This window comes from Pseudorasbora parva, chromosome 9 (assembly GCF_024679245.1).
Source record: "Pseudorasbora parva isolate DD20220531a chromosome 9, ASM2467924v1, whole genome shotgun sequence".
NCBI lineage: Eukaryota > Metazoa > Chordata > Actinopteri > Cypriniformes > Gobionidae > Pseudorasbora > Pseudorasbora parva.
This window is the reverse complement of record NC_090180.1, coordinates 22,428,057-22,500,145: the sequence shown is the minus strand read 5'-3', so window position 1 is coordinate 22,500,145 and position 72,089 is coordinate 22,428,057. Positions and strand designations below refer to the sequence as shown.

Below are 72,089 nucleotides of genomic sequence, written 5' to 3'. Positions count from 1 at the left end.
GGCTCATCAGCTTAATACCTCTATAGTTTCCACAACTCTGCACATCTCCCTTGTTCTTAAAAATCGGCACCAAAACACTTCTCCTCCATTCCTCAGGCATCCTCTCACTCTCTAAGACCTTGTTGAACAACCTAGTTAAAAACTCTACTGCCATTTCTCCTAGACACTTCCATACCTCCACTGGTATGTCATCAGGGCCAACTGCCTTTCCTCTCTTCATCCTCTTCAAAGCTCTCCTAACTTCACCCTTGCTAATACTTTCTACTTCCTGTTCAACAATATTTGCCTCTACAACTCTTCTCTCCCTGTCATTTTCCTCATTCATCAGTTCTTCAAAGTACTCCTTCCATCTTTCCCTCACCCTCCTGTCACCTGTCAAAACATTTCCATCTCTATCTTAAATCACTCTAACCTGCTGCACATCCTTTCCATCTCTATCCCCCTGCCTCGCCAACCGATACACTTCCTCATTCCACCACCAAGTCTCCTTGTGTTCTTTCCTCCTTCCAGATGACACACCTAGCACCTTCCTACCCGTCTCCCTGATCACTTTGGCTGTAGTAGTCCAGTCATCCGGAAGCCCCTCCTGACCACCTAAAGCTTGCCTCAACTCCTCCCTGAAAACCACACATGACTTTTCCTTTTCCAACTTCCACCACTTTGTCTTCTGCTCTGCTTTTACTCTCTTCATCTTCCTCACCACCAGAGTCATCTTACCACCATCCTATGTTGTCTAGCTACACTCTCACCTACCACTACTTTCCACTACAATCGCTAATTTCCATTAAATTGCAGCGTCTACATAAGATATAGTCCACTTGTGTGCTCCTGCCAACACTCTTATATGTCACCCTGTGTTCCTGCCTCTTTTGAAAGTACGTGTTCACCACAGCCATCTCCATACTTTTAGCAAAGTCTACCAACCTCTGTCCTTCTGGGTTCCTTTCTTGAAGACCAAACCTGCCCATCACTTCCTCATCTCCACTATTCCCTTCCCCAACATGTCCATTCAAATCTGCCCCTATCACTACTCTCTCACCTCTGGGAACAGTCTGCATCACTTCCTCCAACTCGCTCCAGAATCTGTCTTTCTCATCTTGCTTACAACCTACTTGTGGAGCATAGGCACTAACAAAATTCAACATCACACCTTCAATATCCAGCTTCAGACTCCTCAACCTATCTGACACTCTCTTTACCTCCAGAACATTCTTCACAAACTCCTCCTTCAGGATCACTCCAACTCCATTTTTCTTCCTGTCCATACCATTATAAAACAGTTTAAACCCTGCTCCAATTCTTCTAGCCTTGCTCCCTTTCCACCTGGTCTCCTGGACACACAGAATGTCAACTTTCCTCCTCTGCATCATATCTACTAGCTCTCTGCCTTTTCCTGTCATTGTACCAACATTCAAAGTCCCTACTTTCAGTCCTAAACTCTTGCCTTTCCTCTTCTCTTTCTGCCTACTGACACGCTTTCCTCCTCTCCTTGTTTGACTAACAGTAGCCCAATTTCCACCAGTGCCCTGTAGGTCAACAGCACTGATGCGGTCGTTGTTAACCCGGGACCCAACCGATCCGGTATGGAAGTCATATTCGTGATTCGCATAATGGATTATGCGAATGAATGGATTATTCGTGATTCGCATAATGGATTATGCAAAGTTAATGGATTATTAACTTTATTTTATCTCACATACTCTTAAATTGCTTTATAAATAACTTTTAGGTGTCTGATTGTTTGAAGTCTGTTTCTGCCATTTTTTTTCTGAGTATTTGGGCTGTATTACCTCACATAATTTAATGATAATATTATATCAGAAATATTTGATTTTACTTGCTCTTTCGATATTTAGATTTCTCTGTTTTAAAAAAGGTATATAATGCTAGTTAATATTTCAGCATGTCTACAAGCAAAGCAGAATGCACCAAACATCTACCCAAAGTATTTTGGGCAAGCTCTAGTAGCAAACCTGTGCATGAACCTTTTTACTTGTCTTCAAGATGACAAATCTGGCCAATTGGAATCAAGAACTATCACACGTGTATAATTTTGAGAACCAATGAGAATCTTCTGGTAGCATAAGCTCCCATTTGGGCAAGTCTGGAGAATCGTGACTGTTAATGGAGAGGGGAGGGATTATCGTTAATTAGCCAAAATCTGTAGAATACAAAATGACCAAAGGGCAGCATCTCAACAGTGTGACTAGCTGTTGAACAATGGCAGGAAGCTGGTGTGCAGTGCAGTCTCTGGCACTTTGTGTGTGGTTTTGTGCTTTCTGTCATGCTGTTCCACAGTGGAGTAATCTGCCCCAGAATCCGCAAGCGCTGATGTTACAGCAAACTGACCAGCGGCTTCAGAAGGAAGTTGGTCAACAGTTTCCTCAGTGGGTTCAACAACAAGCTAATCAGCAGGTTCAGAAACAAGCTAGTCAGCAGTCTCCTCAGAGGGTTCAGACACAAGCTAATCAGCAGGTTCAAAAACAAGCTAGTCAACAGTCTCCTCAGTGGGTTCAGACACAAGCTAATCAGCAGGTTCAAAAACAAGCTAGTCAACAATCTTCTCAGTGGGTTCAGACACAAGCTAATCAGCAGGTTCAGAAACAAGCTAGTCAACAGTCTCCTCAGTGGGTTCAACAACAAGCTAGTCAACAGATTCAACAGCAGGTTCAGTCTAAGCAGCCAGTGGTGCAGGCAGAGCCCCTTGACAAATGTGCTGTAGCTGATTATGAGCAGATCCAATGTGGCCCAGATGGTATCAGTGGTGCGGACTGTGGAGCGCTCAACTGCTGCTTTAACGGACAGCGGTGTTACTATGGGAAGGCAGGTAAGAGTGTTGAGTCAATGTAAAGGGGTTCATGTTAAACTCCTCTTCAGCAATAACCTGCTCTCTTTGTTCCAGTGACTGTCCAGTGTATAAGAGATGGTCAGTTTGTGGTAGTGGTGGCTAGAGATGTCACACTGCCTCGATTGAGCCTGGATTCAGTCCGTCTCCTGGGTGGAAACGACCCACCTTGCAGTCCTGTGGGATCCACACCTTCCTTTGCTATATACCAGTTCCCTGTCACTGCATGTGGCACGAGCATGATGGTGAGTAGCTGCATGTGCTTCTGTTCTGCTTAGAATGGACTGGATGCCAACAGTTACTATTTGCAGGAGGACAGTGGATATGTGGTGTATGAAAACAGAATGACCTCCTCGTATGAAGTGGGTGTCGGACCACTTGGTTCCATCACAAGGGACAGCCATTTTGAGTAGGTGACTTATTGTCTAGCATGCATGTTAATCCTTTACAAATGCTACAAGCTCTCTGTTTGTTGTCCAGGCTTCTCTTCCAGTGTAGGTACTCTGGTACTTCTGTGGAAGCTCTGGTTGTGGAGGTCAACACTGTTCCTGCACCTCCACCAGTAGCTGCTTCTGGACCCCTCAGGGTGGAGCTTAGACTGGCAAATGGTCAATGTGTCACCAAAGGCTGTGCAGAAGGCAAGTGTCTGTCCAAGTATGGATGATTTTCTACAACTCCAGGTTGCAGCAGTTTCTGTTTAAACGCTGTGTTCTTCCTCAGGGGATGAGGCGTACACGTCCTACTACAGTGATGCTGATTATCCGATCACAAAAGTCCTGCGGGAGCCTGTGTTTGTTGAGGTGCGCGTGTTGGAGAGGACTGACCCCAACATTGTCCTGATGCTGGGACGTTGCTGGGCAACATCAACCCCCAGTCCACTCAGTCTACCCCAGTGGGACCTTCTGGTCGATGGGTGAGTAAGGCTGGTCTTCATCCATCTAGTGTGCTGTAAGGCCTTTCTGACTGCCCCTTTGCCTTTCAGATGCCCTTACCGGGATGACCGTTACCTGACCACACTGGTTCCGGTGGCTGGCTTTTCTGGTCTTCAGTTCCCAACCCACTACAAGCGCTTTGTTGTGAAGATGTTCACATTTGTGGATCCAGCATCACTGGCTCCTCTGCAGGAAACCGTAAGCTCCACAGCCTTGCCTGAACCCTTGATATTAGTCTTTTTTTATAGTGGCTTGACCCTTTTCCCTCTCTGCTAGATCTTCATCCACTGTAGTACAGCGGTGTGCCATCCCTCTTCTGGCTCCTGTGAGCAAAGCTGCGCTAGGAAAAGTGAGTGCTTGCTGTAAACTGACTTCAGGAACCATGAGAAATTGGTTTTTAAATGCCCCTCACAATTCTGCCACTTCTTTTCCAGGAAGAGATGCGGATGTCAAGACAGTCTCCATTGGACAAACTGTGGTGTCTAGTGGAGAAGTTACCCTGGTCATGTGATTTTAATGGTCTTAATAAACATGAAACTCAACAGCAGTGTCTCTTTGGTCTTGCTTTTTCATGACTGTTGGGTTTGCATTATTGGGTCACTAATCTAAACCAGATTTTATTTGAAATGGGTTGACTTAGAAAGTCCTAAGTGCATGTGTAGTCTCATCCTGTCATAATGAGTCAAGGGACTGTCCATAGAAACCTCCCCTGTCCACTTGTGGAACACTTCAAATTGGTGACAAGGGTTATCATCAATATTTAGCATATCGTTTAGCTTGGTGGTATGGTTCTGTTCCAGGCAAGAACTCCCTGTGCATTGTAGATAAGAGCAGCGACAAGCCCTCCCCTCCCCTCCCCCATGTAATGAAAGCTGTAAGTGTGCTGCTAATATCAAACATGCGCTCTCTTCAGCTCGTTAAAGACAACTCTCGCTGCTGCATTCTAGATTAGTTGAAAGGGTTTGATAGTGCATTCTGGAAGGCCAGCTAGAAGAGCATTACAATAGTCTAGTCTGGAGAGAACTAGAGCTTGGAACAGGAGTTGTGTAGCCTGTTCTGATAGGAAGGGTATAATCTTTCTACTGTTGTATAAGGCAAATCTGCAGGACCGGGCTGTTGCAGTAATGTGGTCAGTGAAGTTTAAATGGTCATCAATCACAACTCCAAGGCTCCTGGCTGTCCTGGATGGCGTTATGGTTGATGAACCAAGCTGAATGGATAAATGTTGAAGTGCTGGGTTGGTGTAGACAAAGTATTTTCTGTCTTTGCAAGATTGAGTTCAGTCAGAAATGTCTGTCAGACAGGCAGCGATACGAACACTGACTGTAGGATCATATGGTTGAAATGAGAAGTAGAGTTGAGTGTCATCCCCATAGCAGTGAGAGAAGCCATGTTTCTGAATGACAGAGCCCAATGATGTGTAGATGGAGAACAGAAGTGGTCCAAGCACTGAGCTCTGGGGAATCCCAGTAGCTAAATTATGTGACTTAGACACTTCACCTCTCCATGACACCCTGTAGGACCTACCTGAGAGGTAAGACCTAAACCACTGGAGAGCAGTTCCTGAGATACCCATCTTAAGTGTTGACAGGAGGATCTGGTGGTTAACTGTCACTGCATGAAAAGTGGGATTTTCGTCCCCGTAAACGGCCGGAAATCTCCCTGATTTTCGACAATTAACATCAGTTTACAGCCTGTCAACGTCGCGTTCGTCTGTGCCAGATATTGACGGAAACAAACCATGACGTATGTGGAGCTTGCGGAGGCATGCTGGCGCCGGCGCTAATGGCTCTAATTAGCATATGAATAGCAGCTCTGGGCGGCGCCTTGCCGGAATGGCTTGAATTTCCTCACTCAGTATTGGTTGAAACTACTACATTGAAACAAGAAATATCACTCGTGATTGGTTGGCAGATCTGTTACTATTGGTCAACCTGGGTAATAAATTAATAAATTTAAACCCCCAAATTATAATAATTTTACACACACACACACACACATATATATATATAATGTAAAAGTATGATTTGCATATTATTTTTTAATTTTATATATTCATATTCATGTGATATGCTATTATGTTTTATATTCATGTCATTGTTATCCTATGGACTACGTTATTATAACCATCAAGGACATTCATTTATTGAGGAAAGGAAAATATGCCAGGGACATGCAGTTTATTCAAAGAAAGAGCTTTATTAGAACAAACACAAACACACAACCAAATGCAAAACGTTTGAGATCTGCCCACACAACAATAGGAAGCTCACGAGAAGCCCAAAATCCTACAGCACCATGAAGTCTCTGTTTTCCTCTTCAGAGCTGTAGGTAACTAGCGCCATTCTGTCTGATTTCAGTCCATTTTTCAGTCGTCTGTCGTGCGTTGCCCTGTACTTTGGAATCGCCTCTAATCTCGATTGCAGCGTGGCACAGAGCTCGGCGAGCTCCTGGCTGGTCAAACAGTCCATCCAGACACCGCGCGAACGATGCCGTCTTCCTCATCAGACATCAGGTCTATGGTAGCGCACTTCCAAAGGCCCACCTCATATTCTCAGCTAACACACTCTTTCTTGCTTGTAGCAGCTGTAAAAACAACAAAAACAGTCAGTATTGCGCGATGTACTGCGTAAAATGCACCTGAAAAATAGTCACACTGACCAAAAACGGATCTAATCTAATAAATCTTACCCTCTATCTTCTCAATCGACTCCGAGCTGAACTCTTCACAGCTTCTGCTTGCGACGCAAGAACTGGATGTTTGTACCTGAAGCTCCTGCTATCCCATATGGAAAAGTCTTGCTAAAAACATATGTGATTCTTATATGTTCCAACAGAAAACTATAAGGATCATATATGCTGCAAAAACCACATATACAAATTGTACAATATTCATGTATTTTCAGTCATATATGTCCTACACTGTAAAAAAAATATATGCTGGATTGTGTTAAATACAACCCCTGCAAATCAGTGAGATTTTACTTTAGTAAATTAATTAGCAAGTAAAACGAATAAAAATGGGTAACCCTAACACAAAGAAAATATTTCCTTATATATGTGAATGATAAATATATTAAATTATTTAACTGCATATTAAAAATATACAGGATAAATATATTACAATATTTAATAATACATGAGGAATTGCTGCTTTCAATTAGAAAATTATGTGACAATATATTTACTTATATATCATAATGTATGTCATTTTATTTGATGTGCATGTGATGATATACCCAAAAATATATTGAACAAAATAATATATATTACAAAATAAAAGGAACTGTAGTCCGTTACTGAGAAAGTGCTATTATATTACAGTTACTTATGAAAATGTTAACAATTACAAAGGGTTATATATATATATATATATATATATATATATATATATATATATATATATATATATATATATATATATATATATACACACACACATACAGTTAACAATAACACAAGTCAAGCACACTGGCATGTTCCTACATATTAAGCAAAGAGCTGTAACTGCTGAAAAGTGCACCGACATTATTGTTAATAAAAGTAACAGTTTTACAGTTTTTTTAAATTGAGCAAAACACATGAAATAACAATTAATTTTAACATTTAACCTCCTTTAAATCAGAAGTAAAGCATGATGGGAAGTAGAAATTTGTTGTAACTCATTCTGTAAAAGTGTTTATGTGTGTACATGCATTATATGGGAAATTCATTATACAGTAAGGCCACACAATATAAAGGATACTACTTAATGGATATTACATGTAATACTATTTATATCTTAATTACTAAATATTGTATGTGTTAAAATATAGCCATATTTTATAAATAAAGTCAATATGCATACATTGCCGTAGCTATATTAAAAAAGGCTTTAGTTTCCTTTATTCCTTTATATTTCCTTTAATATAGGCTATTTTGCATATAATTGCAGTATATTCCCATATATTTGTTTCGTAATGTTCTACCCATACAAACTATTTGTTAACAGCAATATCAACAATATTAAAAAAAATAATAATTAAACACTCACTCTAAGCGTTAGGCTTAGACGATGAAGATTTCTGTAACAAAAATAGCCTTAGTTCTGTCATCGCAAACTGCGCATGCGTCAACGCGCCGCGGCCAGGCGGAAATCAATCGCGGGTTCTTGTTGTCCCCGTGATATGATTGCCTCCCAGCGGGACCGCGAAGTGTCGAGCTCCAGGTAAGATTTGTGTTTGTCATGTCGTTCTCAATGCAAATGTTAACTTATTTAATGGCAAGATTTGCTAAAAGATTTGTAAATTGTTCGTTTCTGTTATCATGTCGGTGCCACAGCCTTAGTGTTAGCCCACATGGAAAGAACCTATATAAACATATATGTTTTAATATAGGATTTGATATAGGTTTTTAATATATGTGACATATATAAAATTGGCCGTTTTCCTATATTATATGTACATATATGTACATATATGCACATATATGTACATATATGCACATATGTGTGCATATATGCACCTATATGTTCACCTACACTGTAAAAAAATGAATTACAGTATATTAATGTTAATTATAATTTATTAAACTGTGGAAAAACGGATCAATTATGTTAAATTACACATAAAACATTAAATTTTCAATCAAATTTATTTTACAAACCTGCTGTCCATCTACAGTAATTTACTTTTAAAATATATGTTTTCTATGTACAATAACTAAGATATTATTTATAAAAATGCAGTAAGCACATCAATTCAAAAACATGTTTGCATATTTACAGTATTAATATTTATTTGAACAGAACCACTCACAACTTCAACCTCTAAATTAAGTAGGCCTACTTGTACATAAATAGCAACCTTTACAGCCAATTTCTGTTAAATTTACAAAATATTGTACAGAAACTGCACATTTACATTATTAGTCATTTTACATAACACATATGTCAAGTTACTTCAGTTGTAGGAAATACAAGCTTAGTATATAATTTAGAATATGCAAAAATATCTACATTAAAAGACAATTATCTTTCTTTTATACTGTCACATTGCAGTTATTATTTTATACATGTACAATTAAATTTTATCCAAAGCAACTTACAAATGAAGAGTATGGAAGCAGCAATAAGTGCAGTGACAATTTTTAGTTAGTCTAGCAGTTTTGTTAAACAGAAAAGAGCTAGTTTTATGGGTCATGTGTTCACAAAAGAATGCATCTTTAGTGGTCTCCTGAAAATGGCTGGAGTTAGTCAGGTTAGTCCACCAGCATGGAACAGTCCAGATAAAGGTCTGTGAAAGTGATTTTGTGCCTCTTTGGGATGGCACCACAATGCGCCATTTGCCTTCACAGCGCAAGTCTTCACAGTGCATCAGCAAACACTGATGCCAGTGGCTGGAACATGAGCTTGGATGAGTTGTGTAGCATGTTTCGATAGGAATGGCCTGATCATCCCAATGCTGTACAAGGAAAATCTAAAGATCGGGCAGTTCTAGCAATGTGGTCTGTGAAGATTAACTGATCAGTTATAACACAAAGGTAGGGCTGGCTGAAACCACGAGCACTTCCGTCTTGGCGAGGTTGAGTTGAAGGTAAAGGTCATCCAGGTGAAGGTCGGAAATTTCCATCAAGCAGGCTGAGATGCGAGCAGCTACGGCTGATCATCCGCTGGAATGAAGGGTAGAGAGCTGTGTCAGGATAGCAGTGATAGGAAAAGCCATGTTTCTGAATTATTCTAGTTGCAATTATAACAAAATACTATTCAAAACAGCTGCATGATAAGATGCAAACAAAGAATTTGTTGAATGAGAAGAACAGTGCCCTTATTCCACACCTGCAATGCTCACCTGCTGTAGACCTCCAGTCTTTCCACAGGACCTGAAATCACACAAAAAAGCATAAAAAAATAATACAAATAAAAAAATAGGACTATTACATGAATTAAAACATGCCAGCATGTTTTACTGAGACCAAAAACCTCAACCTAATGTGATCTGGAAGCTGAGCTAAATTTACAGTATTTATAATTAAAGTAAAATTATATTACTTTGACTTAACGTTAGCTGCATCATATAACTCTCTAGGGGTGTAACGTAACTGTCCAATCATCTGGATCGATGATAATATAATATATTTTCATTTTTCCAGAGCTATATATATATATATATATATATATATATATATATATATATATATATATATATATATATATATATATAGGTCTATAGTTAATCGATAACGTTAGTTCATTGTTTCAAAAGATATAATGACGGTAACATAACTACCACATACAACCTTTCAAACTTTATGAATAGCTAAGTTAATCTTTCTTGGTTAAACAGATGGAAAATTGAAAGAGGCCTGAACTGCTATAATTTTCAGTGTTTTACTCTCAACGCCAGTTATGTGACTGAACAACGATTAGAAATGTTAACAACCGCTTTAAAACAACCAACAACATCAATGTGCAGCCACACGATATAAATATCATAGAATGAGACTCTTACCTCAGCCCAGTGATCGGTTGATATGATGGCCGCTGCTTGTCAAAAGTCGCTGTAGTTGCCGAGACATTCTCGCTGAAATGGCGCGTTATTTTTCCTCACATAGTTCCGAGATCCTGCTCACGGCTGCTCAAATCCAGTTAATCTCACGACTCACTTCACGAGTGTAGCTTAGCCTAATATAAAATCAAATCACCCGCTCTAACATCACTGTAACGTTACCTCTCCGCAAACTGTTGTGGGCGTGACTAACGGAAAATTAACCGGCAGCAAATTTGAAACTGCGTCACGCGCGCGCGCATGCAAGCACACGCACACACACACACACACACACACAGCTGCATTTGCAACTGGATTTGGAAACCCATCAAATGTACATGAATAGATGTGGTTAGGAAATTTAGGGGAGAATTAGTCAGTGCAAAAAATTATCAAAATTAGCTTCTTTTTTTTGTTTGCAAGGTTAAAGGTTAAAAGATTAGTAGTTACAATCCAATTTATAGTTAGACTAATATGTATAGGCCTAATGTACAAATACTATTATTTAGCCTAAAACAACTCACTAACCAACACATTATCTTAAATGGTAAGTAAAACATGTTGAATGACTGCTGATTTCTGTAGTTAAACATTTGTTTACTTTTTTCTAATTTTACAGAAAAAAATCTGTAAAATATTAATCACACTTTTATGTAGGCTAAAATTACATATTATTCTGTAAAAATCCATCTTAAAAAAAAAAAAACAGATGTAATAGGCTACCAGAATACAAGCAATTCCTGTAAATTTAATAGTCGAAATTTAAATTACAGCGAATATCTGTAAAACACCAGGCATTTCTTGTACAATGAAAAAACAGGAAAATTCTGTAAAAACAAAAAACAAAACAAATAATACAGACCATAACCTGTAAAATTACATTGAGCTATGACCGGATCCTGCCATGAGCTGAGACATATCTTGTATATATGGCTTATATGTGGATATAAAGAAGCAATACAGGAGACCTATATGGCCTGATATGCACATATATGCACCTCAATTTTACCTATATGTGGAATATATATGTGCATATATGCAGCATACATATTATCATATATGTACATATATGCAGCATACATATTATATATGTGCATATATGCAGCATACATATTGACATATATGTGCATATATGCAGCATACATATTGACATATATGTGCATATATGAAGCATATATGTACATATAAACTGCATATATGTTTCATATATGCGCATATAGCCTAATTATGCTGCGCGCACGTGCAAAAATTAAATTACAAGTATTTAATCTGCAAAAACAAGTGAAAAATGCTTATATTTGTACTAAAGTTATTAAACTATATGATGGTCTCCTCATTTGTTAGTCCCTTTGAATAAAAGCGTCTGCTAAATGATCAAATGTAAAAAAACAACTATTCTAGTTGTTTAACTGTGTAATTTGGTAACTAAGTTAAACCCTAAAGCTCATGGTTTGCATAGATAACGTTATACAACGATTGTGTGTGACAGTGAAAGCTGTGTGACACTGACAAAACGCAAAGGTTAGAATAAATGTAATGTGATTTGTTTACCGGTATGTTCCTTTTGTCATCATTAATAGTCTATTTTGTGCCAATTCACTTTAAAAGAGTTAATGTTTTAGTGAACTTGAGTTTGCAAATTGCTCTAATGTAGTTAAAATATAGCTAAAATATAAACTTCTATAATTTGCATTCATGTAACTGCAACATATATGAATCTAAATGATGTACAATATTACAATTTTGTAATAGAAAGTAAGTAACTGTATAAGAATATATTGTTATACTGGAAAAAACATTATAATGAAACGTGTTTCTAATATTCATGTATGGGGTGGTCAAGAAGATTTTCTTTTTCTTCCACAGAAAGATCTTCATGAAAACATTTGAAGACCACGCAAGAAGAACAGGTTCAGCCACAGACTGGTTCATCCCATGAGGACTGGTTCAGTTCTGAATGGGAAGTGTTGAAGACGTTTATGTAATGTGAGTTGTAAGACTTGAACTAATGTTAACAAATGAGACTATTGTAATGTATTAACTAACACGTTTAGTTCACCCAAAAATGCATGTTGTTAAAATGACCCTCATGTCGTTCCAAACCCATGAGACGTTCATTTATTTTCAGAACACAACAAATAAAGCTTTAATATGTGTACTATAATTACTATGTGAAATAAGTTAATATAGTAATTGATATAGATACTGATATAGATATCCATATTTATAACCTTATTGACTAAAATAACCAGCTCATGGCAGACGACTTGCGACCAGAGAGTGACCTGAGTGATGCGATGTAGGAGTAGCGTAAGCTTCAACGTCTCTCTGGGCAACAAAATCAAGCGCTTCTCTTTTATCGGATCCTCTTTAAATTCAAATTCGTGACCAGTGTTTTGTTTTCCTCTATTCTCTGCATATCCGCATTCATCAATACATCATGCTTCGGGTCAGAGGTCACTTTTTTGGCCTAAGTAGACACGCACAGTTGACTGCCAGAAGATAGATATTTTAGTCTAAAGTCAAAAATATGGATATTTTTTTAATAAAAAATGCATAGCTTCTCTTCAGAAGGCCTTCATTAAAAGATTTTTTAAAATGTCCTGATAATTTACTCACCCCCATGTCATCCAAGATGTTCATGTCTTTCTTTCTTCAGTCGAAAAGAAATTCAGTTTTTTGAACAAAATATTCCAGGATTTTTCATCATATAATGGTTTTTAGTTGCAACCAAAATACTGAAGGTCCAAATCAATGCAGTTCCACCTCCGTGTTTACAAAGCACTCATGTGAAGACTAATACAAATGCCCTCTAGCCAAAAAAAATAATATAAAACAACGATACTGGATGATTTTGAAGTTGAAAATTGAGTGTTTTTGCTAAAGGGCGTTTGTATTAGTCTTCACATGAGCGCTCTGTAAACACGAGGGCGGGACTTCTGCTTACGTCTATGTGACCATTTCCACGTGATTACGTCATCCTTGGCACCTCGCAGAGCTGAGCAAGTTGAACAATTAAGGTTGAAAAGTATATTCATTTTTTTAAATGACAGATCGTTTGACTAGATAAGACCCTGTTCCTCATCCGGGATCACGCAGAGGCTATGAAGCCCTTTGAAACGGCGTTGATCTGGACCTTCAACATTTTGGTTGCAACTGAAAAGCATTATATGATGAACAATCCTGGAATGTTTTCTTCAAGAAACGTAATTTCTTTTCCACTGAAGAAATAAAGACATGAACATCTTGGATGAGATGGGGGTGAGTAAATGATCAGTCAATTTTCATTTTGGGGTGAACTAATCCGTTCATTATCTTTAATTGATGGCCATGACACTGTGTTCAGTGTATTTTGTTGTTGTTTTTTGGGTTTTGTTTTTTTCCTGAGCAAAGTTCAGTTTGCTATCAAGTTGGAATTGTAAATTACTCATGTGGAGTATAATTTGATTATTTTATTTTGTGTTGAAATAAAAGTGTTTCCATCACAAATTTGTGTATGTCATTGATTGAAATCATATATGGTTAGTATATGCAGAGATGTAATATTGACTGAAATCATGTATGATTATTATATGTAGTTTATATGTATATTATATAAACTTGAAGAGCTAACACACCATTTCCCTATTAAAAAAATATGAAATCTGTATAAAAACCATATAAACAAATGACACAAAATATAAATAAATCCTATATGACTAGCATATGATTCAGTATAAGAACTTTATATGATTTGTATATGAATATCATGTATTTTCTACTAATACCATATACCATTGCATACAGTTTACATGTAAAACTCATATAAGATTTTTGCAGGATTCATACATGACCCAAAAGTTTTCTGTGTGTTTTTTAGTATGAAATGGGCCATAAACGGTCTGATTTTGTGTATGACATATATGGGACTTACATTAAACATATAAGATAATTCTGACTGATTTAAGTAAGGAACATATATGGTCGCATATATGAACCATATAGGCTTTTTTCATATGGGATGGTCTCTATGTCTTACATGCAGCTGGAAAACAATTAAATGAGTGTTATGACGAAGTTGTGAAGACGGCGTACTGCTTCCTGTAAAATGACCAGAAAAAGAAAACACTTTTATAAAGCAACTTACATTTGTTCTTTTACAAGGCTAATTTTAGCTTGTGCTACTTAAAAAGCTTTGCTTTAGGTTACTTTAGCTTAGATAACAGTCTTACCGCAATCTTAGGATTGTGCACTCGTCTTCTCTTCTTAAAGTTAGTATCTTCCACACAGTTTTTCGACTCCAAAGCAAGCAACCTATCGTCTATGGACAGCAACCTGGAGATTACTAAAGTGAACTGCTCGTTAAAATCGGCAGCAAACTGAGCAAGCTGACGAGATAGCCCAATGATAGCATTCAGCTGTTTCTTCCCGCCGGTCTGCGGATTGGCTGAAAGGGGTTGATCGCGTCCATGCAGAGGAGTTGAAGGGGAGACGCCGTCCAGCCATTGTAGATCACAAAACAGCAAAGTAGCAAAAACACAGGGAATGGAGGAAAGGGTTTGAGTACAGGAGTGAAAATGTCTGTTTATGCTCGTCTTGCAAGTACTGCTGTATAAGTCGTCATGCCCATTCCCTCACACGTGATTGGACGGGGGCTAGAAGGCACGTCGGGCTCCTCCAATCACATGTGAGGTCATGGGCATGATGGAAGAACTCAGCTCGCATGTTTATGAAATAAAGCACAGTGTGCCTATAAAACTTCAGTTTTAAAATCTTTTCAAACTTAAATGGCCATATTAATGGTGGTCTTTTCATACTCAAATAGCCATAATAATGATGGTCTTTTCACTCTAAAATGGACATATTCATGCGCTAAGTATGGCCGTTTGAGGTGATGAGTATGGGCATTGCGTGAGTTTTAAATGTGTACTTAATATTTCCATAGGATGAGTATGTGACTGAAGAGGAGGAAAGCCTTGCTAAGAAGCAGAGTGAAGCAATAACAATTAGTTAATGAACTAATAAAATAATAAAACAAAGATTAAATTAAGATGCTAACAATATATATATTCATCAAAATTTCCATCGCATGAACAAAGTTGGTTATGGCTTAAGTGTACGTAAACAGGTGGGTAATAACTGGATATGTGTCACAAATATTACATCCATGCATTCAGCAGCCCAATTAAATACCTGTCATTAATATTAATCAAACGACTACAGATGTTAAATAAATGTATATAAAATAAATATGTATTAGTATCTGAAATTTTATTTTATTTTTAATAACTATTGCTTTTGTAATTTGCTTAGGGTATTTTATTTTATTATATATATATATATATATATATATATATATATATATATATATATATATATATATATATATATATATATATATATATATATATATATATATATATATATATCCTAACTAAAATAACTCAAAGCCTGTCATATTACCTTTCTCATATTAGCCTATTATATTCTATTATAATCTATTATATTGCCCACCCCTTGCCCACCTGCACATTCCAGCTGTTATACAAGATTTGGGGGGTCATTCTGCATTTGAAAGTTTGAAAGGGTTTTAAATCTTCTAAATAAAGTAAAATGATTCAAATGATTGAAATGGTTGTGAATCAAAAAATGATTCACAACTGCCAAGCAAGGCCCACGTCAATTTCTGACAATTCACGGCAGTTTTCGGTGTCGCCTGCAAACTGCCGTGTGCAGTCGTAAACCTGATCTTCCACGACAATCTACAGTGCCGCTTACTGACGAAAATCCCACTTTTCATGCAGTGTGTGTCAAAAGCAGCAGACAGTTCCAGCAGGATGAGCACTGAGGATTTGGAAGCTGCTTTGCCAGTCTCAGTGCCTCAGTTGCCGAGAACAAGGCAGTCTCAGTCGAGTGGCCGCTTTTGAAGCCGGATTGGTTGTTGTCCAGGAGGTTGTTCTGTTCAAGAAACATAGAGAGTTGATTGAACACAACTCGCTCAAGGGTCTTTGCAATGAAAGGCAGAAGGGATACCGGTCGGTAGTTTTCTAAAAGTGCTGGATTCAGAGAGGGTTTCTTAAGCAGTCGGGTTACCCGAGCCTGCTTAAATGCTGTGGGAAAGGTTCCCATGTGGATAGAAGTGTTGACAATGTAAGTGAGTGCAGGAGTGATTGAAGAAGAAATGGCCTGAAGGAGGTGAGTGGGTATAGAATCAAGTGGACAGGTAGTAGGGTGATTAAAAAGGATATCTGCCTCAGAGAGCAGAGAGAAGGATGGAACCGTGTTTGCGTTAGTTGTTGAGATGTGCGTCTCAGTTTGTGGTGAGGAGAACTGGTTGCTGATTAGAGCGGTTTTGTTTGTGAAATATGATGCAAAGTCATCAGCTGTAAGAGTTGATGAAGGAGGGGGAGGAGGAGGACAAAGAAGACAGGAGAATGTTTTAAAGAGTGCGCGGGAGTCAGAGCAATTGTTGATTTTGTTGTGGTAGTATGTTGTTTTAGCAGTGGAGACATTTGTAGAGAAAGAAGAGAGAAGAGACTGATACAAGGTAAGGTCAGTAGAGTTGGAGAACGAACTTTGTTCTTGTTCTTGCCACCTCGAGAAAACAAACAAATGTCGTATTCTTGCAGAGTATGTTCCAAGTTTGATGAGTTAGAAAAGGATCAAAAACATTGCAGCTGGACAAAAGGTATTCTGACATCAACACTCCCATTGCGGAGTGAGACGTGACAAAGCCACCTTACGTATTTTTAATAAATTAAGGACAATCCAACACCTAGTTATCTACTACCCCATATGAAAAAGAAAAAAAAAACTATATGGTTCATATATGGTAACCATATATCTTCCTTACTTAAATCAGTCAGAATTATCTTATATGTTTAATGTAAGTCCCATATACAGTATTGTTCAAAATAATAGCAGTACAATGTGACTAACCAGAATAATCAAGGTTTTTCGTATATTTTTTTTATTGCTACGTGGCAAACAAGTTACCAGTAGGTTCAGTAGATTCTCAGAAAACAAATGAGACCCAGCATTCATGATATGCACGCTCTTAAGGCTGTGCAATTGGGCAATTAGTTGAATTAGTTGAAAGGGGTGTGTTAAAAAAAAATAGCAGTGTGGCATTCAATCACTGAGGTCATCAATTTTGTGAAGAAACAGGCGTGAATCAGGTGGCCCCTATTTAAGGATGAAGCCAACACTTGTTGAACATGCATTTGAAAGCTGAGGAAAATGGGTCGTTCAAGACATTGTTCAGAAGAACAGTGTACTTTGATTAAAAAGTTGATTAGAGAGGGGAAAACCTATAAAGAGGTGCAAAAAATGATAGGCTGTTCAGCTAAAATGATCTCCAATGCCTTAAAATGGAGAGCAAAACCAGAGAGATGTGGAAGAAAACAGAAGACAACCATCAAAATGGATAGAAGAATAACCAGAATGGCAAAGGCTCAGCCAATGATCACCTCCAGGATGATCAAAGACAGTCTTGAGTTACCTGTAAGTACTGTGACAGTTAGAAGACGTCTGTGTGAAGCTAATCTATTTTCAAGAATCCCCCGCAAAGTCCCTCTGTTAAAAAAAAGGCATTTGCAGAAGAGGTTACAATTTGTCAAAGAACACATCAACTGGCCTAAAGAGCAGAGGTGGAAAAAGTAACAAAATATTCTACTCAAGTAAAAGTACTGTTACTTCAATGAAATTTTACTTAAGTACAAGTAAAATTACTGGTCTAAAAATTTACTCAAGTAAAAGTAAAAAGTAGCTCATTTAAAATCTACTCAGAGTAAAAGTTGCTTAGTTACTTTTTTAACAGTGGGGGTGGGGGACTCCCCTGTAGGGTTGTGATAGAATGAGATTTTCACGATATGACAACTATCTCAGAAAACATCAATTAAACATTTACTGTACCTATTATTAAATGATGGTTATTATCACTTGTTAAAATGATGTTAAATGAATGAAGAAGATTGGTCTTTTTTTATTTGGTTGAACAAATGCTTTATTATAACAAACTTAAAACCATTTGTTTATTTTGTTTATCAAAATTTCAATAAAACATGTCTAATAAACTAAATGCAATAAATTATTATGAATTAGATTAACAACTTATTTTTATCATTAATTCGTAAAAATGTTTAAGAATAATAGAGTCCATATGTAGTAGACGGAGCAGCTCATTCACAGAGAGAGAACAAGCAGATCATATATTCATATAGCATTCAATGTGTAACGAGTAGAAATATAGTGTGGCCCCTTTAAGAGCTGCGCGCGCTCCCTGAAAACGAGTTCTGCATCTTGTGTATGTGCGCACTGAGTTTTGAGCTCCCATGTGTGGGGATTATTCTCTGTTTTTCTGTTGCTAACAGTCAGTTATTTTGTTTTATTGAGTAATGCTGTGGACGGAAATGGAGTTTGTGATGAGAGTTCAGCGGGAAATAAAGCGCGATCTGTTTGACGTCAATCGCCTCCGTGTTTGCATCCACTCCAGATATATTAAGTGAGCTATCCGCATTTTTCACCCGGACACAAGCGTTACAAATGTTTGTCCACAGACCATGTCGCGATTTGATTTATTTCTAAGGCCTACAGCTCTACATTCGAGTTTTTCGTTCATCCACCAGTTTGCGTGTATTACACCAAATCTACGTTATAATGTAAAGTTAATGTTCATGACTGGATTCCGGGATTCCCTCTGCGTCACAGAAATCAATCGGCCTAAGTTATAAACATACCTTTATTTGCACAGAGGGATGTGTGCCCGAACATGTTCTATGTGTTTCTTCATTTGCATCCACATTTTGTGCAAATTTGATATCCGCCAGGACAACACCACATTATTTTTTTCTATATCCAAAGTATTTCCATACTAGCCAGGAGTTCACGACGGGGTTTTGCTTTCACCTGGGTCTGCGTCACTGACATCTGTCTTGTTCGTCTCCATCTGATATTTGCGTGCATATGTTCTCTCCATAGACTGTAAAAAAAATAGGTTCTCTCCCGCGCCCCGCGCCCTCTATTCAATAGTCATTTCCGGATCGCGGTCTTTTTCCTCCTCTCTTTGCATTAATGATTTTTTTTTCTCAGTAACGGATGTGGTTTAAAATGTAGCGAAGTACAATACTTTAATCAAAATGTACTTAAGTAAAAGTAAAATTACAGATTTTTAAAACTACTTAAAAAAGTAGAAGTACACAGAAAAACTACTCAATTACAGTAACGCGAGTAAATGTAATTTGTTACTTTCCACCTCTGCTAAAGAGAAATGGAGGAACATTTTGTGGACTGATGAGAGTAAAATTGTTCTTTTTGGGTCCAAGGGCCACAGGCAGTTTGTGAGACGACCCCCAAACTCTGAATTCAAGCCACAGTACACAGTGAAGACAGTGAAGCATGGAGGTGCAAGCATCATGATATGGGCATGTTTCTCCTACTATGGTGTTGGGCCTATTTATCGCATACCAGGGATCATGGATCAGTTTGCATATGTTAAAATACTTGAAGAGGTCATGTTGCCCTATGCTGAAGAGGACATGCCCTTGAAATGGTTGTTTCAACAAGACAATGACCCAAAACACACTAGTAAACGGGCAAAGTCTTGGTTCCAAACCAACAAAATTAATGTTATGGAGTGGCCAGCCCAATCTCCAGACCTTAATCCAATTGAGAACTTGTGGGGTGATATCAAAAATGCTGTTTCTGAAGCAAAACCAAGAAATGTGAATGAATTGTGGAATGTTGTTAAAGAATCATGGAGTGGAATAACAGCTGAGAGGTGCCACAAGTTGGTTGACTCCATGCCACACAGATGTCAAGCAGTTTTAAAAAACTGTGGTCATACAACTAAATATTAGTTTAGTGATTCACAGGATTGCTAAATCCCAGAAAAAAAAATGTTTGTACAAAATAGTTTTGAGTTTGTACAGTCAAAGGTAGACACTGCTATTTTTTTGAACACACCCCTTTCAACTAATTGCCCAATTGCACAGCCTTAAGAGCGTGCATATCATGAATGCTGGGTCTTGTTTGTTTTCTGACAATCTACTGAACCTACTGGTAACTTGTTTGCCACATAGCAATAAAAAATATACTAAAAACCTTGATTATTCTGGTTAGTCACATTGTACTGCTATTATTTTGAACAATACTGTATGTCATACATAAAATCAGACCGTTTCTGGCCCATTTCATACTAAAGAGCACACAGAAAACAGAAAATAGGGAAACTGTGTGTCAGCTTTTCAAGTTTATATAATATACATATAAACTACATACAATAATCATACATGATTTCAGTCAATATTACAACATCTCTGCATATACTAAACATATGATTTCAATCAATGGCATACACACATTTGTGATGGAAACACTTTTATTTCAACACAAAATGAAACACTCAAATTATACTCCACATGAGTAATTTACAATTCTAACTTGATAGAAAACTGAACTTTGCTCAGGAAAAAAAAAACAAAAGCCAAAAAACAACAACAAAATACATTGAACACAGTATAATGACCATCAATCAAAGATAATTAACAGATTAGTTCACACCAAAATGAAAATTGACTGATAATTTACTTACCCCCATCTCATCCAAAATGTTCATGTCTTTCTTCAGTGGAAAAGAAATTAAGTTTCTTGAAGAAAACATTCCAGGATTGTTCATCATATAATGCTTTTCAATTGCAAACAAAATGTTGAAGGTCAAAATCAATGCAGTTTTAAAGGGCTTCATAGCCTCTGCGTGATCCCAGATAAGGAATAGGGTCTTATCTAGTCAAATGATCATTTAAAAAAAATGAATATATTTTTTAACCTTAATTGTTCAACTTGCTCAGCTCTGCGAGGTGCCAAGGATGACATAATCACATGTAAATGGTCACATAGACGTAAGCAGAAGTCCCGCCCTTGTGTTTACAAAGCGCTCGTGTGAAGACTAATACAAACGCCCTTTAGCAAAAACACAATTTTCAACTTCAAAATCATCATATATTGTTGTTTTACCTTTTTTGTGTGCTAAAGGGCATTTGTATTAGTCTCCACATGAGTGCTTTGTAAACACAGAGGCGGAACTGCATTGATTTGGACCTTCAGTATTTTGGTTGCAACTGAAAACCATTATATGATGAAAAATCCTGGAATATTTTCTTCAAAAAACATCATTTCTTTTCGACTGAAGAAAGAAAGACATGAACATCTTGTATGACATGGGAGTGAGTAAATTATCAGGACATTTAAAAAAATATTTTAATAAAGGCCTTCTGAAGAGAAGCTATGCATTTTTTTATTAGAAAAATAACCATATTTTTGACTTCATAGACTAAAATATCTTCCGGCAGTGAACCGTGCGTGTCTACTTACGCAAAAAGAGTGACCTCTGACCTGAAGCATGATGTATTGATGAATGTGGATATGCAGAGAACAGAGGAAAACAAAACACTGGTCATGAATTTGAATTGAAAGAGGATTGGATATAAGAGAAGAGCTTGATTTTGCAGCATAATTAGGCTAACGTTACGATACCTAACACTAAGGCTGTGGCACCGACATGATTACAGAAACAAACAATTTACAAATCTTTTAGCAAATCTTGCTATTAAATAAGTTAACATTTGCATTGAGAATGACAAGACAAACACAAATCTTACTGGGAGCTCGACACTTCGAGGCAATCATATCATAGAAGGAGGCAATGAACCCGCGATTGATTTCCGCCTGGCCGCGGTGCGTTGACACGTGCAGTTTGTGATGACAGAACTAAGGCTATTTTTGAGGTTTAATTATTTAATTAAATATTGCTGATATTACTGTTAACAAATAGTTTGTATAGGTAGAACACTATTACGAAACAAATATATGGGAATATACTGCAATTATATGCAAAATTGCCTATATTAAAGGAAATATAAAGGAAATAAAGGAAACTAAAGCCTTTTTTAATATAGCTACTGCAATGTATGCATTGACCGTGTATGGCTATATTTTAACACATACAATATTTAGTAATTAAGACATAAATAACATTACATGTAATATCCATAAAGTTGTATCCTTTATTGTGTAGCCTTACTGTATATTGAATTTCCCATATTAATGTGTACACACAACATAAATATCTTTACAGAATGAGTTACAACAAATTTCTACTTCCCATCATGCTTTACTTCTGGTTTAAAGGAGATTAAATCTTAAAATTAATTGTTATTTCATGTGTTTTTGCTCAGTTTAATAAAGGGAGATAGGTTGAGATAGTGGATATAGTGAGGTTGACGTTTGGCCAAAAACCAATAAAACTATGTTACTTTTATTAAAAACAATGCACTTTTCAGTACAGTTATAGCTCTTTGCTAAATATTATCGTTAATTAGCCAAAATCTGTAGAATACAAAAAGACCAAAGGGCAGCATCTCAACAGTGTGACTAGCTGTTGAACAATGGCAGGAAGTTGGTGTGCAGTGCAGTCTCTGGCACTTTGTGTGTGGTTTTGTGCTTTCTGTCATGCTGTTCCACAGTGGAGTAATCTGCCCCAGAATCCTCAAGCTCTGATGTTACAGCAAACTGACCAGCGGCTTCAGAAGCAAGTTGGTCAACAGTTTCCTCAGTGGGTTCAGAAACAAGCTAGTCAGCAGTCTCCTCAGTGGGTTCAGACACAAGCTAATCAGCAGGTTCAAAAACAAGCTAGTCAACAATCTCCTCAGTGGGTTCAGGCACAAGCTAATCAGCAGGTTCAGAAACAAGCTAGTCAACAGTCTCCTCAGTGGGTTCAACAACAAGCTAGTCAACAGATTCAACAGCAGGTTCCTCAGCAGGTTCAGTCTAAGCAGCCAGTGGTGCAGGCAGAGCCCCTTGACAAATGTGCTGTAGCTGATTATGAGCAGATCCAATGTGGCCCAGATGGTATCAGTGGTGCTGACTGTGGAGCGCTCAACTGCTGCTTTAACGGACAGCGGTGTTACAATGGGAAGGCAGGTAAGATTGTTGAGTCAATGTAAAGGAGTTCATGTTAAACTTCTCTTCACCAATAACCTGCTCTCTTTGCTCCAGTGACTGTCCAGTGTATAAGATATGGTCAGTTTGTGGTAGTGGTGGCTAGAGATGTCACACTGCCTCGATTGAGCCTGGATTCAGTCCGTCTCCTGGGTGGAAACAACCCACCTTGCAGTCCTGTGGGATCCACACCTTCCTTCGCTATATACCAGTTCCCTATCACTGCATGTGGCACGAGCATGATGGTGAGTAGCTGCTTGTGCTTCTGTTCTGCTTAGAATGGACTGGATGCCAACAGTTACTATTTGCAGGAGGACAGTGGATATGTGGTGTATGAAAACCGAATGACCTCCTCGTATGAAGTGGGTGTCAGACCACTTGGTTCCATCACAAGGGACAGCCATTTTGAGTAGGTGACTTATTGTCTAGCATGCATGTTAATCCTTTACAAATGCTACAAGCTCTCTGTTTGTTGTCCAGGCTTCTCTTCCAGTGTAGGTACTCTGGTACTTCTGTGGAAGCTCTGGTTGTGGAGGTCAACACTGTTCCTGCACCTCCACCAGTAGCTGCTTCTGGACCCCTCAGGGTGGAGCTTAGACTGGCAAATGGTCAATGTGTCACCAAAGGCTGTGCAGAATGCAAGTGTCTGTCCAAGTATGGATGATTTTCTACAACTCCAGGTTGCAGCAGTTTCTGTTTAAACACTGTGTTCTTCCTCAGGGGATGAGGCGTACACGTCCTACTACAGTGATGCTGATTATCCGATCACAAAAGTCCTGCGGGAGCCTGTGTTTGTTGAGGTGCGCGTGTTGGAGAGGACTGACCCCAACATTATCCTGATGCTGGGATGTTGCTGGGCAACATCAACCCCCAGTCCACTCAGTCTACCCCAGTGGGACCTTCTGATCAATGGGTCAGTAAGGCTGGTCTTCATTCATCTAGTGTTCTGTAAGGCCTTTCTGACTGCCCCTTTGCCCTTCAGATGCCCTTACTGGGATGACCATTACCTGACCACACTGGTTCCAGTGGTCTTCAGTTCCCAACCCACTACAAGCGCTTTGTTGTGAAGATGTTCACATTTGTGGATCCAGCATCACTTGCTTCTCTGCAGGAAACCATAAGCTCCACAGCCTTGCCTGAACCCTTGATATTAGTCTTTTTTTATAGTGGCTTCTTTGGCTTGACCCCTTTCCCTCTCTGCTAGATCTTCATCCACTGTAGTACAGCGGTGTGCCATCCCTCTTCTGGCTCCTGTGAGCAAAGCTGCGCTAGAAAAAGTGAGTGCTTGCTGTAAACTGACTTCAGGAACCATGAGAATTTGGTTTTTAAATGCCCCTCACAACTCTGCCATTTCTTTTCCAGGAAGAGATGCTGATGTCAAGACAGTCTCCATTGGACAAACTGTGGTGTCTAGTGGAGAAGTTACTCTGGTCATGTGACTTTAGTGGTCTTATTAAACTTAACATCAGTGTCTCTTTGGTATCACTTTCAAACACCGTTGGCTCTTTCATGACGGTTCTCAGTTTGCTTTATTGGGCAGCTAACCTAATTGAAGTTTCACAAACTAATTTCGGGAGAAGCACGCGCAAACAATTAAATCTAATTAAACACAGGTGGAGCAGGCTCAGATAATTAACCCAATTGGAACACAAGAGGAGCACATTAAACTAATCAGTTAATCAATGATAGGAGGTGTATATAGACAGCCGATTTACCTTCCTGTCATTGACAGTTTCTCAGCATCCCACCACCACCCCTTCTCCGCACTTACTTAAATCAACTGCTATAAATATCAAAATAAATCACAAATTGCAATCTAGTTCTAAACTATCCATGTCGGGGGGGGGATACTCTGGGTTCGGGCAAATTTTCCGAGCCCGGAGCCCTCCCCGGACAGCACGCCAAATACGCATAATCTTTACTCTATTTAATTGATGTAAGTGTGAACTCGTGAAACTACAAATATTTTATTTGCAATGGGTTGAATTATAATGTGTAGGCGTGTCCCTTGTCATAATCAATGAGTCAAGAGTCTGTCCATATAAACCTCCCCTGTCCATTTGTGGAACACTTTAAACTGGCGATGGGAATTACCCTCTAAAGCCCTATTCAGGTGGGATTAGTTAAATATGGGGATTTGGGGGTACAGTAACTGTTACCAAAGTTTTTTTTAAATATATTTTAAGTCATGTCCTAATGTGCAATCTCTGTAATCATTACAGACAATGTCAGTGAAGATTACCTAGACCAGCGTTTCCAAACTTTTTTTTACCTGTGCACCCCCTTTTATGTCCCGAACGGATTGGTGCACTCCCAATACCCACATCAAAAAAAAAAAAAAAAAGCTTTTTTTTTTATCGCCATATAAAGACTCGTGATTAATCATGCGCAAATAACCAGAGCACAAATGACTAACAACATCAAAAAAGTTGCAATATAATTCAACAAAGCTATGCACAAGTTTCCACTTTTAAGAGAATGTGACAGACACAGGGTCAGTAACAGAAAGCATGGTTATTTTCAGCCGCATAAAAGAAACATTGTTGCAATAGGCTGCTATTCACTGATTGTGGAGCTAGCATCATCATTATAACACAACGGTTATAGAAATTAGAACGACAATACATTGAAAATAAGGTCCGAGATAGATCAAATAAGTAAAAACGAGGATCAATCTGAAGCTTTTCAAGCGTGACAAAATTAGCCTACAGATGATCCACAACATAAAGTAACAATGAGATCAAACATAAAATGTTTCTCTATTCTCCGCATCTCTTTTGCCTCCAAATCCTCACTCTCTCTTGGTCCCTCTCCTCCTTCATCACTAACTTTATCATAAGATGTCCCACTTGACAGTTTCCCTGATTTCAGCCAGTTAAGCGCATATATATATATATATATATATATATATATATATATATATATATATATGGAATGAATGAAACCAGTTGGCATGCATAGAGATGTGACGGTGTGGAAATTATCACCTGTTAATCAACGTGACAATACCGGTATAACTGACTGGGCTTTTAAATCACTAATTCTATCTAACCGAAAGGAACATATTATGCACACGGCTGCTCCGGCATTAATAATGGAGCGGAGCAAAGCAAAGCAAAGCAAAGCGAGTAGGCTACTTTCAATGAATAACTATGAAAGTTAAGCTTCCATATGCATGAACTGAAACTGCGATACTTTCTTAACTATGTCTATTAATTTTCATATTATCACTGTGAAGCTGCTTTGAAATAATCTGTAGCGCTAGGCCTAGGCTATATATAAATGAAGATGACTTGATTTGACCCTTGAATCAATTCTGCTCTGCGCTTAGGCCAGTCTCTCCACACAGCCTCCGGCTCACAGACTGATAGTTGGTCAGCTGAATAAGAAGGCTAATAAGTGTGCCAAATAGTTTAGCTAGTGAGAGCAGATGCCATGTAAATTATATTTAATACGATAAATAATTGAAAGGACAACATATTTGTCTAAAGAAAAAAAAACGATTCTGTGAGAATGGTGACGACATGTACACATTGCGTGTTTAGTCTTCTTAAAAACTGGTCTTACATGCATAATACAGCATTTTTAGTAATGTCCGTGGATCCATGTGAACGGGAATCTTTTTGATAACGTTTTTTTTTTATCTGTACAGAGGGTATGGGAAGGGAAAGAGGCCTTCACAGGTAAGAGTCTAGTTGACCCAATCTCTGCAGGGATGCATTGTGGTTGTATATAGTCGCATGTCCACCATCTGATCTGGACACAGCCCTGATCCGGCTGACTAAAGTAAACCTTAGGATAAACAGAGAGACTAATGATTAGCGTAGATGCCATTCGGCTTATGATGTAACAAGTACATCAAGTGTTATGGGAATTGCTTCTGAGCAGTGCTTCTGTTAAATTATATTTAGACAAATAACTTTAATTATTACATTTCTACCATAAGTGAGTTATAAATGCAGATGAGAAGTATGGAAGTAGAAGCGTATATTCATAATTATTCTTTATTAACTTCATTAGAATTGCAGGTCTGCAAGCTTTACCTCTGGTGCACTAACAAGAGCTTCTCTTTTACATCTGTAGAATTAAATGTAAATCACTGGTTTCCTATAATGTTTTAAGGTGTTTTTAAGGGTATATAGAGAAAGTATCAGTTGAGAATGTACTAGAGATGGCGTATGTAAGTACACCAGATGATCAAGTACTGCCCCCATCTGGTTGGTTTTTAAAGGTAACTTAAAGGAAAGTATCTATAGGCTAGAATATGAGAATATTACATATTCTCTAATAAATTATGATTTAAAGGTTTTGTACAAGCTAATCTTTCTTAATATGACAGAACATTCTGTTCTGAGGAAACTAAATTAAGCTATTAGTTTTCATCTAATATGATGGAACTGAGATAAAACATGAATGATGTGTTTCCTAATGCAGACAGTTATAATTTATAGGCAATTACAGGAACAAATTTACAGAGACAATCCAATTTAGTGACAACTTTGAATTGGAACACATTTGTAAATAAAAACAACAATGTATTACTTATTTAATTTACAATTTTGAAACTGTAAATGAAAAAATAATGGTTTTGAAAATTGTTGAATCCAAGTTCAGTGTGGTGTCATGAAATTTTAGTGAAGGGTAAAAGAAAACTTGACATGACACTTGATAATTATGTTTCTCTCACTAATATGAGAGGGAGGGAAAGCTGGCGCCGTTGTGTGTGGGTGGCCGCCTGTTGATGTCTATGTTTGTTAGTTGGTGTGTGCCTATCTGCCTATGGCTTTTTTCTCTGCATGCAGTTTCTCCACTTGTATATGACTGACAAACACTTTTAAATCTTCGAACCACCACGGATGTGCAACTAAATCAAACTCAAAGAGGTCCACATCATTCTCCCCCTCCTTTCCTAACATCTTTACCGGCATGTCTGCGCCGTCCTCAATATCCATTCCTGGGGAAAAAATGGCGGAGAAGACGTGGGAAGCGGGCCGGTGTGGCTGTCAAGCTTAAACTCCTGCTCTGGACAGGCAGCGAGATTGATCTTCATCAGAGGTTATCTTGGAGCGATGAGGCGTACACCCGATGTTTCAGCTGGCGCAAAACTGCGTGCACTTACTCGTGGAACGTATCATCAACTGTGCTGAGCCCGGATGAACAGCGACCTCTGTATAATTCTCCACGCATCCGCCACCGCGGTGTTTCTAAGCACCTTCTTCGCCCGCTCCGTACAGCAACACAGCAAATGGAGGATTTAGTACCATTAAAAATGGCTCTGGTCAACGCGCGGTCTGTGGTAAACGTCTCAGGTTACGTATGTAACCCTAGTTCCCTGAGGGAACGAGACGCTGCGTCGAAACGCTGTGAGAACGCCTCTGCGTTAATGCGTCGTGAAGCGCCTGTAGAACCATTCCATCGGAAAAAAGATCGATCGTCGGCGTGATGACGTCATCGACCGGAAGCTATAAAACGTCCGTGAAAACAAACAGGAACTAACTTCTGATAAAGCCTGAAGTAAGTGATCACGGACGCGCCGGGAGTATGGCAAAGCGACGCAGCGTCTCGTTCCCTCAGGGAACTAGGGTTACATACGTAACCTGAGACGTTCCCTTTCGGGGAACTCGAGCTGCATCGAAACGCTGTGAGAACGCTTATACCCACAACGCCATAGGACCAAGTGTCTCGTATGTGTGAAGCCGAAGCGCACACGGTTACGAGAGTACCTGTGCCCCAACAGTAGATGCCAGGTCTAGTTCGTAGAACCTGACGAAGGTTAAAGGAGACGACCATCCGGCCGCGTTACAAATATCGTGGAGGGAAGCCCCCGACAAAAGTGCTTTAGAAGCAGCCATACCCCTGGTTGAATGCGCCCGGACAGCCAGTGGAGACTGGTGCCCGGCCGCCTCATAAGCAAGTGAGATGGCCTCGACCACCCACTTGCTCATCCTCTGCTTAGATACTGGGGCCCCTTCTAGGGGGCCCGAAACAGACAAACCGCTGATCAGTTTTCCTCCACAGGGCAGCTCTGTGGACATAGTATCTAGTGCTCTAACAGGGCACAGCAGATTAATCCTTCCTGGTCTGACGTCGTGAAAGGAGGAGGACAGAATGCTTGAAGAGTAATGGGGCCCCGTGGGCTCGTAGGAACCTTGGGGACATAACCCGGCCTGGGATGTAGAAATCCCCGGCGCAAACTCTAGACATGAGGGCCCTACAGACAGGGACTGAATATCTCTTATTCTTTTGAGAGATGAAATAGCCAAAAGGAATATAGTCCTGAGGTGAGGAACTTATCCGACACCTCCTCCAAGGGTTCAAACGGAGGCTCGGACAAGCCCCGCAAAACACAGGCTAAGTCCCATGCTGGGACCCTCGAGTGCATAACAGGCCTCAACCTTAAAGTGCCACGGAGGAAACGCGTAATCAGAGGGTGTCTTCCCAAGACACTCCACCCAAAGGGACGTGGAAGGCACCCAAGGCCGCCACGTACGCCTTTATTGTGGAGGGGGTCAACCCTGCCGAGAACCTTGCCTGCAGAAACTCCAGCACTGTACCAACCGGGCAGTTAACTGGGTCCCACTGGCGTTCTCTGCACCATGCTGAGAAAAATTTCCCTTTCAGAGCGTACAGTTTCCTCGTAGACGGAGCTCTGGAGTGAAGGATGGTCTCTACGACCTCGGCCGAGAGACCTTCCTCTATGAGCCTAGCCCCCTCAGAGGCCAGGCCCACAGTTTCCACATCTCTGGGCGTGGGTGCAGGAATCTCCCGCCCGCCTGAGAGAGTAGATCCCTCCTGGTCGGAATCTCCATCGGAGAGCCTTCCAGGAAAGATATCAGGTCCGAAAACCATACTCGGGTCGGCCAGTACGGAGCCACTAGAAGTACCTGGGCCCCGTCCCGGCGTACCCTCTCCAGAACTCCTGGAAGCAAGACAATCGGGGGGAAGGCGTACAGAGGTGGCCTCGGCCACCCCTGTACCGTGGCATCCAACCCCAGCGGGGCTGGATGGGTCAGAGAAACCACTGCGGGCAGTGAGAACTCTCCGCCGAAGCAAATAGCTCCCATATACCTTCCATAGGAGCTCCACCACTTCTGGGTGGAGTCTCCATTCCCCGGGCCTCGGCCCCTGCCTCGACAGGCTGTCTGCTTCCTGATTCAGGACCCCCGGGATATATACTGCTCTGACTGACAGCAATTTCCCTTGGGCCCACAGGAGGATCCGATGTGCCAATTTGTCCAACGGACGGGACCTCAGACCCCCCTGGTGATTTATATAGACGACCACCGATGTGTTGTCTGCACATGGTGGCCCCTGAGGTCGGGCAGGAACTGTTTCAATGCAAGAAACACTGCGAGCATCTCTAGCCGATTTACGTGCCAGTGCCGCTGGTGTTCCTGCCATAGACCCTGGGATGAGCGACCACTCATGGTCGCCCCCCCAGCCCGTGAGAGAGGCATCTGTCGTTAGCGTTACGCGACGAACATGAGCCCCTAACACGGGACCCTGAGATAGAAACCCCGGGTTTTCCCACATGACCAGAGCACGTAGGCATCGCCGCGTGACTGTGATCGTGCGGAGCGGATTTCCCCTCGGGGAGAATCCCTTTGTTTTGAGCCACCACTGCAGTGGCCTCATGTACAGTAGGCCAAGAGGTATTACATTGGACGCTGCTGCCATGAGACCTAACAGTTTCTGGAACTGTTTCACAGTGACAGGCGCCAGTTCTGCATCCACACACTTGGTAAATGTGCGGGGTGACAGTGCTAGACCGAAAGGAAGCTAATGTCGGGCATAAGCCCCATCCTTCTTCGGCACGATGAAGTAACGGCTGTAAAACCCAGACTCCCTGCTGGGAGGGGAAACCCTCTCTATAGCCCCTTTTTGCAGGAGTGTCTGTACTTCCTGTACCATTACCAGAGCCTGCTCCGGGACCACCTCTGTAGGTAGGACACCGCTGCAGGACCCAATGAGATATATTCGATTGACATTTCCACTCGTCTAGAGAATCTACTAAGGGAACCAGCCTCTCGAGGCTGGCCTCTGGTGTACTTTGAGCAACAAGCACAGTGCCCTGAAGCGGCGGACCGGCAGGGAACGACTGACTTGACTGCTCGGGAGCCCCCCGAAGGGGGAGCGGACCACCCTCGAGTGGCCCGCGGGGACCGCCTGCGCCCCGTCATTGCGGCGGGGTTGGCCACGCGGCCCCCAGAGGGCGCTGCAGGACAACGGGTACCGTAGGCAGAGGTAAACACCGTTTCCCTTCGGAGGGGACTACCCTCAGCGTCCTTTTGTTTCTCCTGCCCTCCGAGGAGGGGGCGGCCCACCCTCAGGTGGCCCGCGGAGACCGACTGCGCCCCGGCATTGCGGCGGGGTTGGCAGCGCGGCCCCCAAAGGGTGCCGCAGGGAAAACGGGTACCGTAGGCAGGGGTAAACACCGTTTCCCTACGGGGGGAACCACCCTCAGCGTCCTGGCGCTTCTAGCGTCAGGAACGCTTCGACGAGGCCTTCTTGGCGATCAGGACTGTCCTCAGATCAGCCCTGCCCCTCGAAGGCCTCGTCTGAGAGCGCCGCCCCTCGTCCCCGCGCTGAGGGGGAGTTCGGGTGGCGACGCTCTGTTTTTGTTTTGCCCTGTGCGAGGCGCTCGTACTCGGCTTGGGCTGCTTGATGTCAGCAGCAGCCCCAGGGACCTGGACCCTGAGAGGGAGAAACTGCTTGAGCGCCGCAGCTTGCTTTTTGGACTCCTGGAACCTCTCGGTGACAGTATGGACTGCGTCACTGAAGAGGCCTCCAGGAGAAAGCGGCGCATCCAGCAGAAAAGCTTTCTCCCTCTCTTTGATGTCAGTGGGGTTCAACCATAAGTGCCTCTCCGTGGCCACCAGGGCTGCCATAAAGCGGCCCACACATCTGGCCGTCTCTTTGGTGGCCCGGAGAGCTAAATCAGCAGAAGAACGAAGTTCCGTAATAATATCTCCCCCCCCTGCATCGCTACTGTCCAGATCCCTCAGCAGGTCAGCCTGGTATGCCTGCACGATTGCCATAGTGTGCAGGCATGCAGCTGCCTGACCCGCTGCCGAGTACGCTTTGCCCACCAACGCCGACGTTGTTTTTAGAGGTCTGGTGGGCAAAGACGGGGCTTTAAGGGACGATGCCGAGGAAGGCGAGAGATGGCTCGCGAGCGTCTCTTCAACCTTTGGCATCGCCCCATACCCATACTGTTTCAGCCCAGCGATGTTACTATAGACCGAAGTCTGTGGGCTGAAAACGCGGTATGATGCCGGTCTCCTCCACGATCTTGCCACCTCAGTGTGCAAGTCGTGAAAGAACGGCAAGCCCCGCCGCTGAGGCTCTGAAGCGCGAGAAGGCAGGAATCTCTCGTCTAATTTACTTGCACGTTTACTTCCTGCCTCGTATCTCTCGGTTGGCCAGTCGATGTTAAGCCTGGCCACCGCTCGCGTCAGAACCTCAACGAGCTCCTCGCATGCAGGGGACTGAAGTGGCGAGTCTTCAGTCTCGATGCTTTCAACGTCCACCTCCTCGGAGCTGGACAGATGAAGCACCGGCGACTCTCTCGGGGGGGAAGAAACCGCCATGCGTGCTTCCATGCCCCGAGAAGAGCCGCTGGATGGTGCAGGTGAGGGCAGAGATAAAGCAGCGCCCGTCTCTAACCCCTCTGCAACATCCAATTGTGATCCCCACGACTGCAGCCTCCGCTCCGCCTCGGCGGCAGCGGGACCAGAGCCGCGGGGAACACGAGCCGAGGCACCCTCCTCAAAGAGTGCCCGGCGGGAGCGCAGCGTTCTCAGTGGCATACGCTCACAGTGCTCACAAGCAGCCCCCTCGAGGGCTGCCTGGGCATGCTGCGCTCCCAAGCAGGCTACACAAAGAGAGTGTGTATCCCCACTCGTGATGTAACGTGGGCAGGGATGAACACAACTCTTAAAACTGCTTTCACTCGCCATAATTCTCTATCTATTTTATTTTCTCTTTGTTTTGTTAATATATATGAAATATTTAACAAAAAGGGTGGAAAAACTCTTCAATAGACAGACAAAAACACCAAATAGACAGACAGGTTCACACAGATCGCTTGCTGAAGGCTCAGAAGCTAGTTCCTGTTTGTTTTCACGGACGTTTTATAGCTTCCGGTCGATGACGTCATCACGCCGACGATCGATCTTTTTTCCGATGGAATGGTTCTACAGGCGCTTCACGACGCATTAACGCAGAGGCGTTCTCACAGCGTTTCGACGCAGCTCGAGTTCCCCGAAAGGGAACAAGAATATCCTTAAAGATTTCTTCACTTTACAAGGTTTGGATTTCCTATTCATCACCGAAATGCGACTTACCAATGGAGACTTATCCCCTTTCTCTGAACTGTTACCCCCAAATTGTAAATTCTTGAACTCCCTTCGTTCTGGGAGATGGGGGGATGGGTTGGTTTCAATTTTTAAGGAAGGGTTTCAATGTCGGTCGCTACAATCATTATCATATAACAGTTTTGAATTGCAGTTGTTCATTGTGGACTTGGACACTCTGTTAGTTATCGCTGTGGTCTATAGGCCGCCTACATCATATAAATACTTTTTATCAGAATTTTCTGACTTTTTGGGGGGAATTATCCCCAATTTTGTTCGATTTTTAATTATTGGAGATTTTAATATCCATGTCTGCTTTGCTTCAAATTCATTTGCAAATGATTTTATTAACCTAATGGAAGCTTTCGATATAGTGCAGCATGTAAAATGACCTACTCATGTGCATGGGCACACTCTTGACCTTATAATGTCACATGGGCTCCCTATGGGTGAGATCGAGATATGTGACCACAGTTTCTCTAACCATAAACCAATTATGTTCAACATACCATCGACACAGAATGTTGTCAAACCTTTTAAAACTGTACACCTGTCACGGAGGTACACAGCTAACACTGCTGTGTTATTTGCCTCATCGTTTGTGGATTTATTTTAAACTTCCACGCTTGCTTCCTGTGAGGTTAGCCCAGATGAGCTTATGGTTTTAACTCTCATTGCACTATGATTCTGGATTCTATAGCTCCTCTGAAGTCCAAACGTCACAAACAGACTCCTGAGCCATGGCTGAATTACACCACTCAGGCATTGAGACAGGCATGCAGAAAGGCTGAAATTAAGGAAGTCGAAAAAGGACAAACTTCAGATATCGTATGATATCTTAAATGTTGCTCTTGATAATTACCAGAAAGCTGTGAGAACAGCTAGGTCAGCCTTTTTCTCGGATCTTATAGACAGAAACCATAAAAATCCTAGAGTACTTTTTAACACCATAAATGCTGTGCTAAATCCAACTGGTTGTGTCCATCCTATAGAGTCAGTGCTATGTGTGATCAATTTTCACAGTTTTTTATGAGAAAGATATCTGAAATCAGACAAACCTGCTGCATGTAATGCTGCAGTCAACTTAAAATATATGGGGTCTCTTTAACAGTTCACACCTATCTCTCTCTCCTTCTTACATGATACTGTAAACCAGCTAAAACCTACTGGCTCACCACTAGATGCGATTTCCCCTCGATTATTAAAACAAGTGTTTAATGAAGTTGGTCCGACACCTTTAAACCTTGTTAACAAATGCCTTGCATTAGGAACCATTCCTGACTCTCTGAAGCATGCCTCTGTACAACCCAGACTTAAAAAGCCAAATTTAGATTGTTCAGATTTGTCTAATTTTAGACCTATTTCGAATTTACCTTTTCTAGCCAAAATCTTAGAGAAAACTGTGCTCCACCAACTTCAAAATTTTATGGTGGAATACAACATTTTTGATATATTTCAATATGGTTTTAGGAAACTACATTCGACTGAAACTGCTCTCCTAAAAGTATTAAATGATGTCCTATTAGCAACCGACTCTGGGGATTCTGTAGCACTGGTTCTTTTAGACCTGAGCACTGCTTTCGATATGATAGACCACAATGTTCTTTTTTCTCGCCTAGAACATGTGGTGGGTATAAAGGGAACTGCCCTATGCTGGTTTCGTTCATATCTTTCAAACAGGAGTTTCTCTGTTAACATTCGGCAATGTCACTCTGGCTCCGTCCCGCTGGCCTGTGGTGTCCCCCAGGGCTCTATTCTGGCTCCCGTTCTGTTATGCTTCCAATTGGATCTATCTTTCGAAAGTATGGTATTAATTACCATTATTATGCAGACGACACACAAATATATCTCCCTATAAAACATGCAAATAATTTAGACACTGTGACAGCTTGCTTTGATGACATTAAAGCATGGATGTCTTTACATTTTTTAAAGTCTTAATGGGAGAAAAACGGAGGTTGTGGTGTTTGCCTCCTCTCAAAATTTCAAAATTAAATCTGAGTGTGCTGGCCCCCTTTGTTAAACCATACGTGAAAAATGTGGGTGTTATACTTGACAGCGCCTTAAAGCTTGATAGGCAGGTAAATCAAGTTGTTAAGTCAAGTTTTTATCAACTGCGTGTTCTGGTTAAAACAAAGTCGTTTCTCTCTTTCAATAACTTTGAAAGAGTTATCCATGCTTTTATCACCACTAGACTAGACTATTGCAATTCCCTATATCTGGGGATTGGACAGGCCTCCTTGAACCGCCTTCAAATGGTTCAAAATGCAGCTGCTAGAGTTTTAACGGGAGCATGCAAATTTGAGCATATCACCCCCATCCTACTGGTTGCCTGTGCGCCATAGAATTGATTTTAAGGTACTGTTATTGGTTTTTAAATCATTAAATGGATTAGCACCACAATACCTTACAGACCTGCTGATTGAACACCACCCAGGGAGAGCACTTAGGTCTGCAAATCAGAGGCTATTAGGAGTCCCTAAAACTAGATTAAAGTCTAGGGGCGACCGGGCCTTCTCTGTAGCCGCTCCTAGACTGTGGAACTCCCTACCTATACAAACTAGAACTGCTCCTACATTATCCATTTTTAAATCACATTTAAATCATTTTTATTTGATAAGGCTTATAATTCATGATTTATCGGTCTTGAATGTTGTTTGTTGTTTTTCCGGTGCTTTTTTTTTCTTTTCTTGTTTTTATTATTATTCTATGTTTATAGATTTTTGTGTACAGCACATTGGTCAACGGTAGTTGTTTTTAATAGTGCTACATAAATAAATTGAAATTGAAATTGAATTAAAAATATAGAATTGAAATAATATATCAGAAAAGACACCCTTCTTGAACAGAATATGTCAGACTGGAATCAGACTGGATTAAGTGGCCTGCTGTTCAACGAGCCATAAATACATTGGATAAATATAGTTCAGAAAACCCCTCAGTGATGACAGTACATTTCCAACAAAGGCAGTTGTGTCGCTGAGTGGTTGTTCTTACTGTTATGTGCTTTTGGGACAAACACGCATACAGACCAGGTAAGAAAGACTGTTTTTTTTTTCATAACATTGCTCTCATATAAGGCCTCTATATCAGCAAAGAACAAGTCAAACATGTTTGGTTGACAAGGCACTAAAATGTTTTGGCATTTCCAAAGCCAATGGCATCAGGCAGTTTAGATTATGTATTAGGTTATAATATTGTGTTCTACAATCTTCATGACAAAAAGTCCAACAGATCACAATTTATGAAGTGTGACATCTCAAGTGTTATATAAGACACACAACACAGCATATTTTAACAGCATTATTCAATTCTTGATTATTTCACTTGACATTAGTATGACACTACTGTGGAAGATCTTATTGGGAATCATTCTCTTTGGACAACTCGGTCAAGGTCAACACTTATTAGAGGAGAATTTAGAGCAAATAGCAGTTGATGAAGGGGCCGAGGAGGGAGGAGAGGAGGTGGAAGAGCCTGAAGGTCCGGGGGCAGATGTCAGTCAACCTGATGATAGACAGCCATGTGCCATGTGGATGGGAGGTGTTCCTGGCACACCTGGGCACAGTGGAAATCCTGGGAGAGACGGCAGAGATGGGCATGATGGGCCGAGGGGCGAGAAAGGAGATAAAGGTAAAAGTAAACTCTCTTTACGCAGTTTGGAACTTTTCTAGCTTTAGAACTTCACATCTGAAACAACATTCCATCACTGATGACCTCACCAATGGCTTGTTACACAAAGCTAGTTTTGCTAGTCAAAACAACTTTGAACAAGAGTTTAAGAGTTGGTTTAGAGTTTACAAAACCAAACAAATCCAACCTATTTTAGATAAAGTTCAAACCAAGTTGCGCAACAACACTCGCTTTAAATGTTCTGTCAACTCCAGAGTTTGTCACTCCAGTCACACAAAACATGAAGAGTGTCTGTTTGATCAACCCGATCACACATAAATGCGTATAAATAGTACGAGTTTAGTGTGCAATGTTGTGGAATGTGTACGCCAAAACTCATTTTGTCGTGCATATGATACGCTGTTTTTCGCATGCATATGATACGCACTTTATGGCGTATATATGACACGCTCTTGGGTAGGTTTAGGGTAGTGGGGCGTATATATGACACGCTCTTGGGTAGGTTTAGGGTGGTGGGGTGGAGGGTTCGTATGTATAATATGCCATAAAATGACACAATGACAAAATGAGTTTTGGCATATACATTCCACGACATTGCACACTTGTACTATTTATATGCATTTTTGTGAGAATACCCTGGTTTGATTCACTCCGTGAGAGAGATTAAGAGATTTTTATGAAAAATCATACATTTAAACTAATTTACGAGTCAGGAAAAACATTGTTATAAAAGTCTGCAAAAGCAGGTGAAAACATATAATATTTGCCTTATAGTTTTATATTTGCCTTATACAGAGTGTCTAGTTACTGTAGACTAGTGTTGTAGTCAAGACCACAATCCGAGACGAAGTCGAGACCAAGATCAGTGTGTGTTGAGACAAGACCAAGGCAGGGCGAGACCAAGTCAAGACCAGCACTCCTTAAATTCATAGAGATCCACTTTATCACCTGAGAAATGATATACAACTTATAATAAACTACTTATAATAAATAGTATTAATAAAACACTATATAGAGCTATTACCAATCAAATTAAATAATTAACAAAATTAAACATATTTGTGCTACAGAGGTGATACAGAAGATGCATCTGAATTGTTAAATTATAAATGCATAAATATGTTGAGGATAATGTTTAAAAAAAATGCAAATAAAACGATATTGAATGTTAAAGCAATATCATGTTTGCTGTCATGCTCAAATGTATGAAAACAGCCCTCTTGTGTAATTGGTTAATTATATCACGTTATAAATTCAGAACTCATACAAGACCTTTTTGCAACATCTTGAATTTTGTGAGCATTTCATTTTTGGGGACATTTTTGACATAATCCCTAAATCATTTCTGAATCCGCACAAATAAATAAATCAAATTAGAAATTAGTTATTGATTGCATGTGAAGCAAGTTTTACATCAAATCACATTAATGATGTTTCACGAGTTCTCACTTACATCAAATTAAGATCACAGATTATGCATAATTTATGCATATGCATGCAAACCCAAAAGATGTGAAAGCAGCAATCACATTCGGGTGTGCACCAAAAGTGGACCAAACCAGCGTACTGAGACCTCCTTGAAGAGGTGGTCTCGGTACGCTTTCAAACAAACTCTGGACCGGTTGGTTTGTGGTGAGAACGTGATCTGACCTCGAACAGAACCAACTGCAAAAGTTCTGTTCATTTTTGGACTTAACCAGCTGCCGTAGTCAGTTGCGCTGACATTATGTGCACAACATTATTACCTGATAGATAGTTGGCAATATTTTCGGAAGATGAGCATGTCAGAGTTTAGAATAATTAATGCGTGCCTCCACTTGAAGTGACGAGCGATGCGTGCTCGCCGTCTGCAGTGCATTAGAACGTTGTTTTCAAGTCGCATCCACGCTTCATTATAGAAATGTATTATTTGTTTACTGTGGTAAATACACCCAATGCAGTAGATTATTGCCAGGGACAAAACCAGACAACGTAGTCGTCTCTCCATTGTGCTTTAGTTTGCTGACTTTTTCCTCTTCTCTTGGAATTTTTCCACATGTAAATTCTGACCAATCGAAAAGCAGTTTAGCAATATGCCATGGCCAATGAGTGATGTGGATGTTGTCACGTGCCTGCGATTTGGCAACCCAGGCTCATTGGAAATACGTTACCCTGCCTACATTTTTGCAACACCCTAATTGTGTACCTCCAGGTACGTTTACCTGCACTTTTGGGGTAAAATGTCCACTGGAGGCGCTAAGTGGTAATATTTTTTTCTCAATTCCAGATGCACAACATGACACCATGACTGATCTCACAGAATTAATATTTATAGCATAATTTTATATTTTAGAGTAACTACCTCCACTCCTACCCTAAACCTGTCAACTCTCAACAATATAAAACACGTAACAGTAACAGGCAAATAAATGTACAGTCACATCTATTTATTGCAAAAACTGACCAAAAAACAGTATAAAAGCATTAACTCATGTTGCATTCCAAGTCTTCTGAAGTCATACGATATCTTCATGTGAAGAACAGAGATGACCTTAATGTTTTAGTCGTTGAAATGATGATTGCGCTCCTTTGCGAACAGAACACACATGCACTCGTTCATTCATATTTCTGATTCAAATGATACACAACAAGTTGAATGACGCGATCGGTCACAAGACACAAGACAGCCAATGCTGTCAAAGCTGACGTAACATTTCTTCTGGCGGATGGATTCGAAGTTACTGATTGCTTTTGGGGAATTTTCTTCACACAAATCAATCGTTTGGCCTTGGAACACTTGGAATATTTGTACTTTCTGATTAAATTATGTATGCAGTCGTATCTGCCTGTTATATCCTGTTTTTTTTATAATACTCGGTTTAGGGAAGGGTTTGAGTTACACGTTCAAAATGTGTCTGAATATGTGTGTCCACAAGGTAAATGGATTTATAAACATACTAAATTATGTTTTTTTGAAAATGTAAAAATGCAGAATGTTTCTTGTGATGGGTAGGTTTAGGGTCTGTGTGTGTGTGAGGGGAAGGTTTAGGGGCTGTGTGTGTGTGTGCGTGTGTGTGTTGGGTAGGTTTAGGGGTAGGGGCAGTGTAGGGGGATAGAATGAAACAGCGTTGATAAAAACGCTAAAAAGCGATTATGCGTCTTGATTGCACGCCAAAATGGCATACGAATTGGCGTGTCATATATATATATATATATATATATATATATATATATATATATATATATATATATATATATATATATATATATATATATATTAAATAAAGTACCTAGTGCATATTTAATAGTAGGAATAAAGTGTTTATCAGGTAGGTTTAGGAAGGGCTTTATTGTCCCAATAAGGCAGCATCCATTTAGACTAATGACTTTAATAAATATAATCCTTTACACTCATATTTGTATTATTGCTGACTGTTTTATAATGTACACTGGTGCAAACAATATCACTTTTTGCACACAAAAATATCATCTAACTACTATTTACACTTGTAAAACTGTAAATAACATCTAAGTGCTATTTGAAAGGTTAAATATTGTCAAACTGTAGATAAGTTTGTCTAAAATGCTTTCAGTGTGAACTTATAATTAAATTAATAGTTTAGCATTTAAATGAAAAGGTTATATATTCAAACTATAATTGATTAAGATGGTAAATTGTGTGTCTAAAATGTTTTCACGAAACTGATTTAATTTGAAGCGAGAGATACGGGATGTTATTGCATCACATACAGTACATGTCACTTTGTTTACAACTGATTGGTCCAGTTTTAGTTCGCGATTTTCTGCTCCAGAGAAGGTTAGCCATGCTGTTTGAATTATCATGCAGATAAACAGCTAAAATCCAAAATCCAAACTTAAAAATACAAAATGAAACTCTTTTCAAGAGTCCAAATACACTCTTGGTCCACAGCACATATATGACTCTTCTGTTCTTCTGATCTTGTAACAATCCAGTTAATCCAGCTGTACATCTGCTACAGTATTTAATGAATCCATGTTTTGTTTTTTGTTTTTTTTGTAGGTGAAGCAGGTGAGAAAGGAGATCCTGGACAGAAGGGGGATGTTGGTCCTGCTGGACCAAGAGGCTTTCCTGGAAACCCAGGTCTGAAAGGAGCCCATGGGGAAAGTGCCTTATCTTACAACTCAGCCTTTAGTGTAGGTCTCAGAGAACTTGTTCCCACCACCAACGTGCCAATCCGCTTCAACAAGTTCTTCTACAACGACCAGCACCACTATGATGATGTTTCCGGAAAGTTCCGCTGCATTTTGCCAGGGGTGTACTTCTTCACTTATCATCTGACCGTCTACATGAAAGATGCTAAAGTCAGTCTCTTCATGAATGACAAGGCTATCATGTTTACCTATGACCAGTACCAGGAAAGCAATGTGGATCAGGCATCAGGTTCTGTTATCTTGCGTTTAGAAGCAGGAGATGAGGTATGGCTGCAGGTCTATGGAGATGAGGGATTTGGGGGAGTGTATGCAGATAACACCAACGACTCCACCTTTTCCGGTTTCCTCCTGTATCCTGCTATTCCTGCTCCTGCACAGAGACGTTGACAATATCCTAAATCAGGGCTGTCAAACCTAGTTAATTTCAAATAAATGGCTTTCTGATTTGCTATGCAATGGGAAACGGGAGAACATTTTGTTTGGACAAATATGAAATCCAGCACTGTCAAACCTAGTTCATGGAGGGCCACAGCCCTGCAGAGTTTAGCTTCAATCCTAATTAATGACCTGATCCAGCTAATCAAGTTCTTCAGGCTTATTTGAAAACTACAGGTACACTCCTGAACAAAATCTTAAGACCAGGGGATGCATTGCAAGTTTAACACATTTCGCACTTGTGGATCAAAAGAAGAAACAGGAGCAAGAAACAAGAAATAGAGAGTAGGCAATTTATTGAAAGCTGCATTTAAACTGAAACAGGCCGTTCATCAGCTGATCAAAAGTTTAAGACCATAGCCATAAAAAGGTCAAATCTGCATAAAAATATGGCTTTCATGTCATTGTTCTTCAAGCAGTCATACTGTCAAGATCTCCTGATGGCAAAGGCAAAAAGGCTTTCTCTCTTTGAACATGGCAGGATTGTTGAGCTGCACAAGCAAGGCCTTTTGCAACACGTCATCGCTGTTGAGGTTGGTAGTAAGTAGTTACGCAGTAAGACAGTTGTTTTACATTTCTTAAAAAATCCCTAGAGTTATGGGACAAAAAAAGTCAAGTGGTAGACCCAAAAAGATTTCACCTGCACTGAACCGCAGGATCCGACAGGTTGCCTGTGAAGACACAGGTCGATTCTCAACCCAAATTAAGGCCCTTACTGATGCTAACTGCAGCCCAACAACCATAACGCCGGCTTCACACTGCACGCGTAAGCAGGGCGTAGGCAGCGCTGAAGCAGCGCGTGGGTAAAGCAGTAGCAGCGCGCACACTTTTTCCTTTCACAAAGGCAGCGTTTGTCGTGCGCAGTTGTCACGCGCAGTTGTGTACAGAGTACTCTATAATGGATAAGTTTGCATTTCTCTTTAATGTATTTGAAATGGTAATAAAGCAAAGATTTATCATGAAGCTAATTTTATTTTTAAAAATCGTTTCACTTGTTTCTGATGTTTTTTTTTATTTCGTTTAGTGCGAGTTTTTGATAGAAGAAAGGCCATCGCACTATATGTCCATGAAAAGGACACTGCTAAAAAGAGAAACTTCAGGAAATTGTCTTGAAATATTGGATAGGCATCAAATTTACATGCATTACCCATCATAAACCTATTAAAGATAATTCATAAATGACTGTAATAACTAAGAGGAAACTTCTTAATGATATATTGTAGGCTAAATGAGCAAATTATCTAAAAACGTTTTTTTTTTTTAAATGACAAAATAACGCACATAATAGTCTATCTACATGTCTATACTGTATGTGTGCTATATTAATGTGTGTACATTCTATTTACCTATCCATATTTAGTTGTTCATTCGTGAGACAACGAAAGATTGTCAAAAACACTTTAAAATGACTTACCATCAGCACCAAGAGCCGCTCACGCTCACCAACTTCCTCCCATGCTTTCATTCACTTGCAAGTCTTTATAAAGCAAATTGTGTGGATCATAGAGAACTGTGCTTTTCAACCCGATGAGACGAGTGTCATGTCTTTCCAAGTGCACTCTGAAGAACACTGCCTGTGACACCACCTGCTTTTGTTTATCGTTTCTGTTTTTATGCCAGCATATAGTTATAATATATACATAATTTAATTCATATTTAATTTAAGCTAAACTGGCATACATTATTTAAAATTAGTTTTGTTGTTCAAGCAAAAACTTATGGCAGTGACTTTGTTTTTTGTGTAGAACTTTTTTTTCTTCCACAGCGCCGGATGTCATGGTGACTGAGAAACACACGGAACACTTCACTAAATTATTTCATGGTTAAATGTGTTATTTTTCATGTTAACCAGGTTAATTTTGATCAGAACAATGTACTGTGGCTTTAATTCATCGTGAGCAGCGCGTCAAAAATAGACCTGGCGCCGAAACGATCGCGGCACTGCTGCTTCTGCTCTGCTCCTGCTACGCGCCGCTGCGCTGCCTCTGCTGCCGGTGTGAATGCACTCATTGATTAACATGGGCGCCGAAAAAAATACGCGCTGCTTACGCCCTGCTTACGCGTGCAGTGTGAAGCCGGCGTAAGACGTCATCTGCTAGAGAAGGGCTTCAAGAACAAAAAACGTCTTCAAAGGCCACGTCTCCTCCCATGACACAAACTTGCCCATTTAGAATTTGCATGGGAGCACCAAACATGGGACATTGAAAAGTGGAAGAAAGTTTTATTCTCTGACGAGAACATTTTTAACCTGGAGGGTCCCGATGGCTTCCAACGTTACTAGCATGACAAGGAGATCCCACCTGAGATGTTTTCGATGCAGCACAGTGGAAGAGGCTCCATCATGATCTGGGGTGCTTTTTCCTTCAATGGGTAAATGGAGCTTCAGGTTGTGCAGGGGCGTCAAACGGTGACTGGCTATGTGGATCTGTTGCAGCGGGCATCCCTCTTGCCCGAGGGCCTCTGTCTGTGCGGTAATGACTGGGTCTTTCAACAGGACAACGCTGCAATTCACAACGCCTGCCTGACGAAGGACTTCTTCCAGGAGAATATCATTGCTCTTTTGGACCATCCTGCGTGTTCCCCTGATCTAAATCCCATCGAGAACATTTGGGGATGGATGGCAAGGGAAGTTTACAAAAATGGACGTCAGTTCCAGACCGTGGATGCCCTTCATGTAGCCATCTTAACCACATGGAGCAACGTTCCCACAGGCCTCCTGGAAACAGTCGCATCAAGCATGCCGAAACGAGTTTTTGAAGTGATCAACAAGAACGGTGGGGCTACTCACTACTGAGTCTTTTTTTGACACTTTTAGTACTGCGTTTATTTTGGGCTATGGTCTTAAACATTTGATCAGCTGATGAACGGCCTGTTTGAGTTTAAATGGAGTTTTCAATAAATTGCCTACTCTCTATTTTTTGTCTCTTGCTCCTGTTTCTTCTTTTGGCATTTTGAAGCAGCGCTTACAACCCGGTTATGATCCACAACTGCGAAATGTGTAAAACTTGCAATGCATCCCTGGTCTTAAGATTTTGTTCAGGAGTGTATGTGTGTTGGAGCAGAGTTGGGACAAAACTTTGCAGGACTGAGTTTAACACCTTTGTTCTTAATTAATTAACTTAGTTATTTGAATAGCGCGCGGGGGGGGGGGTGCTTAAGTTTTGCACAGTTTTGCATGAAATTTGAAATCAATTTGTAATGATATGTTTACAGAGCTTCAAACATAATGAATCTGTTTTCCTGGAATGCTTGTGTGATGATGTGAATGTTAAGGTGTATTTGCTTTTCCACAATATCTGTGCAAATTGGCTCAAAATTGTTGACTAGTTGCAGAAATATTGTTGATGAATTGTTGTTGGGCTTATAGGGTAACCCTAATAAAATCAAAGTAAAAAAAAAAAAAAAAAACTAACAAAAAAAAAATAAAAAAAAAATTGTTATCCGACTAAGTGGAAATGTTTTCAAAGGTTTCATAAACTTTCTTGATTTTAATTTAGCATTAAGCTCTCCGCTGGACAGTGGACAGTGATTTCACTAATTATAGCATGTTAATTTGCTGGCCCCCTTTGACATTGTTATAGATAATAAGGTTCCTATAAGGAACGTTGCACCTACATGTCAACTAGCTAGTATTAGTTTAGTATTGGTAGACTTTCTGCTTACAGTTTTTTTTCAATTGCTTAAACACTATTTCTGAAACCTTGCTCCATTTTCTGAAACCATTAAACACAAAACCTCCTCTTCAAGCACTATTCACAAAACCTCTGACTCTTGAAACTTTCGCCTCAAAACAGTTTTACCTGAGTTCAAAATCAAACACTGCTCTCAAATCATAAACAAAGTGATCAAAATGATAAACACAATCAAGCAATCAGTAAACAATACAGCAAAAAATAGAAAACATATTGTTCAAAACATAGCAGAAGTCAATTTTTAATCTCAAAACAAATTTCATATTTTTCTGTCAAGTCTACATCGCTATATACACACTAGAATGTTAAAATCATAATTCAAATAATATAAAACAACTTTTATCATATGTTCTGGAATACTCCATCTTGTCTCTGAAATACTTGCTTCTGTTTTATCAAATGTGCCTCTCAGCAGTTAGATATGTCATCATTTTTTATTGTCCGTAATGGCTCTATCCAAAATGGCCCCCTAATTCAGTCCACTGAGTGAATGAAAAGAAGGGAATTCAGAGAGGCAACACTCACAGTGCATGGGTATTCTCTAGCAGCTACACATTGAGTGTAAAAATTGTCCACAGTGTTTTTTTGTTTGTTGTTGTTTTGTTGTTGTTGTTGTTGTTTTTTGACACCACAAATGGCTGCCCCCTTAAATAACAAATGGACTCAAAACCATTTCACCTGTACTCAAAATTAAACAATGCTTTCAGACAAACAGCCAGTCAATATATAGCCACTACGGATCATTTATTGGACACACAGCATCCAAAGAATGTAGTTACATAATAATAATAATAATAATAATAATAATAATAATAATAATAATAATAATAATAATAATAATTTATTATAAACAGTAATATAAGTAGTGTAATAAGAAGAAAATATTGTAGACTGTATGTACTGCAAATTTGATATTATATTGAATATGGTATGGCATTGAATGTCTGTATATTCATCACTTGCATACTGTACAAAAGCAATAGTCCAAATGCAAAAGCCAAAAAGGTCAAATGAAAAGCATGTTCCATAGAAGACGAGAGCAAAACTGATCAATGAAGTCAATGAGAGATTCATTTTGACTCAGCATCATGTGTCCATACTGTTCAGCCAGATTACTTTGTCCACATCACAGGCAATGATAACCTTTAAAGATAAACACTCTGTGCAGATTACTCACCCTTAGGAGTGCAGTTACAGTGTTTGCTCACTTAGCCCGGCTTCCAGATGTGAAATATGGATTTGTCTTTCATTTCTGTTATATATTAATCATTTTATATTTCCTTTTACTGAAATACTAAAAGGGGTACTTCAGTGCTGGGAAGATGAATCTGTTTTTAAACTGGGTCATTAATGTAGTAGAAATGTGAAATTATTTTTGAATTTGGTGCTTTCTAGACTGAGAAAAGACAGAAAATGTATTTTTGTCTCATGGGGATGAAAGACTACAATTCCCAGAATACTTTGCTGCCCTGTGAGGCCATTCCCAAAGCCACCGCTACTGGATTACAGTGACTGAGTTCAGAAAGTACAATTAAATACTGAACGTGTGTGTTCAATATAACGATCGAGTTGCCGCGTGAGTCTCACAGCACTAACTCCGATTAGGAGTCAGATTACATTTAACGTCATAAATGAGCTGATGAGCTCTCGTGATGAAAGCTGAGGTAATCGCGACCACATTCGCGGCATAAGTTACATTCACAACGCGTTTTTAGTTCATGTCTTTGGAAGCTTAACTTTCATAGAAATTAATTTGAGAAGTTAAAACACATACATTACTTAGCATCCGTTTAAATTAATGCCTGCAGCTGAGCTGTGCTGTAAGTGGGCTATTTATACGCATGACCATGTGATCGTGTTGAAGAGATGGGTGGACTTGTTCTGGACAAACTAGTGGCTGCTCTAGATCTGAAAGGTCACTATGGGCCTAATTCCAGAATGAAAGATTAAACACGTGATCTATGGACACGTGCATCTGATTTACTGAAACTGTGTGGAAATGTACCATTACTGTGCATTTTCTCTGAGCCATTTAGAATTATTCAGCTTGCAGTAATGCGTGGGTAGACCTTGAAAACAGTATTACTGTTGGGACAATTGTATGTATGGTACGTCTTCTGCTTATGAAACTGCAAACTATTCTTCAGTAATATTTTCTTTAATTAATTGCACTCATGACTCTTGGTCTTTCTCACTATCGGTCTTGGGTCACAAATGGTTAACCCCTAACAGTATCAACATTCTGTTCCACCTGTGCAATCTAATTTTGTACAGTTGCTTTGATTACAGTATATTAGAAAAATATGTGAACAATTTTAGTAATTTAGTCGTGTGTTTAGTCGCATGTAAAGCTGTGTTGTAGTTTTGCTTAACTTCATAGTTCAATTTGATTGAGAGAATGGGGTTTAGCTTTTTAGCAATTGTGAAAAACTGCAGAGTGTTGCAGTCATATCTGTTTTTGTCAGCATGCAGTGAATGGATTGTTAAGAGTCTTCCATTGGCCACAGTCCAGCCCCAGCAGTTGTTGCAGCATGGTTTAATTTTATGAGTCTATTTTTATTCTAATTGATGAGAACGAGCAACAAGATCACTTTCTAAGACCTGGCTCTAATTCACAAGATGAATTTAACTATGCTTAAAAATACAATTTAGCCATAAATTACATATATTTGTATTACATACAAATAAAATAAAATAAAAACTACTATTTTAATATAATTCAGTGAATAGTAAGAATTTATGTTTATTTGCATTTTTGTTTCTTGAAAAGCTCGATTGCATTGGTTTGTATTGTGTAAACATAAAATTTAAATGTTGTGTTATTTTGTGATATGGAGTGCACAGTATATTGATAGACCACACTAATAAAGAATTTAACATTGAAATATTAATGTGAGTGATGTGTCTGTAATAAGATACTGGTGTAATATGAGTAGTGTTGATTAGAAATCCTGCTTATGTCTGGATCAGTCTGCGACCTTGAAGCAGACACACACACGCACACACATACAAGCACACACATTTTATGGGGACTTTCCATAGACCTAATGATTTTTATAACCTACAAACTGTATTCTGTCCTATTCCTCTAAAACCTGACACTCAAGGAGCAAAACCTTTGCCCATTTCTACACAACTATAAACACATTTTTCAGCTTTACACTTTTTGTAAACCCTTCCGGGAGAAGAGCCCATACGGCCCATACAAGGACCTTCCACTCTGTCGACGACAAGCCGACCCATGCTCGAAAAAAAACTCAGAAACTTGTGAGAAACCGGAAGAAGTATTTTTGACACAGAAATACTCCATCAAACGTCCAATATTAGTTTTTGAAACTTTGTCTATGTTTAGGATGGGAATCCAAGTCTTTAACAGTGTAAAAAGCTCAGTATGCATGAAACAGCATTTCATTTTTTTTTATCAGTTTCAGGGCTCGAGATTAAGGTTTGTTCGGATAATTAATGAATAATAATAGGCTAATGTATGAACTGACGGTTGCGCTATTGACAATCGCTCAGCCTCTCGAGAAGAAATGAAATCAAACCAACGCCGCTCGTACAGAGAAACTCAGTAACATACTGCAGTAAATACTCAAAATGAGGTTTTTATATTTTATAACGTATAATACAGTTAAAAAACATCACGGCACAACCAAGAGTGCTGTTTTCCTGAATACCATCACGACTGAAAATGTAACACTGATTTCATGACAGTTCCATAAACAATTAATTAAAATTAGTCACTTACATTTTAGATGCAATATAAACTGCTTTTGTTCTATTACAGCAGCGAAAATAATTTTTCAACATCAGAACCACAACTCATCTCACAGCAATAGTGTGTTAATGAATGATTCAGCGTTTGAATGAATCAGTTGAATCAAAGATTCATTGACCTGTTTGTAAACGACTGCCTCATTCATGAACGAATCAGCCGTTTGAATGAACCGAATCAATGACTCCCTCATTAAGACCTGCCGTCACCTACTGGTAGTTTAGTTTCATGTTTAAACATTCTTTCCAACGTTTCTTATCGTATTAAAAATATATAGTTAAAACAATCTCATAACATTATTTAATACAGTTGTAATTTGTCAGTGTAAATTATTTAATTTAACAATATAATGTTATTGTAATTTAATTTTTTTGATCAAATTTAAGAATATAAAAGAAAAGCTGAAGCATCCGCGCCACGTGGCGCACGGATTCAGTCTTCCGACCTTTTACCATTTTGTCAGTTCTGTTGATTTTGATTGATATGCGCAAGTGAGAAAGAGACAACGGTGATGGTTTTGAAGACAGAGAGAGCGTGCGACGTAGCGCGGTCGCACAACATTACGACCAATAACATATTGAAGACAATTACAGTTCCCGTTCAAGGAACTTGAGCTGCGTCACCGCTCTGGGAATCATAGGCGGGTGACATCATCGACCCAGAAACTATAAAGCTTGCCGGCAAACACACGCCCCCAGCTTCTGTTGCCTTCAACAAGCACTCTATGTTTCATTGTCCAAACTGTCTCTGTGTTGTGTCTGAGTTCAGACTTTGTTGTTTTTTCACGAAATACACACATTACTGACAGTGAGAGTGAATATGGCGAACTGACAGTGAGAGTGAATATGGTGAACGAACAGTCGTTCTGCCAGAAAGACTCAGAAGAATTAATGCTGTAACAATAACATTTATTTAGGAGCTCAGCAAGCAATCAAGTTCTTTGGCGTAGGCCCCATTTGTAATTCGCATTCCGAGGGTACAGAATCTGCGTATCCTGCCTGAATACAGAGGCAGGGGCGCAGCTCACCCTCTGCGAAGTACGAAAGGGGGCCATCTGGTGGTGGTGGGGTGGATGGAGGGAGAGACATCCTGAAGTCTTCAGGGTAGAGGGGAGATCCCGTCTGGTGGTGTTGAGGATGATATGAAAGCCTGGCTGGTTGTGTATGCGGGTGGGGGGTGGAGGAAAGGTCCCATCTTGGTGGTGGTGGGGAGGAGGATGGTGGTGCTGAAGCGGTAGTATCTGCGAACTCAAACATGAGTAAGTACAACCTTTATATGCTCCGGTAAAGGATGTGATTGGATAGATGAGAAGGTAATTAGTGACGTAACGATTGAGTCTTCCTGGAAGAACTTGCGCTAACTTAATTTCAGAAGGTGTTCAACACCCGATGTGCGTTGTTTGTTTGGGTGAACAGCACACGCAGTCGGCACTCAAGGGTGCCAGCTGCGAGCATTGTGAGGCTCTGCCTCTCCGCGTGCTGCGATTCCCGCCGGGCGCTCTTCGAGGAGGGCGTCCCGGCGCGCGTTTCAGGCTCTGAAACACGTCCTGCCTTATATCAGGGGCCGCCATGTGCTGGTTCGCACAGACAGCACATCTGTGGTCGCCTATATCAACCATCAGGTGGGTCTGAGGTCTCGTATGTTATACAAACTGGCCCGCCAGATCCTCCTGTGGGCCCAGGGGAAAATGTGCCTGCTTGAGGGCAGTTTACATTCCGGGGCGCCTGAATGTGGAAGCGGACATCCTGTCGAGGCAGGGGCCGAGGCCCGGGGAATGGAGACTCTAGGTAGTCGAGGTAGTGGAGCCCCTATGGGAAAAGTTCGGCAGGGCGTACATATGCTCCTGTACGCTTTCCCCCCGATTGCTCTGCATCCGGGAGTTCTAGAGAGGGTGTGCCGGGACGGGGTTCGTCTGCTGCTAGTAACCCCAATTTTGGCTGGCCCGAGCCTGGTTTTCAGACATAGTGTCTCTCCTCGACGGCTCTCCACTGGAGATTCCGCTCAGGAGGGACCTTCTCTCTCAGGCGGGCGGGGCCGTTCTGCACCCTCGCCCAGAGCTGCGGAGAACTCTGGGCTTGGCCTCTGAGGGGGCCAAGCTCATAAATGCTGGTCTCTCAACCGAGTTTGTTGAGACCATTTTACACTCTAGAGCTCCCTCCACGAGGAAACTTTTTTATGCTTTAAAATTGAGACTCTTTACCTTATGGTGCAGAGATCGCCTGTGGGACCCAGTTAACTGCCCTGCGAGTGCGGTGCTGGAGTTCCTGCAGGCGAGATTCTCCTCCGGGCTAGCTCCATCCACTTTGAAGGTGTGTGTGGTGACCTTAGCAGCCTACTACTCTCCTTTGGGTGGGGTGTCTTTGGGGCGACACCTGCTCGTAACCTGGTTCCACTGTGGGTTTTTGAGTTTAAGACCTGCAGTATGCTCCAGGGTGCCGGCCTGGGACTTGGCTGTTGTCCTGCAAGGCCTGTCAGGGGCTCCCGTTGAGCCCTTGGATTCAGTTTCTGAGTGGTTCCTTACCCTCAAAACTATTTTCTTTCTGGCTATTTCCTCCTTGAAGAGAATAGGAGATCTTCAAGCACTCTCTGTGGCACCCTCGTGCTTGGAATTTGCACCGGTATAGCTAAGGCCTTCCTCCATTGAGTTCCTTCAAATCCTATGAGACCTATCGTGCTCCAGGCCTTTTATCCTCCTCTGTTTGTGACATCAGGCCAGGAAACACTTAATCTGCTTTGCCCGGTTCGGGCCCTTGATACTTATGTCCACAGAGCTGGCCTGTGGAGGAAGTCCGAACAACTGTTTGTGTGCTACGGGCCATCCTCGAGGGTCCGGTGTCAAAGCTGAGAATGAGCAAGTAGGTGGTCGAGGCCATCTCACTCGTTTATGTGGCAGTCGGACAGCCTTCTCCTTTGGCTGTGCGGGCCCACTCTACCCGGGATATGGCGGCCTCTACGGCTCTCTTGGCAGGGGCCCCCCTGCAGGATGTATGTGATGCGGCAGGGTGGTCTTTGCCTCATACTTTTGTAAGGTTCTCAAGCTAGACTTAAATTCTACTCCTGGGGCTTGGGTGCTCACCCCTTAGACAATTCAATAGGCGGGCACACGGCTTGTATGGGGACATGGGTTTTCTCGTTCCCAGCGTTCCCGGTCTTCAGGAAATACAACTTTTCCCGTCAAACGACGAACTTCTCAGCGTCCAAGAGATGCCTACCTCTCCTCCTCAACCTCAACCAGGTACCTTCACCTAGGATAGTGATCCACAGCTTGAGCGACCAGGACGTCATCTCAAGCGTTTGTACAAACCACGTACAAGAAGACCGCTCTCTCCTCCTCCATCAAGAGTTGCAGCTTCTTCCACCTCTCCTTCTAAGCATCCCCAGTCTTCATCTCTGCCTACTGGTATAGAGGTGCTGTCAATTCCTCCCATTTCAAAATGAACCGTATACAGTCTCCGTCAAGCACTTGCTAATGCAGATATCCACTTTCCACGCAGATCAACAAAGATCTAACTTTTCGAGCTACTGGCAAGTTCAAATAACACTCCCAGTCCTCCTGAACTTCTTCCAAAAAACCCCAAGAGAAAAACTCAACGCACCTCAGACATTTGTTTTTCCCCGCTATCTCTACCAAACGCAGCATGCTATCCCCTTCCGCGTCCACTCCCGTCTCATTCCGGCCAGCAACAGCGGTTGCTGAACATAGTTCCGCAGCCGATCACGCTCCAAACAACCCTCGGGTTTCCTTTCCAGGCTTAAGAACGTCCAGATTTGAGACAGAAACCTCTTCTCAATTATTGTCTCTTCCTTCAGCTGCTAATTTCCATCTCAATTCTCACAAAGGGGCAGAATCCAGCGTGAGGTTGCAGCAAACCATACCAGTCAAGAAACGCTTTCAAGGATACCTCAAGCTCAGCCCTTTATGTCTACAGCCCCAGCTTGCTGCCCTTCCCATACCCTTGCGTCAGCAAAACTTCAACCAACTCCTCCCCATGCGGTAGACCAGGAACCTCTTTGCTCACAAATTCTCGCAGGTGCAGATATAGATCTTCCTTCTCTCCTTACATCAGTCCCTATCCATGAATCCCATGGTTTTTTGAATGCGGTCCCCTAACCATACACTTAAAAGATTCCACCCCAACTACCAAGCGAGTACTCACTTTTTCCGAATTCTGCATAGCATTTAGCAGACTAACAGACATCATAAGTGCTGTCTTTCCCACAAGACACAAAGAGCTCAACAACTATCTCTCAATCATAGCGGAGCTCAGCCTCTCTTACGGTGGTAGTCATTTTTACACCTACCACAAACTTTTTTTCTGCTAAATGTGCTGCTCGTATCACCCATTGGAACCAATGCCCATATTGGGGTGCTCTCAACCTGGAACTTTACAATAAAGTTTTTCTAGGCGTGCGAAGCATTTCCTGTGCCATTTGCAGGTCCAGCTCTCATCCAACTTCTTCTTGTCCTCAAATAACAACAGATCCCCCAACTCCTCTGGAACCACAAGTGCCCAAGTCTACATCATACGTCCCCCGTTCAAGGAACGAAAACACCATCAGTTTCAACTCAGGGAAACAAGTTTGCAACAACTTCAACAACTTTGTTAGACAACGTTGTCGTGTTGTTGTTCATCAGCAAATCAAAATAAAAATCTAAAAACGTATCTCTCTTCCCCTATCATCATTTCTTCTCTTACAAATAAATTAAAAAAACATCCAGACACAAACTTTACACACAACCTCAACTCCAGGCTTGAAAGAAGATTTTGATCCAGGTTTAGAAAGCCTACCAAATTCTAGTTTAATCTGCAACAATCTCCAGTCAGCCTCAGTTGAACCAGACACAGTAGATGCCCATATCAAAAAAGAAGTGGATTCCGGATTTTTGATTGGTCCTTTCAATTGCCCCCCCTTTGAACTTTTCCACATAAATCCTATAGGGATAGCCACCAGAAAATTCTCAGGCAAAAAACGCATCATAATTGACCTTTCTGCCCCGCATGGAAAAAATCAACCAAGTTAATCCCACTAGAAGAATTCTCACTGCAATATCATGACATAGACCAAGCTGTCAATCTCATTAGACATGCCGGCACCACAGCCTGGCCCGCAAAGGTCGACATTACTTCAGCTTTCAAGGTCATGTCCATAAACCAAGATGGCGGCACGCAGCACAGATCAAACAGTTGAATGGAGCGCTGGCTTTTTTTGGTATTTTACCACATTCATTTATCATATTAATTACACTTTTGAAAACAACCTAAGCAAGTATGGGGGGGGGGCACGATTGCACAGATGAAAAGAGTGGAGGAACAATTGGAATTAATCAGCTTAACACTGAAAAATGTAAGTAAACAGGAAAATTTGACGGCATTGAATGAGAAACTGTCAGCTGATATTCAGTCGCTTAAGTTGCTATTGATGAAGAAAGATGAGAAAATAGCCATGTTGGAGAAACGAATCGACAATCTCAAACAGCACACGAGAATGAACAACCTCATTATAACTGGCTTGGAAACGAAACACCGTACCTATGCGAGGTAGGCATGTGCCGATATCAATTTTTCATGTTGCGATTAATTGCTGAAGTTTTATCACAATATATGATATTATCACGATATTGAAATAAGTTGCAAAAAAAGTGTTGCCATAGCATAACAGCTTTAAGAACTATTTTTGTAATAACAAAAATAACTGAATGTTTAAATACAATAATGCACCAAAAATATATACATATCTGGAAAAAAAATTAAGAGACCACTTAACATTGAGAAATCAATGTTAAGTGGTCTCTTGATTTTTTCAGAGCTGTAAAAGTACAATTTTCAATCAGATTAAAGTGCAAAGAATTAGGCTATAAAGAACAACAGGTAGGCTTACAAATTACAATAAGGTGTCATTATTTAATGCATTAACTAAGATTGAGCAATAGCTACATTTGGTACAGAAAGTATAATGTTTTTGGAAATGTTAGTTAAGAAATACTGATCATTGTTTGTTTTATCTTAGGTCCATTAAAAAGTTATTTTGATTTTAATGTTATTAAACAGTAACTAAGAATTTCAAATTACTTAGAATAATTTATTTTTTATAAGTATTTTTCATTGTCAGTTTGGTAATAATGAATTAACATGTTAACTAATGAAGTTGTATGTCTCAAAATTTTACTGAACAATAATAGATCTAATCATTAGGGCATGTTGTAGTCCAGATTAAAACATAAAAATGTTTAAGTTTGAAAATAAATAGCCTATTTAGTCTTTAAGTATTAAGTATTTGGTGCTGTGAAGAACAACATTGAGATTACAAAAAACGAATGGCTGTTTTAAAAACTACACACGGTTTCTTTTGTTTGCGGGTTTCCGGGGTAATCGCGGCATTCTGTAGTTCATCAGCGCCCTCTGCTGTCAGGGAGCGGCACTTCATTAGCGCGTCTCCTTCACTCGTTCATGTGCTTCTCATTTACACCTGAGCGCGTGTCCCTTTGATGCAGAATACAGCGGTTTATACGGAGCATTTATACGGTTGATGGGCAATGTATTATTGAGTGCATTATAAAAAAAGTATTAATTAGTGATAAATTATTTTTTACGATATTTTAAAGTGCCCACGATAACAATATCATGCATATTCGAAAATCGGCACATGTCTAATGCGAGGGTGGCGAATCCAGTGGCAGGAGCCCTCGAAGCTAGTGTATCGGAAACAGAGACCCACTCCCTAGAACAGCAGGTTGTTTCATTCTTGGTGAGCAAAGATATTAAAGTTCAGAGTGAAAACTTCTCCGCCTGTCACTTGAAGCGTCATTCTACGATTCCTGGGCCTCCTGCCATCATTGTGCGCTTTGTGAACCACAAACACAAAGTTGCGCTGTTGGCACAAGGGAGGAAATTGAAGGGCACGAAAGTTTACCTCAACGAAAATCTCACTAAAAAGAATGCCGATATTGCTAAGGATGCTAGATTACTGTGTTAGAATGGAAAGATTCAGTCGACATGGATGCGGAACTGCAAAGTGTGGATCAAGACGAATGGATTACGACCAGAGGATGTGAAGGTTTTGGCGATAAGGGAATTAAATCAGCTGGATGAATATAAATGAATCATCTCAGCCTCAAGAACCCTTGTTTTCACTGCTGCTGATGGATTGTTCAGATTTCTTGAGTGAAAGGATCAACCCTGACGTGTTGGTGAAGCGTGAGTCCTTTTGGTGTGATGTTGTTCTTACAAGGTATTATCTTATCATTTTCTTACTATGACAACAATTGACTCTAGTTTCATAACAAGTGACTGGAATTTCGAAGCACATGTAATAGATTCACGGACTCTGAACCCATTTGAGCTGAATATGGACAACAACTCTCGAATTTATGAAACCTTTTTAATCCTGACTCTAATAATTATTATTTGAACTCTGTTAACTTGTCGTGTGAATATTATACCAAACAGCAGTTTAATTTCTTGTCTTGCTTGTCTCCTACATATTCTGATCAAACCTCGTTTTCTACGATTCTTGTGAATGCACATAGCTTTAGAGCTAACTTTGATCACTTTAAAACCTTCTTATCTACCTTGTCACACTCCTTCTCAGTTTTAGCATTTACGGAAACATGGCTCCATAATGACACATCGCACCGTCATAATCTATCACACTTTAATGCTATTCACTCTTGTAGAGAAATGAAAAGAGGAGGAGGAGTCTCTCTGTACGTGTCTGATTTTTTAAAATTATATTCTCAGAAAGGATTTAAGTAATGACTTCAACCTAACAATAAGTAGAATCTCTATTTATTGAAATTCCTTCATGTTATTTATTTAGGGGGGGGGGGGGGTGAAATGCTGTTTTAATGCATACTGAGCTTTTTACACTGTTAAAGACTTGGATTCCCATCCTAAACATAGACAAAATTTCAAAAACTAATATTGGACGTTTGATGGAGTATTTCTGTGTTAAAAATACTCCTTCCGGTTTCTCACGAGTTTCGCCAAGTTTTTTACGAGTATGGCTCGACTTGACGTTAATAGATCGGAAGGTCCTTGTATGGGCCGTACGGGCTCTTCTCCCGGTAGGGTGCGCGCGCGCGCGTTACTAGAGCGAGAGAGGACATGCACGCCCATAAAGACTCTCTCAGGTGCAGATCCAGTCGATCCAGGCGCCGCGCTCCACTTTATTCCTATGGGTGACATCAAGCGACTTCATAGCTTCAGCACAGCATTCCGAGAAGGCAGCGCTGCATTTGAACCGATTTGAATGCAGAAATGACGGGAAGCTTCACAACATCGCGGATCTCCACGGTCACTGCTGTCACAGGACTTCACCAAATCATACCAAAGAAGTGTGTTTTTGACGGAGCGGTCCCAGCGATAAAGGTTCAGTCCTGCTTTGGAAGCAGCCGGTGAGTAACGTTAAAACTGCTTCAAATGTCTGTGCTGTTGGCTCGTCGCGTGAGTAAACATCAGTAAACGACACGATCGCGTGCTTCATCTTTCAAATGCGCTAACTCTATTGTGTTGTTCTATGTACTAGTCTGACGTGCAAAGAGTAAATACAGTACATACCACAGAGACGGACATCCTGCTGTTGCCGTTTCTCCTGTTCAATTTATTTCAGCCTCCGAATGATTCAGGATTATTATCTGTATTAGCTGAGCTGGATAGCCATGGGCTTCTCCACGCTTGAGGAAGTCACCGCTTTGCGCTCGTCATTCTTTAGCTCCGCCCACACGATAAACCTCCAGGCGCTCGGTTTTTTCCGGAAAGACTCGGTACAGCCCATATTTCTTTTATAAATATAATAAAACTAAAGACTTTTCGGAGATATGAAGGATGCAATACTACTCTATAGGTACTCAATATTGACATGAGATTGACTGAAACTGAGTGTTTCACCCCCCCTTTAAAGGGAAAACCATTGTGATTGGATGTATCTTTAGACCACCTGCTACAGATATAAATACTTTCATTGATGCACTTGATTCAACCTTAGATATCATTTCAAAGGAACATAAGCTCTGTCCGTTACACGGTGACTTTAATTTGAATATCTTACATGCTGATCTCATTGTTACACATGATTTTCTTAATACCCTATACTCTGTAAATTTCTACCCCTTAATTATAAAACCTACTAGGGTTACCACTCACTCAGCTTCTCTTATAGATAATATTTTGCTCAACTCATGTGACTATAAAGTGTCATCAGGGCTGTTATGGTGTGACGTGTCTGACCATTTTCCAGTTTTACAAATGATACACCTTGTTTCTGATTTGAGTACTACTAATTAGGTGCATGCAAAATATCGAAAATTTTTCCTTTAAAAATATTGGAATATTCAAATCAGCTATCAGCTCTATCATATGGGATGAGGTCATGTTGCTGCAGGATGTTATTAAAGCCTATGACTTATTTTTGACTCTCTTTAATTGTGCTCTGGAATCCAGTTTTCCTTTGATAGCTGTGAAATCCAAAGTAGTTAGAGATAAACCTTGGTTTACCGGTGAATTGAGGAAACTATCTAGAAAGAAAAATCGGTTTTATCGTAAGTCTGTCACCAAGCCCACTCCGCATAACCTAGAAACATTAAAAAAAAATATAGGAACCAATTCACAAGCTTAATTAAGGCGACTAAAACAAAGTTTTATGCAGACCAGTTTATTCGTGTCTCTAATGACATTAAATCAACCTGGAACAATATAAATCAGGTACTGTGTCGTAATAGGAAGCCTGCATCTCCGTAGTAACCTCTCCACCCACAGAGATGAGGGACTATGATAGGTGTTTGTCAGACCCCATTGATATAGCTGATGGCTTCAATATTTTTTTTTACCAAAATTGGTTCTTATTTAGCACACAATATCCAGAAGACTGATAATGATCCATGTAGCCTAATAAGTGGGTGGTACTCTTCCCTCCCTAATCTTGATAACCCAACTACGGAGTAGGTCGGAGATATAATTTTTTCTTTAAAAAACTCAGCCCCTGGCCACGATGGCATTAAGAGTACCCTCCTCAAGGAGACCATTGATCATAATATTCAACCGCTTGCTTATGCAATCTCTTTATCATTTAAATCCGGAATTATTCCCCAAGCTCTGGAAATTGCAAAAGTCATTCCCATTTTTAAATCAGGTGATATAAAGGTGTTTAGCAATTATCGTCCCATATCCATTTTGCCCTGTATCTCTAAAATATTTGGGAAACTTGTCTACGAACGATTAAACAAAAATTTAATTGTTAATAATATTATATATAAACACCAATATGGGTTTCGGAAAAAAACACTCAACTGAACATGCATTAATACAGCTTGTAAATTAAATATCAAATGCCCTGGATAATAACTAATTTGCTCTCAGTGTTTTTCTTGATTTAAGTAAAGCTTTTGATTCTGTTTCACATGATATTTTGATTTCTAAGCTTAATAGATATGGAGTGGAGGGTACTGCCTTAGTTTGGTTCTGCCATTACTTTATTTCCTCAGGTTTCTATTTTGGGTCCTTTATTGTTTCTAATTTATATTAATGTTTTATTCCTTTGTTGTAATCATTTCTTACCCTTATTATTTGCTGATGACACCAATCTCATTGCAGTGCACGAGGATTTTGTCACCCTGATCAAAAATGTTAATGACGAGTTCAAAATAGTAAAAAAAAAAGTTGCAAATCTTGATTCCATTAAATTCCAAGCTTCTCTTCCCAAGGAGAAGATAGACAGAATAGTCGCCATTTCTCTAAACTTGCTAGAAGCCCCCCACTGCAGTAAACAAGACTTGCTCTCTCTTCTAGGGCATTTCAACTATGCCATGCGTATAATTCCCCAAGGCAGGCCTTTCATTTCACATCTCTTAACCCTCGCTACCGCAGCCCGAGGTCTTGATGTCCAAGTCGAACTAAATCCCCCTTGTCGTTCAGATCTCAAACTTTGGACAACATTCCTAAAGCAATGGAACGGGCACACATTCAAGTTAGCGACCTCAATATTTTCACAGACGCTGCCCCGCCCATAGGTTTTGGAGGTTACTACGAAGTAGGGCTGCACGATAATGGAAAAAAATTACATTGCGATATTTTTTCCCCCAACGATATATATTGCGATATTGAGAGCTATCAATCCAGGCTAAAGTCAATAATTACCATTCCATGATATTAATAATTTCAGTAATAAGCAAGCTTCATTACAAGGGAAAAAAAGACATGTTGGAAAGTTTGTGTAAACATGAAACTAAACCTCCAGTAGGTGGCAGCAGGTGATTTATTCAAACGCTGAATCGTTCACGCTTGTTGTTATGAGTGAGACATGTTACGGGTCTGCTGTGAATGATTTTAACTGCTGAAATAGAACAAAAACCCTAAATATTGCATCTAAAATGTAAGTGACTTTAAGTGAATGTTAATTAGGTGTTTATGGAACTGTCATATGAAATCAGTGTCATTTACAGTCGTGATGGTATTCAGGAAAACGCTCAAGTGTTGTGATTTCTCCTCGAGAGGCTGCACGAGTGTCAACAACGCGACCTTATTATCATCAGTTCATTATATATTATTCACCACTATCGATCGCCACTTACACTAAATTAATGCACAAACATCCTTGCATTTTGGTGATTCGCTAGTTATTTTTTGTTTTAATCCAGCTCTTGTCCGTCAGGCAAGTAAAATTCTCTTTAACTTGTCCCTTCAAAACTTCCACATGTCCCGGGCAAGCGTTAATGTCGAGCCCTGCTTTGTATTCGTCGTAAAGATCTTTGTGGTGCCGTTTTAAGTGTTCAGACAAATTGGTGGTGTTTTCTTGTTTTGTGGCCAGAAGACACTCCATGCAAAGTAACTCTTTTTGTTCAACATCCTCCTTAATGTAGCCGAAATAGTCCCAAAAAGATGATTTCCGCTACAAACCTTTTTTTCCCCCCTCTTCGGATCCTCTTCGTTGCACATTTTAGCAGTGAATGTTTGTCTGTGAACGGTGAGCAGCGGTACAGCGAACCAATCACTGTGCAGGCACGCGGAATGTGCATGTCACTCCAGCAACAAACTCATGTTTACTGTGTGCTACCGTTCTCTTAATACACCATGGGCTACTACCCTTCACATTGCATGTTTCGGCGATGTGACTATCGCACATGCGCACATCACGATGTCGATGTTAAAACAGAATATCGTTCAGCCCTACTACGAAGGCCAGTGGTTCGCCTCAACCTGGCCTCCTGAGCTAACCATTTCCCCCCATTCCGACCAATCATTGTTCGATCTATATCCCATAATCGCAGCAGCTCATTTATGGGGCTTGAACTGGTCATCAAAAACCATTTCCTTTTTTCTGCGACAACCAAGCAGCATAAACAAAGGCATAAACAAAGGCCTTTCTAATGCCCCAAAAATCATGCCCCTACTGCGACGCCTCATTTGGATATCTGCCTGTAACCAATTTATTGTGAAAGCTGAATATATCCCAGGGCATAAAAAACAAATTGCTGATGCTCTTTCTCACTTTCTCTTCCAGAAATTCAGAACATTGGTTCCAGAATCAGACTACAACCCGACACCAGTTCCTCCCTATTGCCAGCAGCCATATCACCCTGTAGCCCAAGACTGGTTTCCCACTGAAGCTAAGCAGGGCTGAGCCTGGTCAGTACCTGGATGGGAGACCAAATGGGAAAACCAGGTTGCTGCTGGTCGAGGTATTAGTGAGGCCAGCAGGGGGTGCTCACCCTGTGGTCTGTGTGGGTCCTAATGCCCCAGTATAGTGATGGGGACACTATACTGTCAAAGAGCACCGTCCTTCGGATGAGATGTTAAACCGAGGTCCCGACACTCTGTGGTCGTTAAAAATCCAGGATGTCCTTCGATAAAAATTAGGGGTGTTACCCTGGCATTCTGGCCAAATTTGCCTGATGGCCTCTGTCCATCATGGCCTCCTAATAATCCCCATATCCCGATTGGCTTAATCACTCCGTCTCCTCTCCACCAATCAGTTGGTGTGCGGTGGGCGTTCTGCCGCAAAATGTCTGCCGTCGCATCATCCAGGTGGATGCTGCATATTGGTGGTGGCTGAGGAGATTCCCCCCTTCTATATGTAAAGCACTTTGGGTGTCTAGAAAAGTGCTATATAAATGTAATGAATTATTATTATTATTCAGAACTCATATTCCCATAGACCACCCCTCAGTCATCTGCACACCCTTTCTATGGAATCAATATTGCAAGCTGTTTCTCCAAGAACTCTTTGATCCTACTGGACAGCCTGGAATTCCTTTAAAAACTTCCATACAGTTTACAATTTAGCTTTCCCAGATTTTTCCCTCCTCTCTATAACTTTCATTTCCCACATGAACAGTTCCAAGTCCATTCAGCCAGGATCTATTAAAGTCTACCTCAGCGCATACATTTCTTGTTCAAAATCATCCATGGTCACGAGTGCCCTGCCATCTCAAATCCCCAGACATCTTTTCTCATTAAAGGCCTACAAAAAACTCACCCAACCAAATCCGATACCAGGCAACCTCTTACCATCGACCTCCTAGGCAAATGCCTGACTACCATCCGCTTCAGGGTTTTTCCTCCGAACATAACCAGAACCCTGGACGCCATGTTCATTTTAGCCTTTTTTGGCTTTCTCCATGTTTCAGAATTTACAACCAATTCCACTTTCAATCCAGCTAATCATGCAACTGCATCAAAATTCTCATTGCAGGCTCTCTCTTTCTGTGGCAGGTGGAGTAGTTATCGCTTGGGAGCAGTTTTGGCCTGCTTCTCCAAGGACAAGGACCTCCTTCCTCACTCATGACATCAAGGGCCCCCTGTTTTTCCAACCCGGGGGGTTCCATTTCATGAATGCTAAGGCAGGACGTACTCCACCTCCATCCCTTTTCCCCCTCTAGCCCAGTCCAAACTTTGACAGAGGGAGCGAGTCTACTTCATATGTACACTTCAGGCAGCTTCAAATACCACAATGCAACATGACAGTGACGTCACCACATATCGCATTTTATTTACCCCACCACAAACAACTCTATGATATTTAAATTATTAAACATTGTAAACAACCCAAACACACCTATATGCATATAGAGTGCTGCATTAAACATTTTTGTAAAGGAATAAATAAATAAATAAATAAATACACTCCATAGTGGATTCCAAGTGATCAAGGGCTTAGGACATTCCAGTTCAGTCCATTGCAAAGGTTCAAACCAGTAGTGGGCACTCATGCAACGTAAGCAATGACGCACATCTGAGTGAACGAGACAGAGGGAAGCTAGCGAGTGAAGGGCATAATAAAAAAAAAAAACTGGAATGCAGCACTGGCAGTTAATGGTACGTGAATATCTTTTTTTTAGAGGATGTTCTTTTTAGCCAATCATGGTGAGCTTTTAATCCACCAATCAAAATGCTCCCTACTTGAATAGACTCAAGAAGCTCAACACTGCGCTTGTTCTGTGCATTGTTTCATGATCGGTTGTTTCTTGACCTTTATGTAAAGACATTTTAATGGGTACTCTTTTTCTAGCACCTGATTACAATTTCTAAAAAAATATGATTTATGTTGTTATATTTATATTATTTAATTAATCATAATAACAAATTATATACAGATAAATAAAAAATATGCCAGAATGGTACAAATAAATTACAGCACATGCAAATCATGCAGTGACTGGCAAATTTAAATACAATGACACTAACAAATAGAAAAAAATACAATATATTTTAAGTGCACAGATGTTATAAGATGTCTCATTTTAAATACTTAGAATTATTAAATAGTTAATAGTTATTTTGTTGCAATTATTATTATAATTACATTGCAATCTACTTTTCTTTCTTTTTTTTCTTTTTTTGCTCTAAAAGTAATTCTTATATTTTAAGGATTTTTTTCCCAACACAAATTACACATCCAAAATACAATAAAACAATTATTAATTAATATATTACATATGTAAAGTTTATAATCGCTATTATTGTTGAATCAATAATATTTTGACTGTGTTTTAGCTGTTTTCAAGCATTTTCATAACAGGTTGCATTTTCATAGCAGGTTGAATGTCACACTGTTGGTGTGTGCGCTGTAAACTTACATCTGAGAAGAAAAGAAGTTCAGTAAACCTGTGAAAGAATCTCCTTGTCGTGGCTCACACCCGCGTTTCCATGCATTTATCAAAAAGCAGCAGCACGACAACTGGTGTCAGAAGCAGGGATTTCATCTGAATGTGTTTGAAACTCTGTGGATGAATCCATGATGATATCGGATATTGGCCAAATAAGACGGCAGTGAATGTCAGCGTTTTACCAGGCCGCGCGAGTGTGTAAATTGACGTCATTGCACCCGTTGAGAACCGTGTTGACTTAACTACAGTGCTGAGCGGTCTGAGAGATTAAGAAAACGTCTCAGGTTACGTATGTAACCATGGTTCCCTGAGAGGGAACGAGACGCTGCGTCGAAACGCTAGGGGACGCCTCTGCGTGCCATGTCATGAAGCACTTGTGTAATCAGTCCAATAGCGGGACGATACGTCACGGGCGGGTGACGTCATCGACCAGGAAGCTATAAAGCATGCCCGGACCAAACAGTCACTAGCTTCTGGAAAAGTCGAACAAATCGATCACAGGCATGCCGGGAGTATGGCATCTCGACGCAGCGTCTCGTTCCCTCTCAGGGAACCATGGTTACATACGTAACCTGAGACGTTCCCTATCTCGAGGGAACTTCGAGCTGCGTCGAAACGCTAGGGGACCTCAATACCCACGCCGCCAGAGTCCCAAATGTCTGTATGTGTGAATCAACCCAGAAACACCCGGGACCCCGGTGTAGAGGCTACATCTAGATTGTAAAACCTCACAAATGTATGCGGAGAGGACCACCCAGCCGCATCACATACCTCTGACAATGAAACTCCCGAAATAAGAGCCATAGAGGCAGCCATACTCCTAGTGGAGTGGGCGCGGACCCTCATTGGTGAAGGATGTCCGGCCGACTCATAAGCGAGCGAAATAGCCTCGACTATCCACTTGCTAAGCATCTGCTTTGAAGCCGGTTTTCCCTTGCTCGGGGACCCAAAAACACACAAACAACTGTTCTGAGTTTCGCCACAGGGCAGCCCTGTGGACATATGCATCTAGGGCCCTGACCGGACATAGCAGATTTAGCTTCTCTTGGTCTTGACTAGTGAACGGAGGCGGACAGAAAGCCTGCAGCATTAGTGGTCCCGGCACATTAGTCGGGACCTTGGGAGCATATCCTTCCCTCGGGAAGAGAAATGCTTTTACCATTCCTGGTGCAAACTCCAGACAAGAGGGTGCCACTGCCTAAGTAGGCACCCTCGAGCGTGCCGCAGGTCTGCGCCTCAAAGTACCACGAAGGAAACGCATGACCCAAGGGTGTTTCCCCAATGATGCATTATCTAATGGAATATGATAAGCAGATATCGCCGACACATATACTTTCAGTGTTGACGGAGATAACCCTGCGGAGAATTTTTCTTGTAGGAACTCAAGAACTGAACCGAACGGGCAGTTAACAGGGTCCAAAGCCTGGTGCGTACACCAGGCGACAAAAACTCTCCATTTGAGTGCGTAAAGTCTCCTTGTGGATGGTGCTCTGGAGTGCAACATGGTCTCTATCACCTCAGTAGATAGACCCGTGTTTATGAACTGGGCCCCCTCAGGGGCCAAGCCCACCGTTTCCACAGTTCCGGGCGCGGGTGCAGTACTGACCCCCCCGGCCTGCGAAAGAAGATCTCTCCTGACTGGGATTTTCCAGGGAGGACCTTCTAGGAGAGACATAATGTCGGCGAGCCATACTTGGCCCGGCCAGAGCGGGGCTACCAATAAAAGCTGAACCCCGTCCCGGCGGACGCTCTCCAGCACTCCTGGGAGCAATGCCAGAGGGGGGAAGGCGTACAGACGCAGCCTCGGCCACGTCTGTACCATTGCGTCCAGCCCCAGCAGGGCTGGATGCGTGAGGGAGAAATATGCTGGACAGTGTGTCGTCTCTCGAGACGCAAACAGATCCACCTGGGCTCGCCCAAAGCGGATCCACAGCTCCTCCACCACCTCGGGTGGAGTCTCCATTCTCCCGGCATCACTCCCTGCCTCGACAGGGAGTCTGCCGCTACATACAGGACCCCCGGGATGTACATCGCCCTGAGCGAGAGCATCTTGCCGTGGGCCCATGTTAGCATATGACGCGTCAGCTTCCACACCCGACGCAATCTCAACCCCCCCTGGTGATTTATATACGAGACCACCGAAGTGTTGTCTGACCGAACTAACACATGGCGGCCCCGCAGGTCTGAGAGGAAGTGTTTGATTTTATATGATTGAAACACAGCCATCAGCTCCAGCTGGTTTATGTGCCAGGAGAGCTGACGGCCGCTCAGACCTTGGGCCGAGCGGCCACTCATGACCGCTCCCCAGCCAGTTAGGGAGGCATCCGTCGTTAGCGTTACGCGACGACAAGGAGCCCCCAGAACTGGACCTTGGGACAGGAACCAAGGATCTTTTCACTTCACTAAGGCACGTAGGCAGCGCCGCGTGACCTTGATCAAGCGAAAAAGGGTTTCCCCTCAGGGAGAACCCCTTGGTCCTGAGCCACCACTGTAAGGGTCTCATGTACCGCAGGCCAAAAGGTACCCCGTTGGACGCTGCTGTCATCAGCCCTAACACTCTCTGAAAGTGTTTCACAGTGAGTGACTGACCTAGCTTTATCTGGTTCACGGTATCCAGGATCGTTTTTATCCTGGGAGGGGATAGCCGAGCCAACATTATTTTCGTGTCCCAGACTACCGCCAGAAAAGTAGTACTCTGCAGCTTATAGGTGCCAGCACACATTTCTTTCCGTTCAACCTTAGCCCCAACACTCTCATATGGGCGAGAACAGCATCTCAATGCTGAACGCCCACTGTTTCGACTATGCTAACATCAGCCAATCGTCGATATAGTTGAGCACGCGAATGCCCTGGAGTCGCACCTGAGCCAGAGCTGCATTCACGCACTTGGTGAAAGTGTGGGGTGATTAAGCTAGGCCGAATGGCAGCACTCAATACTGGTAAGCTTCGCCCCCAAAAGCAAACCTGAAGACCTGTCTGTGCTGCGGAAGGATGGAGATGTGGAAGTATACATTTTTTTTTTTTTTTTTTTTTTTTTTAGGTCTATTGTGACACACCAGTCCTCGGACCTGACGTGACACACGATCTGTTTTATCGTGAGCATTTTGTTTAGCTGATGCAGATCTAAAAATAGGCCTTAACCCTCCATCCTTCTTTGGAACTATGAAGTACCGGCTGTAAAAGCCCGACTCTCTGCAGAGGGGAGGGACCCGTGTATAGCCTCTTTCCGCAGAAGAGTCTGTACCTCTCGTTCCATGACCAGAGGCTGCTCGGGGGTTACTACCGTAGGAGTAACCCTGCTGAACACGGGTGGGTGTGACCCGAACCCTTTTTATAATGTGAGCAGGACCCATTCTGAGATATTCGGCAGAAGTTTCCACGCTGCCAGAAAATCTACTAAGGGAACCCGCCTCTCGAGGCTGGTCTCTGGATTTTCCTGGGTGGTCAGCCCGGTGTCCTGTAACGGATAACCGGCAGGTAGCAACCGAACTGACCGCCCCGGGGCCCTCACAAGAGGGCGCGAACATCCCCAAGCCGCTACGTTTCCGGGCGGACAAGGAGATATATGTTCGCCGGGGACCGCCGCGCCCTGAAGCACCAACGGTGGCAGGGTTGGCAGACCGGCCCCCCCCGATGGCACCGGGAAAGAGCGGGCGCCTCGGCGAGCCGCACTCTCCCGGAGGGGACTGCCATCGGAAGTCCTGCGCCTCTGACGTCAGGACTTCTTAGCCGAGGCCTTCCTAGCAGTAAGGACGGCCCTCAGATCCGCCCTACCACGGGAAGGTCCCGGCTGAGCGCGTCGCCCGGACCCCCGATCTCTCTGCGGGGGGGCCCCGAGCGGCCACGCTCTCTCTTTTGTTTTGCTTGGTGTAGGTTTGAGAAAGGATGTACTCGGCTGAGGCTGCCCCGCCCGACAGCCCCAGAGGGACATTTTGATTTATTTATTTATTTATTATATATATATATTTTTATATTTCACATCTCAATATCAATATCCCCCAGCAGGTCTGCTTGTTTTATATGCTTGCAGGGCAACCGCCGTATACAAACCGGCGGCCGCCTGATCTGCTGCCGAATATGCCCTACCCCCAAAGCCGACTTTTTTTTTTTTTTTTTTTACCGGCTTGTTGTGGGCAGCTGTGGGGCTGTGTGACGATGTGGACTCGGGGGAGAGATAGCTCGCAAGCGTCTCTTCCCCGCGAGACATCGTCGCCCTTTCTGAATGATAGATGCAGACCCATAATCTACGCGATGCCTCGGCAAACACGCGATCTGAGCCACTAAACTCAACCCCGTAATCTACACGCTGCCTCGGCAAGCGCGAGATCCGCGATCGAGTCATAGAATCTATATTGTAGACCCGTGATCTACACGCTGCCTCGGCAAACGCGAGATCCGAGCCACTAGATTCAGCCCCTCGTAATCTCAAACATACTGTCTGCTCGCCATTATATTGTTCTTTCTCTTTCTTATTTTATTTATATATTTATTTATTTTTTGGCGAACTTCTTGACACTCGGCCGGCCAGTCTAAACTTAACCTGGACACAGCGCGAGTTACACCAATAGCACCTCTTTTTATGAGTGTGTGTGTGTCGTTTTCTTTTGGCAGATCATCACCAGCGCTAACAACATCCAGTTCCTCGGAGCTGGAGTGCTGCTGCGCTTGTGCCTCAGCGCGAGCGGAAGAAAACCGCAGAGCGTGCTTCCAGCTCGCTAACTGAGGCATGAGATCCAGCGGGTAAAGGCAGAGATAGGGGATCACCCGTCTCTAACCCCGCCACTAGATCCAACTGCGATCCCCAGGACGCGAGCCTTCGCTGCGCCTCGGCAACAGCGGGACCCGAGCCCTGAGGACCGCGAGCCAAAGCACTCTCCTCGAAGAGTGCCCGGCGTGATCTTAATATGCGCATTGGGAGTCTCTCGCAATGCTCGCAGCCGACCCCCTCGAGAGCTGACTGGGCATGCTCGAGCCCCAAACACATCACACATTAGGACGTGTGTATCCCCACAGGGAGGAACACAACACCTATACTGACTTGCCATATTTCTTTCTTTCTTTCTTTTTTGAACACACACATACAATAAATGGACATACAATTCACACAGAGCGCTTGTGAAGACACAGAAGCTAGTGACTGTTTGGTCCGGGCATGCTTTATAGCTTCCTGGTCGATGACGTCACCCGCCCGTGACGTATCGTCCCGCTATTGGACTGATTACACAAGTGCTTCATGACATGGCACGCAGAGGCGTCCCCTAGCGTTTCGACGCAGCTCGAAGTTCCCTCGAGATAGGGAAACAAATACTCCTTGAGGACATCTTTGAGAGTTATTGACTGAAAAAATAAAATAAGACTACTTTACACATAAAAAGGGCTTCGCCATTCTTGAAGACCAGGCAGGAAGTGTGAAAAAAAAATGCTGCTGAAAGGTTTCTATCAAGATAATTGATTGTAAAAATAAAGAAAAAAGATCTCCAACACAAAGTAATCTCCATTCTCCAACACAAAGTAATGCAGCACAAACCAGATCCTACTAACCAAGTCCCAGCCGTGCTGGAGTGGGTTTGTGCTATCACTGTGGCGAACAGTGATAGGTAGACACAGGTAGAACAGCACAGGTAGAACGCACTACAAGTAGAGGACCAAGCTTGCTCATTGATGCAACTGTGAACAGCATTTCCGTGAAAGCCGTTGTAGACAAAGGAGCCGAAGCAACAGTTATCTCAGAGACCTTGTATAAGCAGTTTCCCTTAAAGGTGAACTATGTAGTATTTTTGCAGTAAAATATCCAAAAACCACTAGGCCAGTGTTATATATTTTGTTCAGTTGAGTACCTACAATATCCCAGATGTTTCCAACTATTTGTAAATTGTGAGAAAATTGCTATTTTAACTAAGGACAGGGACGTTGCAGCATTGCATTTGAGAGAGTCGCCTGTCAATTGCGTCATATCTGCGTTCCCCTCGGTTTTGGCTTTTATTTGGCATGAGCGCTTTACTCTTAGCAGTGTGAACAACTGAACGCACGGAGTAACGTCATAACATCGTTTTAAACACACTTAAATGTATCTAATATGATAAACAGAGCTCCATTACCTCAAAATCATAACCGGAAGAGGGGATCTGTGCAGGCGCCCGGCAAATGAGTCCCGTCCCGTCATAATAAAAGTCCCGGTATTCGCAAGGCGGGTATTTGTTTAACAATCGCTCCAGCAGCTTTGCTCAGGTCCATAACACTCGGTCCTGCTCTGCTTTAGACTACAGTAACGTTAATAACCGCATGCATGAACGTGATTTCTGCCCGAGTCCTATATTTCACCGGCTGTGATGAGAAGACCACATCTCCCAAGATGCTGCGCTCACACTTTTGCACACTTTGTTTTGCATAGGCGCCCTCCAGTGGACAAAAGCTGCATAGTGCACCTTTAAATAAGCAGATAGCTTTAACACAGACATGCCTCCACAGTGCAGATTCAGGGAAAGACATGAGTGCGAAGGGTGGACTAAAAGTTAAATTCCAAATCGGTACCTGGAGTGCAGAGTGGGAAGTTTTTGTGGCTCTGATACGTGACTCTGTCCTTTTGGGCCTAGATCTTCTGCAGGCTGCAAATGTAATAATCCACACTAGTGGCAACGTATTCATTGAGGAGGAGCTGGTTCCCGCTAAGATTGTCGGTGGTGATGGAACAGACTATCATGTTGCACGAGTGGTCCTGGAGACAGACACAATATTACCTCCAGAAAGTGAATGTCTTGTCTGGGGGGAAGTTGACAACCCAAGACCTGGTGTCTGTGCTGTTTTGGAACCATACCTAATCACAGAAACTGTGGCTTCTAAAAGTGTTGTAACAACCATGATTGTCAGGCTCTCCAATCTTTCCAGCAACAATACCACCTTACTGAAAGGAGCCTGCTTTGGTCTCTTAGTTGAAACTTATCCTGATGAGAGCTTGTTAAATTACACACAGCAAGAAGAGGAATGTAGTCTTCTAGAGCAGAGTGATGATACAGCCCATTCAGAACTGAGAAGACTGACAACTGCCACTGACTTACCCGAGCACCTCCAAGCCCTTTAAGCTGATTCAAGTGGGACATTAAGTAAGGAACAGCAACAACGACTTGTTAAGCTCCTGCATTTATATAGGCTTCTCTTTGCCATTTCAGATGATGACCTGGGATTCTTAACAGCTGTCACTCACAGGATAAACACTGGAGCTGCTAGGCCAGTACGCCAGTCTGTAAAACGGACTCCCCTTAGATTTCAAGGGGAAGAGGAAAGGCATCTCAAGGCTATGCGGGAAGCAGGAGTCGTTACACCTTCCTCCTCAGAGTGGGCATCACCTGTGGTGTTAGTTCATATAAAGGATGGTGGGGTCCGCTGGTGTGTTGACTATTGGCGCCTGAACAGCCTGACAACTAAGGATGCTGGAGGTACATAATTTGGGTGTTGCAAAAATGTAGGCAGAGTCACGTATTTCCAATGAGCCTGGGTTGCATGGTTATGTTAATAACTTTTGAACCCTAAGGTCTAGAAACAAAATTTCACTCCAAGGACACATTAAAAAGATGGTAGGATTGTGCCTCTTGATGGCGCTATCATTAAACAAAGCATGAAATTGGCTCTATACAACTCGCTCTGGTACATTTC

General features: G+C 41.5%; 1 protein-coding gene, 1 long non-coding RNA gene and 1 pseudogene across 2 annotated transcripts; 2 read left to right on the top strand and 1 right to left on the bottom strand.

The window, feature by feature from the left end:
* Positions 1-8,344: 8,344 nt before the first annotated feature.
* Positions 8,345-10,843, bottom strand: LOC137089599 (uncharacterized). Its single transcript, XR_010907722.1, has 3 exons — positions 10,266-10,843; positions 9,593-9,636; positions 8,345-9,426 (listed from the first exon to the last, which is right to left on the bottom strand). It is a non-coding gene; the product is annotated as an uncharacterized lncRNA (long non-coding RNA).
* A 25,735-nt stretch (positions 10,844-36,578) lies between these two features.
* On the top strand, positions 36,579-44,760 carry adipoqb (adiponectin, C1Q and collagen domain containing, b). The gene is made up of 3 exons (XM_067453188.1): positions 36,579-36,666; positions 36,969-37,264; positions 41,286-44,760. The coding sequence occupies exons 2-3, from the start codon at positions 36,970-36,972 to the stop codon at positions 41,822-41,824; spliced, it is 834 nt and encodes a 277-aa protein (XP_067309289.1). The 5' UTR covers positions 36,579-36,666; position 36,969; the 3' UTR covers positions 41,825-44,760.
* A 17,132-nt stretch (positions 44,761-61,892) lies between these two features.
* On the top strand, positions 61,893-62,009 carry LOC137090431 (5S ribosomal RNA; annotated as a pseudogene).
* Positions 62,010-72,089: the final 10,080 nt, after the last annotated feature.

Bases quoted from the DNA above. Each gene is read 5' to 3' on its own strand.
- adipoqb (XM_067453188.1), top strand. From the start codon at position 36,970: ATGACACTACTGTGGAAGATCTTATTGGGAATCATTCTCTTTGGACAA. The intron at 37,265-41,285 runs GTAAAAGTAAAC...TTTTTTTTGTAG, and splicing joins GGGCGAGAAAGGAGATAAAG to GTGAAGCAGGTGAGAAAGGA.